The sequence below is a fragment of the Stegostoma tigrinum genome, chromosome 4 (genome assembly GCF_030684315.1).
Source record: "Stegostoma tigrinum isolate sSteTig4 chromosome 4, sSteTig4.hap1, whole genome shotgun sequence".
NCBI lineage: Eukaryota > Metazoa > Chordata > Chondrichthyes > Orectolobiformes > Stegostomatidae > Stegostoma > Stegostoma tigrinum.
The window spans coordinates 125,966,077-126,038,165 of record NC_081357.1 but is presented as its reverse complement, the minus strand read 5'-3'; the positions used below and the strand labels follow the sequence as shown (position 1 = coordinate 126,038,165).

General features: G+C 41.3%; 1 protein-coding gene across 1 annotated transcript; it reads right to left on the bottom strand.

Annotated features, from left to right (window-relative positions):
- Positions 1-13,619: 13,619 nt before the first annotated feature.
- On the bottom strand, positions 13,620-71,560 carry LOC125452939 (syndecan-1-like). Its single transcript, XM_048531938.2, has 5 exons — positions 71,319-71,560; positions 31,798-31,903; positions 24,308-24,765; positions 21,491-21,701; positions 13,620-16,549 (listed from the first exon to the last, which is right to left on the bottom strand). Exons 1-5 carry the CDS (start codon positions 71,379-71,381, stop codon positions 16,380-16,382), a joined length of 1,008 nt encoding a protein of 335 aa, XP_048387895.1. The 5' UTR covers positions 71,382-71,560; the 3' UTR covers positions 13,620-16,379.
- Positions 71,561-72,089: the final 529 nt, after the last annotated feature.

The following is a 72,089-nucleotide window of genomic DNA, read 5'->3' as shown; positions in this document are numbered from 1 at the left end:
TTCAGGGGTGTGATCTTGTTGGTCAGATGACAGCTCAGTACAGAATTTTACCATAGTCCAAGAAACTCCTCACAAATCCGTTGGAGAGGCACTCCAAACAGGAGTCATCAGTGTGAAAATGATGTTATATGTGTATTTATAACTATTTGTACCTCTGTATGACAACAACTTACCAGCCAAGAGACCCACTTCATTGCATTGAGCATAATAAAAACTTGTTACATTTTAGAAGTTGCCAATTGAATTATTACAGGCCAAATTTATATATTCCAAAGGTGGTGGTCCAGTTCATAAATTCAGGATAGGCATGTGTCATGGCCACAAGGCACAAAGAGAAATCTCAGTGAAAACCGTATTGTCTTCTACATTTTAATCTACAAAAGCTGTTTCTTTTAGAAACAAACAGCTGGGCTGAAAATGGCAAAAGTAATCACATGATTACATTTCCAGAATCTTGAGATTCTCTGGAATTTCAGGTAAAGTTGACAAAAAGACTCAGAGAACAGCTGACCAAGGAAAGCATCAAGTCGAAGGGTCCAGGCCCAAAACATCAGCTTTCCTGCTCCTAAGATGCTGCTTGGCCTGCTGTGTTCATCCAGCTCCACACTTTGTAATCTCGGATTCTCCAGCATCTGCAACTCCTATTAGCTCTCTCTCCAAAACCAACTCCTAATGCTTTTACAGTTTCCTCATCACATTGTCATTGAAATCATCATGCAGGAGGTAAAGCTATATTGTTGGCAAAATATCCTTTTAATTCACTCACCAAAATTGTCCCACAGCACTTGAAATAACCTGTTTCTTTCACATGATGGACACCTGAGCTTGTTGAGAAGCTAAAATATATAATTCTTGGATTCTAACTCAGTTGCTAAGTAAGGGAACGGGTTTTGGAGATAGTACTCCAGGCTGAGTTTTAATAACCTACCTTAGTCCCTCCATTGCTGCTTTCAAACTTCTTGCTGGGAAGAGAAATAAACCTTGCCTGCAGAAAGGAAATCCATTGAATGTAAAAACTTATCACCTTTTCTGTCCTGTCTGTCTTAATTTCTTCAATGTATGTGGATGGTCTAGTGAAACAATTCCTCTGCATAATGATTGCTTTATAAACAGACTTTTCTTTGATTTCATAGGATGATATGGTGGTTCAGTGGTCAACTATGCTGCCTCACAGTGCTAGCGTCCTAAGTTCAATTCCACCCTCAGGCAGCTGTCCTCTGGCGTTTGTGTATTTTCCTAGTGTCTGCATAGGTTTCCTCTCATGATCCAAAGATGTGCAGGCTAGGTGGATTAGCCACAGGAAACGTAGAGTTTCAGGGGTGGAGTGGGTCTGGGTGTGGACTCTTTGGAGGTTCAGCATGGACTTGATGGGCTACATGGCCTGCTTCCTCACCCAATGGGTTCTTTGACCTTAAAGGATTTTGCTGTTGGTTTAGTTCAAAAAAGGGGGAAAGAATAAATCAAACAATACCTTGTTGTCTCAGACTTAAGAGGACAAGCAAGCATAACTTTATTTCATCTGATTCTTCTTTTGTACACGACACTTGCTATCAAACAAACACACAAAGTTTATTTTATTCATAAGAAATGGCTTCCTGTTAGAGACACAGAGACTGAGAGCGAAGTCACATTACATCATTGATTGTTGATCTCTCATGTGTTTCAATCAATGGGTGTGACCATGGTGTGATAATACGCATCAAGCCATTCTCCCCAGACTAAAGGTGAAGACAAACATTACACAATATTGCTGCATAAGCACAAAGCCTCTTTACAGTGCACTACTGTAATGCATTATCTGCCTGCAGTTACTGAAATAGATAAATATGCAACAAGTTCTTGGGAAAAGTAATTGTGATTTCACAAGTTGTATGAGGCAAACAGGCAAAATGAGACATAGCTTGCATTAAAGTTCTGCTTTTGTACAATTGTACATAACAGGGCGGAGTTTCATCAGAATCGAGCAAGTGCTCCAGTTGTGTGGAGAACAGCATGCAAATATCATGTCCAGAGGATACTTCAGGGCCTCAGCAGGCAGTCCAAGCCATGGAACTCATCTTCAGGAGATCAATCATCTGCTCCACCATGATCCTGGGGGATCAGTGGGATATATTGTATATACACTCTGCCTCATCAGGGGGTATAGAATCATCAGCTACGTTCATCTGTTTAAAAAGGGCGTAAGGCGCAAGATGGAAAATTACAGGCCGATTAGCTTAACCTCAGTCGTGGGCAAGATTTTGGAGTCCTTTGTAAAGGATGAGATTTCTGAATATTTGGAAGTGTATGGTAAAATAGAGCAAAGCAAACATGGCTTCATCAAGGGCAGGTCATCCCTGACAAATCTGCTAGAATTCTTTTAGGATGTAACGAGCAGGGTAGACCAAGGAGAGCCAATGGATGTCATCTACCTGGACTTCAGGAAGGCCTTTGATAAGGTGCCACACAGGAGGCTGCTGTGTAAGATAATGGCCCACAGTGTTAGAGGTGAGGTGCTAGCATGGATAGAAGATTGGCTGTCTGGCAAAAAGCAGAGTGCGAGGATAAAGGGGTCTTTCTCAGGAAAGCAGCCAGTGACAAGTGGTGTTCCACAAGTGTTGGTGCTAGGACCACAACTCTTCACTTTGTGTATTAATGATCTAAATGAAGGAACTAGGGGCATTCTGGTTAAGTTTACAGGTGATACAAAGATAGGTGGAGGGACAGATAGTATTGAGGAGGCAGGGAGGTTGCAGAAGGATTTGGACAGGTTTGGAGAGTGAGCAAAGTAGTGGCAAATGGATGACAGCCCAGGAAAGTGTGAGGTCATGTACTTTGGTAAGAAAAATAGAAGCATGGAGTAATTTCTAAATGGAGAGAAAGTTCAGAAGTCTGAAGTTCAAAGAGTCTTGGGAGTTTTAGACTAGGATTCTCTCAAGGTAAACTTGCAGGTTGAGTCAGTAGTCAGGAAGGCAAATGCAATGTTGGCATTTATTTTGAGGGGACTTGAATATAAAAGCAGGGATGTACTACTGAAGTTTTATGAGGCACTGGTCAGGCCACATTTGGAGTATTATGTGCAGTTTTGGGCCCCGTATCTCAGGGAGGATGTACTGGCCCTGGAGCAGGTTCAGATGAGGTTCACAAGAATGGCCCCAGGAATGGAAAGCTTAACATATGAGGAACGTTTGAGGAATCTGGGACCATACTCATTGGTGTTTAGAAGGATGAGGGGGTTCTAATTGAAACTTTCAAAATATTGAATGACGTGGACAAAGTGTATGTTGAGAAGATGCTTCCTTTGGTAGAAGAGCCTAGGGCCCGAGGGCACAAACTTAGAGTAAAGGGAAGACATTTTAGAACGGAGGTAAGGAGAAATTTCTTCAGCCAGAGAGTGGTGAATCTATGGGATTCACTGCCACAGAAAGCTGTGGAGGCCAGGTCATTGAGTATGTTTGAGTCTGTGGTAGATAAGTTCTTAATTATCAAGAGGATTAAGGATTACAGGGAGAAAGCAGAAGAATGGGGTTGAGGAACTTATTAGCCACGATTGAATGGTGGAGCAGACTCGATGGGCCGAATGGCGTAATTTCTGCTCCTATGTCTCATGGTCTTACGGTCTTATAGGATGTTTCCCAAATGCATCAGATGCAGCAGGATCACAGGAGATCTCAAGAATATGCAAGTCCTGTTAGATCCCAGACAAAAATCTTTGAGGAGTGATCACTTGCACATTGATGTAATGGAGCCCATTTCTACAGACACCCTCCACTGTGCTGTGATATGACCCTCTCAATGGAATATGAATGCAGTGGATGGTTCCCTGAATGTGGGGAAAGCTAGCTATGTTGCCAAAATCCGACCACCCAGGCTGTAGCACTGACCCAGTCACAACAAAACAACAGGAAGTGGTGTCATCTAGCACAAATTGCATCCGTTACAGACTAGATGCATTTATTGAGGGGCAATTGAGAGATTTCAGTAGCCAATGGGGAAAGAAAAACCCCAAATTAGACAGCCAGCAGAGGTGGTAGACACAGACACGTTAGCGTCTTTTAAGATATATTTGGACAGGTACATGGATGGGCAGGGAGCAAATGGACACAGACTCTTAGAAAATAGATCACAGGTTAGAGAGAGGATCTGGATCGGCGCAGCCTTGGAGGGCCGAAGGGCCTGTTCCTGTGCTGTAATTTTCTTTGTTCTTTGTTCTTTGAGCCACAAGATGGGATGAGACGAAGTACTGGTGCGTTTTGTGACCTGGTCCAGGTCAGTGTAGTGGTTGCCCTGATAGACACTGGGATAGAATGGCTACCCATTCCTTCGGGACAGAAGTCCCACTCTAGCAGTTGGTACAGTCAGCTCCGCTGTCCTGTGTCATCCTCAGCTGCACTAATACAAAGGAAATGACATCAAGGATGAAAGATTCATCATGGCCTGTACATCCTGTAGGGCACTCTCAGCTGCAAACTCTTCATGTTTGGGTTGCGTTAGGGAACTGGAGCTGGAGCTCGATGAACTTCGTATCACTCGGGAGGCGGGGGGGTTATTGAGAGGAGATACAGGGAGGTAGTCACTCCTTAAGTACAGGAAAAAGGCAGATGGGTTACGGTCAGGGGACAGAAAGGGAACCGGCAGGCAGTCCAGGGATCCCCTGTGGCCATTCCCCTCAACAATAAGTACACCATTTTGGATTCTGTTGGGGGGGACGACTTACCAGGGGAAAGCAGTGGGGCACAGGTCTCTGGCACAGAATCTGTCCCTGCTGCTCAGAAGGGAAGGGGGAAGAGGAGCAGAGCATTAGTTATTGGGGACTCCATAGTTAGGGTGACAGATAGGAGGTTCTGTGGGGATGAGAGAGACTCACGGTTGGTGTGTTGCCTCCCAGGTGCCAGGATGCGCGATGTCTCTGATTGTGTTTTTGGGATCCTTAAGGGGGAGGGGGAGCAGCCCCAAGTCGTGGTCCACATTGGCACCAACGACATAGGTAGATAGGAAGAGAGATGGGGATTTAAGGCAGAAATTCAGGGAGCTAGGATGGAAGCTGAGAGCTAGGCCGAACAGAGTTGTTGTCTCTGGTTTGTTGCCCGTGCCACGTGCGAGTGAGGCGAGGAACAGGGAGAGAGAGGAGTTGAACACGTGGCTACAGGGATGGTGCAGAAGGGAGGGTTTTGGATTCTTGGATAATTGGGGCTCTTTCTGGGGTAGTTGGGGCCTCTACAAGCAGGATGGTCTTCACCTGAACCGGAGGCGTACTGATATCCTTGGGGGGGAAATTTGCTAAGGCTATTCGGGTGGGTTTAAACTAATTCAGCAGGGGGATGGGCAACAAAATTGTAGTTTGACTATAGAAAAGGTTGAGAGTAGAGTGGTCCGTAATAAAGTTTCAGGGAAGCAAGATGGCACCGGCAAGCAAGAAGTTGGATTGAAGTGTGTCTACTTCAATGCCAGGAACGTCCAGAATAAGGTGGGTGAACTTGCAGCATGGGTTAGTACCTGGGACTTCGATGTTGTGGCCATTTTGGAGACATGGATAGAGCAGGGACAGGAATGGTTGTTGCAGGTTCCGGGATTTAGATGTTTCAGTAAGAACAGAGAAGATGGTAAAAGGGGCAGAGGTGTGGCATTGTTGGTCAAGGACAGTATTACAGTTGCAGAAAGGATGTTTGGGGACTCGTCAACTGAGGTAGTATGGGCTGAGGTTAGAAACAGGAAAGGAGAGGTCACCCTGTTGGGAGTTTTCTATAGGCCTCCAAATAGTTCCAGAGATGTAGAGGAAAGGATAGCAAAGATGATTCTCAATAGGAGTGAGAGAGACAGGGTAGTTGTCATGGGGGACTTCAACTTTCCAAATATTGACTGGGAACACTATAGTTCAAGTACAATAGATGGGTCAGTTTTTGTCCAGTGTGTACGGGAGGGCTTCCTGACACAGTGTGTAGATAGACCAACAAGGGGCAAAGCCACATTAGATTTGGTACTGGGTAATGAGTCTGGCCAGGTGTTAGATTTGGAAGTAGGTGAGCACTTTGGTGATAGCGATCACAATTCTGTTATGTTTACTTTAGTGATGGAAAGGGATAGGTGTATACCACTGGGCAAGAGTTATAGCTGGGAGAAAGGCAATTACGATGAGATTAGGCAAGATTTAGGGAGCATAGGATGGGGAAGGAAACTGCAGGGGATGGGCACATTAGAAATGTGGAGCTTATTCAAGGAAAAGCTCCTCTGTGTTCTAGATAAATATGTACCTCTCAGGCAGGGAGGAAGCTGTAGAACGCGGGAGCCATGGTTTACGAAGGAGGTGGAATCTCTGGTCAAGAGGAAGAAGAAGGCTTATGTTAGGATGAGATGTGAAGGCTCAGTTAGGGCACTTGAGGGCTCTGAGGTAGCCAGGAAAGACCTAAAGAGAGAGCTCAGAAGAGCCGGGAGGAGACATGAGAAGTTGTAGGTGGATAGGATTGGGGTAAACCCTAATGCTTTCTATAGGTATTTAAGGAATAAAAGAATGACGAAAGTAAGATTAGGCCCAATCAAGGATAGTAGTGGTAAGTTGTGTGTGGAGTCAGATGAGATAGGGGAAGCGCTAAATGAATATTTTTCAACAGTATTCACTCTAGAAAACGACAATGTTTTCGAGGAGAATACTGAGATACAGGCTACTAGACTACGTGGGATTGAGGTTCACAAGGAAGAGGTATTAGAAATCCTTCAGAAGGTGAAGATAGATAAGTCCCCTGGGCCGGATGGGATTTATCCTCGGGTCCTCTGGGAAGCCAGGGAGGAGATTGCCGAGCCTTTGGCATTGATCTTTAACTCGTCATTGTCTACAGGAATAGTGCCAGATGACTGGAGGATAGCAAATGTGGTTCCCCTGTTCAAGAAGGGGAGTAGAGACAACCCTGGTAATTATAGACCAGTGAGCCTTACCTCAGTTGTTGGTAAAGTGTTGGAAAAGATTATAAGAGATAGGATTTATAATCATATAGAAAAGAACAAATTGATCAGGGATAGTCAGCACGGTTTTGTGAAGGGTAGGTCGTGCCTCACAGACCTGATTGAGTTCTTTGAGAAGGTGACCAAACAGGTAGATGAGAGTAAACCGGTTGGTGTGGTGTATATGGATTTCAGCAAGGCGTTCGATAAGGTTCCCCACAATAGGCTATTGTACAAAATGCAGAGGAATGGGATTGTGGGAGATATAGCAGTTTGGATCGGAAATTGGCTTGCTGAAAGAAGACAGAGGGTGGTAGTTGATGGGAAATGTTCATCCTGGAGACCAGTTACTAGTGGTGTACCGCAAGGGTCGGTGTTGGGTCCACTGCTGTCTGTCATTTTTATAAATGACCTGGGTGAGGGCGTAGAAGGATGGGTTAGTAAATTTGCAGGCGATACTAAGTCGGTGGAGTTGTGGACATGACGGAGGATGCTGTAGGTTGCAGAGAGACATAGATAAGCTGCAGAGCTGGGCTGAGAGGTGGCAAATGGAGTTTAATGCAGACAAGTGTGATGTGATGCACTTTGGTAGGAGTAACCGGAAGGCAAAGTACAGGGCTAATGATAAGATTCTTAGCAGTGTAGATGAGCAGAGAGATCTTGGTGTCCATGTACACAGATCCTTGAAAGTTGCCATCCAGGTTGACAGGGCTGTTAAGAAGACATGCAGTGTTTTAGCTTTTATGAATAGAGGGATCGAGTTCTGGAACCAAGAGGTTATGGTGAAGCTGTACAAAACTCTGGTGCGGCCGCACTTGGAGTATTGTGTACAGTTCTGGTCACCGCATTACAAGAAGGATGTGGAAGCTTTGGAAAGGGTGCAGAGGAGATTTACTAGGATGTTGCCTGGTCTGGAGGGAAGGTCTTACGAGGAAAGGCTGAGGGACTTGAGGCTGTTTTCATTAGAGAGAAGAAGGTTGAGAGGTGATTTAATTGAAACATATAAAATAATCAGAGGGTTAGATAGGGTGGATAGGGAGAGCCTTTTTCCTAAGATGGTGACAGCGAGCACGAGGGGGAATAACTTTAAATTGAGGGGTGAAAGATATAGGACAGATGTCAGAGGTAGTTTCTTTACTCAGAGAATAGTAAGGGAATGGAACCCTTTGCCTGCAACGGTAGTAGATTCGCCAACTTTAGGTACATTTAAGTCGTCATTGGATAAGCATATAGACGTACATGGAATAGTGTAGGTTAGATGGGCTTGAGATCGGTATGACAGGTCGGCACAACATTGAGGGCCGAAGGGCCTGTACTGTGCTGTAATGTTCTATGTTCTATGTTCTATGTTCTATGTTCTATGTTCTATGTGGTGGAGGGCATTTGGCTTCCACGACAGGTTAGTACTTGTCCAGAACTGGTTAAAATGTTGGTTTTTCTTCCATCTCCCTGCACCTTTGTGACATCGCAGCAACTGTAACAATAACCTCTGTTGTGGGTGGATCCATCACTCACATTCACAATGAACTCATGGGGAAAGCATTAGCAATGAGAACAAATCAGACTGTAGAAATAGGAGTGGGCCATTCAGCCCCTTCAGCCTGTTCTACCCTTCAATGAGATCATGGCTGATCTATGGCCTAACTCCATCTGCCTGTCTTTGGCCCAAATCCCTCAATACCCTTGATGAACATAGTTTCACTATTTTAGATCTAAAATTAAAAACCTATCCAGCATCCACTGCCATTTGAAGAAGTAAACTCCAAACATCAGCTTTGTCTGTAGAAGTACTTCCTAATACTAATTCTCAGACCATGCCCCCAAGTTCTGGAATTCCCCACCAGTGGAAATATTTATCTTTGCTTGTCTTTTCCTGTTAATATCTTGAAGATTTCAAACATATCAACCATTAACCTTCAAAATCCTTGAGAAAATCAACCTAATTGGTGTAATCTCTTTTATGCCAGTTGAGCATATCCCTCCCTAGACTGAGAGATGGAGCATTTGGCAAAGGAGGTCCAAGTGTTGACTCATTTTGTCATTTTTACATTGGACTTCAACAAGCGCACTACCAGTCATGTGACAAATAGATAACAGTGCTATGAACTGTTCTCCCCCAGCCCCACATCACCCATATAAGACATCTTTGTGACCTGTTTTGTGCTTACATTTCAGGCAGAGAGGGAACCAGTTTCATCCCATGGTGCACCTGAGGTGGTTTTGCGTTAGCACTGCGCATTGTGGCCTGGTGGTGCCTCTTTTAATGTCCCTTGTGACTCCTCCCGTTTCATGGAAGATGTCTAACTGCAAGAACCAATGGCACACAGTGACATGGCCTGTGTCCGGTATTTGCACACTGTATGTATTTAATGATGGTAATGATCTCAAATGGTGTGAACGTGCAATCTACACATGCATGATGGATGCAATAGCCCCTTGAAGAACCTCCCATCACACATTGTTGGATTGTGCCTGTCTGGCATCAAACTGACCCTGCTGACCCTGCCCCACTCCAGTAGTAGCTCCAACTATTTTCCATTTGCAGATGACTTTTAGCTATTGACAGGCCATTGAGAGAAATGGAAGACACAGTGAGTACCAGGCAAGTACTGAAAACGACAAATGCTGGAGATCACAGCAGGTCAGGCAACGTTCAGGGAGAGAGAGCAAGTGAATGTTTTGAGTCTAGATGGCTCTTAGTCAGAGCGACGAGGCTAGGTCTGATTGTCATGTGCTCACCTCTATGCGCACACTCTCAGTGCCATACTTTCGGAAAGATGTCATTGATGTCATGGTAGACGGCACCAGGCTTGTGGTTGGTGGGATAGAAGTATTTTGGGGGACCTGGTGGTGAAAGGAGAGGTCCCATAATAGTTGCAGACTTGGTGCTTTATGCTGTGATCAGAGGTCCCGTGGGGTGGATGTCTTTTTGTGTGCATTTCTCAGCCAGGCTCCCAGAACAAGCAGTCAGCTGCATAGCCACACAATTCCAAGATCCACCGAGTCCGCGCCATAATGAAGCTGCCTGGATTCCTAAACCTCGTGAAATGCAGTCAATCAGAGTGAGAGAACCTGTTTCACAATGAGGCCTACTTCTCAGTTAAAACTGGAAAAGGGTGCAGTGGAGGAGGCCTGTGAAATAGAGTGCTCAGATTTTACCAGTCTAGTGAAACATGCACTCACCCATTAAATGTAGAAGTAAACTTTATCGGTTTCTCAATTATATTCGGGCTGAGGCAGCATGGCCTCATCAAGGGAAGGTCATGCCTGACAAATATGTTAGAATTCTTTGAGAAAGTAATCAGTAAATTCGACAAAAGAGAGCTAGTATACGTGATCTATTCAGATTTCCTGAGACCCATTGGCAAGGTGCTGCACAGAGGCTGCTAAATAAGATAAGAGCCCATGGTGTTAGTGGCAAGGTACAGGCACAGATCGAGGATTAGCCTACTGGTAGGAGGCAGACAGTAGGGATAAAGGGGTCTTTTTCAGGCTGACAGCCGCTGACCAGTGGAGGTTTGAACGTGTCCACGATGGGAGCATAACTGTTCACGTCACACATTAACAATCTGGATGAAGGAACTGATGGCATTGTTGCTAGGTTGGCATTGTTGCTTCTTCTAAAGCCCTGCTTTATCTCAGATTGCAGGAAACAAGTTGTACAGGCGTATACTTCATGTGAAATTGTTCTGTATTTGGTTAGGCTTCTTGCTGTGTCGTACCCGTATGCATTTAACCAGCAAAATAAATCTGGCTAAGTAGTATAAACTTATATGTTTTAGTTTGATAGCTTATTATCCACCATTTTTGGGGGCTTACAGCTCAAAAGATAGGTCAAGGGGCAGGTAGTGTTGAGGAAGCAGGGAGACACCAGAAGCTCTTGGACAGGCTAGCAGAGTGGGCAAAAGAGTGGAAGATATAATACAATGTAGGGGAAAGTGTGAGGTTTTCTTCAGGATTTTCTTAAGGTTAACATGTAGATCCAGTTGGCAGTAAGGAAGGCAAATGCAATATTAGCATTCATTTCAGGAGGGCTAGAATGCAAGAGTAGAAATGTACTGTAGATGCTGTATAAGACTCTAGTCAGACTGCATTTGGAATGTTGTGAGCAGTTTTAGGCCCTGAATCTAAGAAAAGATGTGTCGGTGTTGGAGGGAGTCCATAGGACATTTACAAGAATGATCACAAGAATGTATGGTTTATCATATGAATAGCAGTTAAAGACTCTGGGTCTGTACTTGACGGAGTTTTGAAAGATGAGGAGTGATCGGATTGAAACTGACCTAATACTGAAATGGAACAGACATGAAGAAGATGGTCTGGATGGAGCGGATATGAAGAAGATGTTTGCATAAGTAGGAAAGACTGGGACCTGACAGCACAGTCTCAGAGTGAAGGAATGACCCTTTATCACTGAGACAGGAAGGAATTTATTCAGCCAGAGAACAAAACACTCCAACTATCCATTCTATTCATGCCTCTCATAAGTTAGAAAACTTCTGTCAGTTCACTTTCATGCTTCAACTTTCAAGTGAAAACAAACTGAGTTTGTCCAATCTTTCCTCATAGCTAATACCTTCCAAACCAGGCAACATCCTGGTAAACTATTTCTGTACCCTCTCAAAAGCATCTATTTCCTCCTTGAGCAGTAAGCAGAACTGGACACAATATTCCAAATGTGGCCAAATTAAAGTTTTAGACGGCTGCAACAAGACTTGCCAATGTTTAAACTCTATGCCCCAAACAATGAAGACAAACATGCCGTATGCTTTCTTGACCCTCTTATTCACTGGTGTCACTACTTTCAGGAAACTGAGGACCTGTGTACCTAGTTTCCTCTGTATGTTGATGCTACTAAGTTTACTGTACACTTCCCTCCGGCATTAGATCTTCCAAAATACGTCACCTTGCATTTGTCTGGGTTAAACTCCATCTGCCATTTCTCTGCCCAGGTTTCCAATTTACCTATATTCGTCTGTATTCTCTGACAATCCGCCTCACGATCTACAGCTCCCCCAACCTTTGTCGCATCCATAAACATACTAATCATTCTCCTCCAAATCTTTTACAAACATCACAGCGACAGGGGTCCCAGCACTGATTCCTGCAGAACACCACCGGTCATAGATCACCAGTCAGAAAAACATCCTTCCATCCACTGATACTTTTTGTCTTCTATAACTAAGCCAGTTCTGTATCCATCTTATCACCTCACTGAGAATCCCAGATGATTTCACCTTCCATATTAACCTGCCATGAAGGGCCTTGTCAAAGGCCTTACTAAAGTCGATTTTGCAACATCAACCGCCCTGCCCTCATCAATCAACCAATCATGGAACAGATCCCTTTGCACACACAAAAGCAAGCCTTAACTGCCTGGACTAAATAGGTCACAACTCCAATTCTTCAACTGACACAATGGTCCACCTATCTCAATGTAAAACCAAACAACTTTGGTCGGAATGTTTTCTTCTATTTTCTCTACATCTACAAAAGTGGAGATTTTCACAATAACTAATACAAATAGGGAGTTTGACTGTGTGCGTGTGTGCGTGCGCGTGTGCACATTTGCTTCAATAAAATGAACAGTTTCAAACAGAATTGCTGAGAGTTCAAGACAGGATCCCATCTTAGATGAGATTTTATTTGGTAATCAATACATTCAGATATTCAGCTACATGCGACCTGACCTAGTTATCACATTGTGTTGTTAGCATACGTTTGAAAGTTGAACTTTTTGTGCTTCAATTGCTTTGTTGGGAACCTAGAGCCAATAATTACTTAAGAATTGCAATGACTTGTCTGAAGTGCTCATATGGGTTGTCAAAAAAAATCTCCGAAATCACACAACGCCTGTTTTTAGTCCCACAGGTTTATTTGGAATGACACACGCTTTCGGAATGCAGGCCCTTTGTCAGGTAAGGGGCTGTGTTCCGAAAGCTTGTGATTCCAAATAAACCTGTTGGACTACAACCTGGTGTCGTGTGGTTTCTGACCTTGTCCACCCCAGTCCGACACCGGCACCTCCACATCAGGAAAATAAAATCATTTCAATGTCTCAATGTGAGCCAGGAGTAAAACACGTGGAACTTGTGTCATGGATGTTAAGACTTCGTCTTACAATCTCTGAAGCTTGATTAAGAGATGGGCAATGACAGGAAAAACGGTTCACAATGTATATCACGTGTTTGATGACTGTGATTTTGCTCTGAGCGTTTTATTGGTTTGTATTTCTGCACATACTGCATCTTAATGTGAAAGTCTCCAAGAAAGTATGGGTCTGATTGCTTCTTCTAAAGCCCTGCTTTATCTCAGATTGCAGGAAACAAGTTTTACAGGCATATACTTCATGTGAAATTGTTCTGTATTTGGTTAGGCATCTTGCTGTGTCTTACCTCTATGCATTTAACCAGTATAATAAATCTGGCTAAGTAGTATAAACTTACACATTTTAGTTTGATAGCTTATTTTTCACCTTTTTTGGGGGCTTACAGCTCAAAACCCTGCAATCTATGTACTTAACCCTAAATGAGCTTTCAAATATCTTAATTTTAGGGTTTCTGTCAAATGGACTCCATTGCCTTCACAAATTATAGACAATGAATTGTGTCTGTGTTTTTTTATTGTTTGATACGTACTGAAATAACACAGTTAATAAATAGAAAGCATGAACAATAGGTCAGAACAAATTTCAACAGTCATGATAAGAGTCACAAAGTCACAAACACCATTTAACCAAATCTTTTGACATCTAGCCATTTTGCTAGTCATAAATGGTCCTAAACAAAGATTAATGACAAGTTCTATCATACAAAAATAATTATATTTGGTTTATTCTTTGTTAACTTTCAAAAATGCAGATCTTCAACTGCTGAGACATGAAATTGTGATTACAGTTCAACTTTACAGAATTCTTTTTACCCAACTCTTGAAAATGGCAGTGATTCAAAAACAATGAGAGGCAGATACAGTTGTCTCCTTTATACACCCATTTGTTCATAAATTTATAACAGCTGTAAGTTGTTAAATTGTCAGAAATATAAATCAGAAATGCAGAAGTTAGGAACTGTGCAGCAGCTGATAAAGAACCATATCATTGACTGCTGGATCTAATCTCAGCTCAGTTTTTCACACAACGCATTTCTACAAAAGTTGCGAGACATTTCATTTGAACTTCAGCTGGTGACTCTATTTCATATGTCGACCTTATAGTGTCTCAACCTAAACATTTTGGATAGATTAGATGGAGAACTTGTGGTATGCATGCAGTGAGAAAACAGAAGTATGCCTGAAAAATTTCAATTTCAATCATTTAAATTAGATGATCAACACAACTGAAGATCAAGAAGAACAAAAATACTCATCTGTGCAAAAAGAAAATTGGGGTGGAGGAACACTGAACTGTACTGAGGGCAGGTTGGTTCAGATGGTGGGACCTCCTGTCAATCACCTGAAATGTGGTGGAACTTGTATCCCCAGTGATACTGGCTGCCCCAAAGCAGCATGGTAACTGGCTAAAGGTGAGACGTCACATCAACCTGGGGAGCATGTCCTATCCCAAGAAGGCTGACAGCCCAATCCAATTGCCCAAACAATCCCAACAGTGCCAGCTCCAGATAATGGCCATTTTTGGAACTACAGGCAGTCCCTGAGGAAGAGGAGCTAATGGATGAGACTTCAAGTACATCCACGTTATCGGCAGGGTTTGACTGGCAGAACCCAGTTAAGGTGGGGGAGGGAGGTGACAGTGAGAGGGTGGGGTGAGGATTTCAAGACGTTTGGGATTGATTTAGGGCAATGATCTTCAGGGTTGTGCATCCAATTGATACTGGGGACCCGAAAGGAGTTGCCCCGGTCTTACCCTGCAATAACTGCCAGGCTATCCACTTGGCATGGACCTCCTCTGCTGCAGGTGGTATAGCAGCAAGGATGAGGTGAGCCACTTACTGGCCATTCATCAGGTCCAAGTGCAGGAGAGTTGCTTCTCAACTTCATTGCCACCTGAAAACTAGGAGCCAGGTCAGGGCAGCCAAGTAGAGAGCAGCAAAATCACATTTTATATTTGTTTCGGCCTCCAACCCCCAGTGTGGGACCATAGATATCCCACCCCCCCAGTTAGTTTTAAATAAACTCAGAGGGCCAGCTCTTTGAAAGAATAGGCCAGATACTCCAATGACTGGCTGCAGTATCAACTGCAGGAATTAGGTGAAAGTTCCAGGACCGACAATATAATTAACTCACAAAACAGCATTCAACTAGTACTGCCCTCCCACTTTGATCAATTAAACTACAGTAAAATAATCGTTACCTGGCACCCCTGGGGAATGGTTGGTGCCATTTAATAGAAAATGTTGGCTAACGGGGAGTCACGTTAATTCAGGCAGAGGGCAAGGTGCTAAGTTGTCAATGAAGGATTGAGGGAAGGGTGGGGAAGAAGGGTGGCTGTTGGCAGTGGGGGTTGGGGGCTTGGTGGCTAGTGGCACAGCAGTGCCTCACAGTGGTAATACCTGAACTGACAGCATGACATTCAGACCAGCTATTACAAAGAAATCAGTCTAACCATCAGTTACTCCATATGGTCAATAACCAAAACTAACTCCAAAAAATTCATAATTTTAATGTAAAGACTAAGAACAATTTCTTTAGGTTTATAATTACTGTAGTTGTAATATTACTAGTCGTTCCTTAAGAATGCATTACCTGAACATTGATTGACTTTTTAAAACATGAAGCTGTCAGAAATTATGGAGAATGGAATGGTGGAGGGCCAGATAATGCAAAGTTTACTGTATTTAGAATGGACAACATTTCACTAATTAGTCCTTCAATTCAAATTAAGCTGAAGGAATGCTTGAACTTAATTAATCTATTTAAAAAGTTAAATGCATCTTTTTTCAATAAACTACAACACACAACTAAGAACAATGCGTGACCAAGATCATTGGAAATCTCTACTGTAAACCTATCTTATTAGGGACTTATGGTTAACTTCTGTACATCTTGAAATCACAATAGTACAATGATCTTTTATCATCTTTTATCCCACCCATTTGGTTGATACTTTTACTACAATAGCGAAATTTACAAATTTAGGCAGTTTGTGGCTTTACAATATGGTTTTGTGCATTCCCAGTTGGGTTTCTTTTTCTAGTTTTTTTTAAGAAAAGCCAGGCTATTTTACACCACTGTTCCAGAAGTCAGTTATACTCTACAACTTAAAAATTGCAGTGAAAATTTAACCAAGTCTCCTCACCCATGAAGCCAAATGGCAAGACATCTCATTGCAAGACAAACATGCTCTCTCTGTCGATATCAGAACTGTCAAAAATACAATCATCATGGCATGGCAATAGGGGTCAGACTGGCATTTCTTTTTTCAGATTCACTTTCTAACCCAGGCAAGAGAAAAAAAAAGTGTTCATTTTGCATAAAAGATTGATAGATGACTTTTTTGAAAAAAGCATTTATGCATAGAACTCCTCTTGCTTTTGTGGTTTCTGGTAGCCTCCATTAGGTAGCTGCTTGGATTCATCCAGTGTATAACTTCCTTCATCTTTTTTCTTCATTCGATACACGAGCACTGCCACGAGTAGGACAGCAAGTACAAGTCCCACAAATCCTGAAGCAACCGTTGCTAGAATATAGAACAAAACAAAATCAGATGTTAAAAAAAATATTCACACCTGAGAGGCTTCTATCGGGAAGAAAGTAGTTTGCAAGTTCCACAGCCCCTCCAAACTAATAAAGACACAATCAGTTCCCCGCAAAGGAAACACTACGAGATCATGTTTCAACCACAATATACATATTTCACTACATACAAAATATCCAACAGATCTACTACTAGACAATCACAATCCCCAAAGTTTCTTGTTCCACTGGGCCTTGGAATCTATTTCATCAGGAAGAAACCAGGCAGACAGAAAACCAATTCGCACACAAACAATTTAGTGTGGGAATTGGGATTAAGGGCTTGAAAGCTTCTGCCAACAGGGCTGTTCATTTTAGTGCAAATGGAGAGTCCATCTGAAATAACAAATAAAAAGGGACTGTATGCCAAATTATTTCCTTCCCTTCAAATGTTTCCATGTGTTTTAGCACCTTGATTTTATTTAAAAGCTGCACAAAGCGAGAAGGAGGTACTGATCCCCCATGGTGAAAAGAAGAGAATCTTCAGTCTGACTTAGGAAGCCTGGACAGAGATAACAGCAGAGGTCAACAGTCTTGGGATTCATAACATGCATAGGTGCCATGTTACAAAAAGGTGAATTACCTCCTCTGCATAGCTATAACCAGCTATAACTATTTTAGTGAGCAAAATTAGGGCACATGGTGTTGGAGGCAAAATACTGAGTTGGATTGAGAATTGGCTGGCTGACAGGAAGCAAAGAGTAGTGATAAACGGGTCTCTTTCAGAATGGCAGGCAGTGACCAGTGGGGTACCACAAGGTTTGGTGTTGGGACCGCAGCTGTTTACAATATACATTAATGATATAGACGAAAGCATTAAAAGTAATATTAGCAAATTTGATGACACTAAACTGGGTGGCAGGGTGAAATGTGAGGAGGATGTTATGAGAATACAGAGTGTCTTGGACAGGCTAGGTGAGTGGACGGATGCATGGCAGGTGCAGTTTAATGTGGATAAATGTGCGGTTATACACTTTGGTGGCAAGAACAGGAAGGCAGATTGCTATCTCAACGGAGTCAAGTTAGGTAAAGGGGAAGCACAACGAGATCTAGGTGTTCTTGTACATCAGTCAATGAAAGCAAGCATGCAGGTACAGCAGGTAGTGAAGAAAGCCAGTGGCATGCTGGCCTTCATCACAAGAGGAATTGAGTATAGGAGCAAAGAGGTCCTTCTGCAGCTGTACAGGGCCCTGGTGAGACCGCACCTGGAGTATTGTGTGCAGTTTTGGTCCCCAAATTTGAGGAAGGACATTCTTGCTATTGAGGGAGTGCAGCGTAGGTTCACGAGGTCAATTCCTGGAATGGCGGGACTATCATATGTTGAAAGATTGGAGCGACTGGGCTTGTATACTCTTGAGTTTAGGAGGATGAGAGGGGATCTGATTGAGGTGTATAAGATTATTAAGGGATTGGACACTCTGGAGGCAGGGAGCATGTTCCCGCTGATGGGTGAGTCCAGAACCAGAGGACACAGTTTAAAAATAAGGGCTAGGCCATTTAGAACAGAGTTGAGGAAAAACTTCTTCACCCAGAGAGTGATGGATAAATGGAATGCTCTGCCCCAGAAGGCAGTGAAGGCCAAGTCTCTGGATACTTTCAAGAAAGAGATGGATAGGGCTCTTAAAGATAGTGGAATCAAGGGTTATGGGGATAAGGCAGGAACAGGATACTGATTGTGGATGATCAGCCATGATCGCAATAAATGGTGGTGCTGGATCGAAGGGCCAAATGGCCTACTCCTGCACCTATTGTCTATTGTGTATTGACTATAACCAGTACAAATAAATGCTTAACACACACTGTGAATTGCATGCAAACAATGAGATGCACAGTGATCCGTGAGGTAGGAGTTTTGTCCGGCAATATTAGATGCTTCACAAGGATTGGCTGCATGTGAATGACAGGCGTCTGCCTCTTTTGGTGCCGGCCACCTCCAAGTCTCACAAAACTGGATGTAAGGATGAAATATTCAGTTGGTCATTGTGTGGAGATTCCCTTTCCCTTCTGCCCACAACACAAAGGTGGAAGGAGCGCTCCTGAACCCACAGCAGAGGAGTCTCTCAACTTGCCGGACAGCAAGGTGGTCAGGTTACAGAGGGTGGATGGTAAGATCAGAATGCAGTGCAAACAACAGGTGCCAGGCTTGATGTTCACCAGTGGTCTGAGAAATAGCACACATCAGGCGCGAATGGGAAGGGGTAAGATCTCATTGGTTATGTTCTCCCAAACAGGCTTCCATACTGGAGAGAAATTAGCTACTCCTCAACTGGGAAACATCTAGGGAGGAGGGTGACAATTTTTCAGAGGAATTAATGTCATGTAATCCACTGCACCATTCACCAGTGCAGACACATTCATGTCGGTGCATAAGTGTTCACAACTGGGTATTGGTCACAAGCTGGTGAGCACCACGTGTTTATAAAGAATGCTGGCTGGTCCAAGGGAATTTTAATTGTTACCTGGGTGAAACTGGTTGTACCCTGCACATATAGAAATCGTGTAATGGCTACAACGCCAAGAAATCCGGTGATCTCCAACTCTCTTAAACAACTCACTGGTGACCTCCTCAATGCAGCTACCAGAGATATCCTTCACAAAGCATTGACAAATGGAATATAATGTCGGAAAAAATGACGTTGTTCAGTTTGGAAGGGAGAACATGTTATTTAAATAGAGAGAAACTACAGAAAGCCACATCACAAAGGGCCTTGTAACTTATGCACAAAATACAGAAAGCCAGCACACAGATGCAGTATAAAAACAAGGTCAGAGGAAGGGTGACCGGTGCTAAAATGTTAACTCTGTTTTCTCCTCCACAAATGCTGCCAGGCCTGCTGAGCTTTTCCAGCAACTTTGTTTTTGTTCCTGATTTACAGCATCCACAGTTCTTTTGGTTATTACACAGATGCAGTAGGTAGCCGGGAAGGCTAATGGAATGTTGGCCCTTATTTCAAGGGGGTTGGAGTGTGTGAGTAGGGAAACCTTACCGTAACTGTACAAGGTTCTGGTGAGGCCACATCTGGAGTACTGCGAGCAGTTTGGTCACTTATTTAGGGAAGGATATCATTTCATTGGAGGAATTTCAGAAAAGGTTCCCTAGGATGATCACTCTTGTGAAGGAATTGTCTTATGAGTAAAGGCTAAACAGGTTGGGACTCTACTCATGGAAATTTAGAAGAATGACAGGTGATTCCATTGAAACATAGAAGATGGCTGAGAGGATGTTCCCCCTCATGAGAGAGTCTAGGACCAGAGGGCATAATATCAGAATAAAAGGGCAAGTTTAAGGCTGAGATGAGGAGGAATTTATTCTCTAAAAGAGTTGTGAGTGTTTGGAACTCCTGACCACAGAGAACTGTGGGGGCAGAGACCATGTGTATATTTAAGGCTGAGACAGATAGGTTCTTGATCAGGCGGGGAATCAGGGGCTAAGGGAATAGGCAGGAATGTGGACAGGAAACATTTCAGAACAGCCATGATGTTTGCTTGAAGGACCAAAAGCCCTACTGTGGAAGTTCCTATTTCTTACGGTCTTATGTGCCCGATAGATCCCTAGGAAAAGGTGGTGTGTGGAATTTTAACACAACGGTGGTGTTTGTGGCCACTGGCACTGTTTGCCTACTGATTCCTGAGGGTTGCAGATCACTTGAAGCTTTGAGTAGAGATAGGTGACTACTTCCATCACAGCATAGCCTTTGTAGACACTGGTGCTCAGATACCCGGGACTAGTTCATCCAAGTCTTGAAAGCTCTGGAAATGCAATGTGCCCTTCCTGGGACTCACTCCTGCTGCCACTTCCCTTAGCATCCTTTTCATTCACACATTCATGGAGGATAAATCATAATTTAATGACCACCCCTAATGTCTACTGCTTCTCCAGCATTGCTGCCTCCAGTAGCTAGCCCAATCTCCCTCTATGTCTCTCCTTCTCAACTTTGCTATCCAGGAGAACTGAATGAATCAATGAGTCCCAGGAATCATTTAATCAGCCCCTTTACTGCTTGCTGCCTTTGCAGGAGATGTTACCCAATGTGTCCCAGGCCTTCCTAATCCATCCTTCCTAATCCTTCCTGATTCTCTGAGAGATTACCAGCACCACTGGCTGCCCCCCAGTTCTTTTAAGGTGCCACTGATCATTTGAACTGTGCATCATTTCAGAGATGGTCTACCTTCCCCTTTTGGAAACATTTCAACCCCACTGGAAGACAGTTCCACAATAGCTGACTTCCCTCTTTGCATGGGAAGTCTCATCAGAATGCCAACACCTTTGAGGTATTGGGAATCTGACAGCGCACCAAACATTTAATTCTCAAGGAATCAGCAAATTCTGTCAAATGTATGCACCAATAAGACAACAATTGCTTATTTAAATGGTTATCTTCCTGTCACTCTCACCATCTCACTGCCTAACTGCCACCGACATAAGGCAGCCCATACTTCCTAGCTTCATCCTTCCGGAACAGTGCCTCCCACTTCACCCCCTGCTCCAGTGAATTCCACCCAGTGACACACTTTCAGTACTATCATTCCTTTGGAAGGGGGCTGCGTAATTTCGTTCCAACACTATGTTCATAAACTGTACTCTTTGGCGGAAATGTTTGCTAAATTAAGATTTGTTTTGTACAGAAATGCTAGACATTCAATTAGCACACTAAAAATATTGCTAAATTTGTGATTAAATAACAAAAACAGAAATTTGTCAGCACATGAAGAGAAAAGGTTGATGTTTGTCATGCAGAGTAATTGGCAGATTTGGTCTGATTGTTACATCTGAAAATGCAAAAACATCTTTTCTCTTTACATATGCTGATGTATTTGCAGCAGTTTCAGTACATGTGTATTGCATGACAAACCATAGTTATACAAAAAAAATTAATGTATGTACCTGCCAATAATTCCCTTCTTTCCAGGAAACTCCCAGATGCACTGGCTTCATGAGAATATCTCTCCTGCGGTGGCTCAACTGATGTTTTTGAATCTGGAACACGGTTTTGATTCAGAGAAGTTCTACTTTCTACTAAATCTGGGAAGTACAAATCACTCTCGATGTCTGTACTGTTCTTTTCCTTTTCGACAACTGTCTCGACCGCCACTTCCTAAAGAAATCCGTCAAAAATTTGAGGAATGATCAAAGTTTTATTAAATTCAAGTTATTGCAAATAGCACACATATACTTCAAAATAGAATATTTCACAAGGGTATTTTAGTATTTATAGTAGGTATTAACGTTTACTGAAAGTGAAAGCTATCTTTCTGATCTGAGCTGCAATTTTTGAATATAGATAGTGACATTTTCAGTGCATGAGTGTGAATTTCCAATACCTCTGCAACAATAAAGAAAGTATCTCTTCATGCCAAAATTGTAAAGCTAATGGCCTTGAGTTTCAGTATACTTGTTTTCATTTACGGCACAATTCAGTTGAGATCTATGTAACTGGTGCAAAATGCAGCATCTGTGTTCTTTTGAGTTAGTTCAACAAACATCACAATAGAAGCAAACACTTCCCATAAAACCAGCAGCTAGTGAGGACGAATACATCACCATTGGGAATTTCCAGTAACTGCCTGTTCATGCATGTTTGAGGAAATTTTTAAACTTAAACAGGATCTTTTGAGCACAAAGACACTAAATAATACATTTTAAAATGCTTCTTACTTTATTTACTCAGGAATCATGAGCTGTGTTCCAATCTAACTAGAAACCAAATTTAATAAGAATGGAAGTGCAGGTCTGGCAACATCAGTCAGGAGAGAAAACAGAACTAACATTTCGAGTCCGATCTGAATCTTTTTCGGGGAAAATAATGGAATTTATTCTGTTGACAAATGGAAGATGGAGCGAGTACAACAGATGGTGAGGATCAGCAACATAAAAACCCATAATTTTCCAGACCGCATGAGGAATGAAGAAGTCATTCCAGAGTAAAAACGTTAATTTGGTTTCTCTCTCCAAAGTTGTTGTCAGACTTGCTGAAATTCTCCATCACTTTTTATTTTATTTCAGATCTCCTGCATCTACAGTGCTTTGCTTTTTATTAGAAAATAACTTTATTTTAATACAAAAGCATTATTCGTTACTTTAAAATTACATGCTGGATTAAAACTATGATTAATCATTAATTTTTCAGTTGCATCAAACTTTGGCAAGGTATCATACTAAAATGTGTAAGCATTTTTTAAAAAATTACATTTCCAGTCTCTCACTGCACTTATTCACAGCAGATTTTGTATTTGTTTAATTGCAAATGATGGAGGGTTGATACTTTGGAGTAACTTTGCTAAAATGGGCCCAATTTGTGCGTGAATCATTGTCAACACCGAAAGCAGTAAAACTACCTTTCTTTTTAAAGTGTACATTCTTTTTTATTTTTTTCTTAGGGTGTGAGCATCATTGATAAAGTCAATATTTGTTGCCCATCCTAACTGCATTTGAATTGAGTGATTTCGGGTTGTTTCAGAGTAAGGGTAAAAATCAACCACATTGGTTACAAGTAAGGACAGCAGATTTCTTTCCTTAATGGACATTAGTATACTAGGTTTTGTTTTATCTGACAGTTGCCACAGTCATCATTTTTGAAACAATGTTTACATTCCCAATTTATCAATTAATTTATGTGGAGGGATTTGAAGCTGAGTTGACAAAGCATTATCCTGTGCCTAAGGATTTCCAATTCAACATTTTACCAGTGTGCCACACCTACCCCTGACACTCTGCAAATCTAATTGAACAAGATTACTTAGTGGGTACATATACATTGTGATATAGAGGTGTGCAGCCTGGAAGATGTAAGATATGATTTCAGCAGGGGGGCAGTAAGAGGCTTCAGTTGATTGGGGAAGTAAAAGCAGTGTTTGTGCTCCTAATCGACACATGCCAGAGAATATACCTGTGGGCAGAATCTAATCTAATCCTGATACCCTCAACCAACTGTTGAAAGGTGCTCACATCATATGATTAGCCAATACCCCAGAGATGGTAGGGGAACCTAAAACCAAAGGGCATAGGTTTAAGGTAAGAGAGGAGAAATGCAAAAGGGACCAGAGGGGCAATTGTTTTCACACAGAGGGTGGTGAGTGTCTGATACAGGCAGCTAGAGGTGGTGGTGGAGGTGAATACTCTGTCATGGAAGAGACATTTGGACAAGTACATGGATGGGATGGTAAAGAGGGATATGGACCAAATGCAGGCAAAAGGGACTAATTTATTTGTGAAAACTGGGCAACATGGACAAGTTGGGCTGAAGGGCCTGTTTTGATGCTGTAAATCTCTATGGATCTGTGAGATCTCATAACAGTCTGGTTAGCAGCTTGTGCAGAAGGGAAAATTAAAACCACTTCACATTTTATCTTGTTAGGGTAAAAACCAGTTACGATCCTTTGATATCACACTGTTTGATGCACCAATAGCCTCAAAAGTACAGTTGAAACTTAGTAGATTTACACTTTTAATGATTTCATGTTAAAAATTCCAACAAAGTTTCAAACAATTTAAGGAAAGCCTATAAAGTGCCTATGGTTTAATTTTAATAGTATCATTGGTTTTGAAATTTCATTCTGTGAAGATTAATACATGAATGGTCATTTTATTTATTAATCTATTAATCAACTGCTTTAACAAAGCTGGACTTGCATATATTGTTTGACCTGAGAACTAAGTTCACAGATAAAAAAAATTACACTTGCATCTTATTTTTCAACTCACCTTTCCAATTTGATCAGCATTTTCATCCACCACCATCATCATTTCACTTGTTGCAACCATCTTTGAGTCAGCTAAGGATTTGTCATTGAGAGGAGAAACTGCATTTTCTGGGAGCACGGTGTGAACAGTAGGCTTGGCACTGCTCACTTCAGCATTGTCATTTTTGGGTCCGACTCCACGTGCCAGAAAATATTTAGTGTTGTTTTTAGGAACAAGGTGAGTATCAGTGTCTTGTGGAATAAAAGTGGTAGATTTACTACTTGTCACTGTGGCTTCAGTGGTTGTATCATCCACTGGCAAGTCATGATGCTCTGGTAAAATATTTGCATCTGCTTCTGTGGTCATTTTGCTTGTCAAGGCAACTTGACTTGATGAAGGTGAATCACTTGAAGCTGTTGAAGGAAGTGTGTGATAAGTCGTTGTAAGCTCCACATCAAAATTGTTCAGAATAAAGCCATCTACAAGAAAAAAAAGGAACACTTCAACATTTCTATTGCGACATTTTAAACTCGTATTCAATATTAGATAGCATCTCTGAAAGAATTTCAAATTCCATCAAGACATTGCTATTGTGTCAGAATTGAAAACCAATCAAAACAATGAGAAACTAACACTCTGGTCAAGTTAGGAAATCATGCTCAACTATGACATAGCTAAAGTTTTATTCTACCAGCAGTTCAAACTCCATAAATCAGCATTTGATACTCATATAGTGACTATAGAAGTTGTTGAGTAGAAGAAGCACTAATCATGAATTCTGTGACCACAGCACACCACTGTGTTGCAGCAAATCAATTTTGGTACACAATTCATGCACAAAAGTCAAAAGGACAAAATATTTGTGCAATTAGCTGTATCATAAGAAATGATTTGGTGATGCTTTACGAATGGGGCAACTTTCAGAACACTAATGTACTGATAAGCCCTTACCTGTCATAAATGCCACAGGAACTGATTTGATAGGATGTGATAGACTGATGATCTGCAACTATCATGCTATGATACACATTATCTCCTATGATTTAAGGATGAAATGTGCATCATACAGTACTGAATAGCTCAAATTTTCATTACAGCACCTGATAAAGACATGTATATATTGCAATCACAGATACTTGTATGTCTGGGTTCGAGCTAAACGATTTGGATGTACTGTAGCATGTCATGCTGCAAGAGGACAGAGCACAGTAAAATGGAGTATGAGATGGTTACATAATTAGGTCACATGACATGATAGTAATGACATCATGACCGTGTCCCTTAAACATATCTGTAACACAATATCCCCCTTTTTCAAAAAAGAAAACCCAAACAGATACCTATCTTTCTACATAAGCATACATTGTCAATTCAACAATTATACAGATATGTAAAAAGACATTTAACTAAATCATTATTTGATACTCTAATAACTCCTGTCTCATGAGGCCATCTGGGTAGAGTTTAGAAGTAAAAAAGTCGTAATCACTTTGTTGGGATTGCATGACAGACCTCTCAACAGTAAGTCAGAGAGAGATAGAGGAGCAGATACGTAGGCAAATCACAGAGACATGAGAGGAATAGCATTATCGTGATAGAAGATTACAACTTTGCTAACATTAACTAAGATTACTTTAGTGTGAAATGATTATAAAGGGTGAAATTTTTAAAATCCTCCCTGGACAGAATTTTATGCCAGTACATAGATAGTCCTACCAGAGATGAGGCAACATTAGATGTAATCTTAGTGATTGAAGACAGCCAAGTGGTTGAAGTGTAGGATTTTGGGGACACTGACTGTAGCACTAAGCTTCAAAGTCACCATGGGAGTGGATAAGAACAAGGATCTGGTAAATCTACATTTGGAAAGTAGGAGTTTTTCAAAGGTGCTATTGGCAATTCAGGGCCAGCACATTTCTTTAAGAGTGAAGGGCAAGAGTAGCAAGCCCAGAGAACGGTGGATGACACAGGATAGCAAGAGCTTGATAAAGAAAAAGAAGGAAGCATATGTTCAGGACAGAGCATAAAATATAGGGGAGGTCCTTCAGACGTAGAGAGAGTGTAGGGGGTACTTTACAAAGAAATTAGGAGGGCAAAGAAGTATTTTTTGTAAATAAGATTAAGGAAACCCCCAAGGCATTTTATAAGTATATTAAGAACAAGAAGATTCCAGGGAAAGATTCAGGCCTATTAAAAACCAAAGGGGCAATCTATGCATGGACCAACAGCATATGAGTGAGGTCTTAAATGAATATTTCTCAACTGTATTCAGCAAGAGAAAGACATTGTAGCAGAGATTTCAGTTGGAGTGGTGATGTTCTAGAACATAATACGAATAATAAGGAGGAATATTAGATGTTCTGGTGGGCATACAGATGTATAATTCCCCTGGGCCTGTTGAGGTGTATCTGAGGCTGCTGTGGGACGTGATTGCGGGGGCCCTGGTGAAGGTATTTAATTTTTCACTGGCTACAGGTGAAGTGCTAGATGACTGGAGGCTGGCTAATGTGGTTCCTTTGTTCCAAGAGGGCAGCAGGGATAGGCCAGGTACTTACAGACTAGTTGGGTAGACATCAGTGGTGGGGAAAGTATTGTAAAAAAAAATTGAAAATGATCGATAGGGGAAAAGCTGTTGATGTTGTCTACTTGGGCTCTAGTAAAGCCTTTGATAAGGTGCCTTATGGCAGACTGGTACAAAACGTGAAGCCACCTGGTATCAGTTTAACATGGCAAGTTGGATACAGAACTGGCTTAGACATAGGAAACAGGTGGTAGCAGTGGAAGGATGTTTTTTGGAATGGAGGGTGTTCCACAGGGATCAGTGTTGGGACCTCTGCAGTTCGTGATCAACATAAATGATCTGGAGAAAAACGTAGCTGGTCTAATTAGTTAGTTTATGGACAATACAGAGATTGGTGGAGTTGCAGATAATGAGGAGGATTGTCAGAGAATGCAGCAGGATACAGATCAGTTGGGGGCATGGGCAGAAAAATGCAGATGGAGTTTAATCCAGACAAACATGAGGTGTTGCGTTTTGGAAGGTCAAGTGCAGGTGAAAATTATACCGTAAGTGGCAGAACCCTTGAGAATATCGATAAGCAGGGGGATTTGGGTGCTCAGGTTCACAGATCACTGAAGGTAGCAGTGCAGGTAGATACGGCAGTAAAAAAGGCCAATGGCATGTTTGCCGTCATTGGAAGGGGCATTGAGTATAAGGATAGACAAGTTATGTTGCAGCTTTATAGCACTGTAGTTAGGCCACACTTGGAATATTGTGCACAGTTCCAGTCACCACACTGCCAGGAGGATATGGAAGCTTTGGAGAGGGTACCTGGATGTTGTCTGGCATGGGGGATTTTAGCTAGGAAGAAAAGTTGGATAGACTGGGGTAATGGGAACTGCAGATGCTGGAGATTCCAAGATAATAAAATGTGAGGCTGGATGAACACAGCAGGCCAAGCAGCATCTCAGGAGCACAAAAGCTGACGTTTCAGGCCTAGACCCTTCATCAGAGAGGGGGATGGGGAGAGGGAACTGGAATAAATAGGGAGAGAGGGGGAGGCGGACCGAAGATGGAGAGTAAAGAAGATAGGTGGAGAGAGTGTAGGTGGGGAAGTAGGGAGGGGATAGGTCAGTCCAGGGAAGACGGACAGGTCAAGGAGGTGGGATGAGGTTAGTAGGTAGCTGGGGGTGCGGCTTGGGGTGGGAGGAAGGGATGGGTGAGAGGAAGAACCGGTTAGGGAGGCAGAGACAGGTTGGACTGGTTTTGGGATGCAGTGGGTGGGGGGGAAGAGCTGGGCTGGTTGTGTGGTGCAGTGGGGGGAGGGGATGAACTGGGCTGGTTTAGGGATGCAGTAGGGGAAGGGGAGATTTTGAAACTGGTGAAGTCCACATTGATACCATATGGCTGCAGGGTTCCCAGGCGGAATGTGAGTTGCTGTTCCTGCAACCTTCGGGTGGCATCATTGTGGCAGTGCAGGAGGCCCATGATGGACATGTCATCAAGAGAATGGGAGGGGGAGTGGAAATGGTTTGCGACTGGGAGGTGCAGTTGTTTGTTGCGAACTGAGCGGAGGTGACCTATCCCCTCCCTACCTCCCCACCTACACTCTCTCCACCTATCTTCTTTACTCTCCATCTTCGGTCCGCCTCCCCCTCTCTCCCTATTTATTCCAGTTCCCTCCCCCCATCCCCCTCTCTGATGAAGGGTCTAGGCCCGAAACGTCAGCTTTTGTGCTCCTGAGATGCTGCTTGGCCTGCTGTGTTCATCCAGCCTCACATTTTATTATCTTGGATAGACTGGGTTTGTTTTCACAGGAATGCAAGAGGTTGAGGGGTGACCTGACAGAAGCTTATAAGATTGTGAATGGCAATGGATAGAGCGGAAGGTATGTGGTTTTGCACCAGGGTGGAGGGGTCAATTACGAGAGGACACAGATTCCAGGTGCAAGGAGTGAAGTTTGAAAGAGATGTGCGACGTGCTTTTTTCACACAAAGGGTGGTGAGTGTATGGAGCATGCTGTCGGAGGAGGTGGTGGAAGCATACACAATAGCAGATTCAAGAAGCACCTCAATGAATATATTAATAGGAATAGGAATAGAGGGATATAGATCCTGTAAGTAAAGACAGTTCTAGTATGGAAGAACAAAATGTATCAGCGCAGGCTTAGAGGGCCGAAGGGCCTGTTCCTACACTATATTGTTCTTTGTTCCAGTTCTTGTAATAACATTTGAAAAAGCAGGGATCATCAGGCATAGTCAGCACAGATTTGTTGGAGGGAGGGGATCATATAGGAATATATAAAATTATGAAGGTAATAGATAAGATAGAGCAGGAAGGTTGTTTGCACTGGTGAGTGAAATTAGAACAAGGGGACATAGGTTCTAAATAAGGGGGAGCAGATTTAGGACTGAGTTGAGAAGGAACTTCTTCAGCCAAAGGGTTGTGAATCTGGAATTCCCTGCCCAGAGAAGCAGTTAAGGCTACCTCGTTGAATATATTTAAGATAAAGAAAGATAGATTATTGAACAGTAAAGAAATTAAGGGTTATGGTGAACATGAAGGTAAGAGGAGCTGAGTCAACAAAAAGATCAGCCACAACCTTATTGAATGGCAGAGCTGGCCCAAGAGGCCAGATGGCCTGCTCCTGCCCTTGGTTCTTATGTTTTTATGAGATCCTGTCTGATTAGTTTTATTGAGCTTTTTGAAAAGGTGACTAAATACGTTGATGAGTTTGGTGCAGTTGATATGGTTTACTTGGACTTCAGTAAGGCCTTTGAGAAGGTCCCATATGGAAAACTGGTACAAAAGACCCATGGGATCCAATGCAAGGTGGAAAACTGAATCGAAACTTAACTTGCCAAGGGCATTAGGTAGCAAATAGGAGGCAATAGGTGGCAGGTTGTATTTGTGATTAGAAGTCTATGACCAGCAGTGTAGCACAGGGATCACTGCTGGGTCCCTTGCTGTTTCTTATTTAAGTTAATGACATGGATGTGAATGCAAAAGATATAATTTATAAGTTTGCAAATGACATGAAAATTGCTGCTGATGATGAGAAAGATAGCCTCAGGCTACAGTCTACTCAGCTGGTAAATTGGGAACACGAATGGCACATGGAATTTAATTCTGATAAGAGTGAGGTGACATGTTTTGGGAGATCTAATTAGGGAAGGGCATACAGAGTGAATGGTAGGTCCCTAGGAAGTACGGAATAAGAAAGGGATATTGGTGTACAAGTCCATAGATCCCTGAAGGTGTCAGTGTAAGTAAACAGGGTGGTGAAAAAGGCATATGGGATGCTTGCCTTCATTAGCCAGGTGTAGAATATGGGAGCAAGGGAGTCTTGTTACAAGTTTATAAAACATTAGTTAGGCCACAGATGGAATACAGTTGCCCACAGTTGGGAGGACGGGATTGCACTGGAGAGGGTGCAGTGGATGTTGCCTGGGTTAAAAGTCTCAGTTATGAAGAGACAGTAAATAGACTGGGTTTGTTTTCTCTGGTTCACAGAAGACTGAAGGAGGAATTTGAATAGGATATACAAAATTATGAGATGTACATTGTGAGAAATTTTTTTCCATGACAGACATGTCCAAGACCAGAGTTTCTAAGGTGATGAGTGAATGGTTTAGAAGGGATCTGAGGAAACATTTTTCACCCAAAGAGTGGTAGAAATGTGGACAGTTGCCTGAGGGTGCAATGGAACCCAGGACCCTGATGCTGTGAGTGGTGGAGGCAGGTACTCGCGCAACATTTCAGAAACATCTGAATTAACACTTAAAATGCCAGTAGTAAAAGGGCAAAGTAGGCTATGAAACAAGTTTAGGTGAATGGGATTAGTGTGATTTGGTGTTTCTTGGTCAGTATACACATTGTGGGCCACATTCTACGCCATATGCCTCTATGTCTTGGAAATTTCATAACTTGTTCTGATTTGGTGATTGGGGATACTCATCTAGAGATATATATATATACTAATCAGTTACACTTGACAGACAGTTTGGTTGTTTTGATTCTGTTTGCTGTTACTCAGCATTATCACACAATAATCATCATTGGAATTTTCTTTCTCACTCACTGTGAAAAAAATGGCATATTGTCCATTGATCTGAGCAGTTTCTGTTCCTTTGCAAAATAGCACCATGATCAAGGTAATGACATCGCACAACCTGGGAGGATTACATAGCTCAGAAATCTTTTCAGGTGTCTAGGCATTTGTGATCAGATGTCACTGAATGGGAAGATCCTACAAAAAGTTGGGAAATCCTTTTTGCCGAATTATTTGTTTTCTGGGTTTTCTCTTTACTATTGCATGCAGAAGAGCCACAAAATTTAGGGGTGGCTCAGAGGTTAGCACTGCTGCCTCACAGCACCAGGGTCCTGGGTTCCATTGCATCTTCAGGCGACTGTCTCTATGGAGTTTGCACCTTCTCCCCGTGTCTGCGTGGGTTTCGTCTGGATGCAGTCCAAAGATATGTGAGTTAGATGGATTACCCGTGCTAAATTGCCTGTTTTGTCCAGGTTAGGTGGGTTAGCCATGGGAAATGCTGAGATACAGGGGTAGGGTGGGTCTGGGTGGGAAGCTCTTCAGAGGATTAGATGGGCTGAATGGCCTACTTTCGCACTGTAAAGTTCCTATGACTCAAAACAGCCTATTTTTCTTGGCATATCCCTAGGATTGGAGGCACACTCAAAGAACTACATGAACAGCACAATTCACATGCAAAAAGTTGGTTGAGCAGTGCTCAACTTTCCTTATGACCTAACAAAACAGTTACATTTTGAAACAGTTTTAAATGTTTGTGTTGTTTTAGAGGTGGGGATAGGTAGAGGGGGAAAATACACGAACAGTGATAAAAACAATTTTCTTTTGGTTTGTAGCATGAAATTTTACATTGTGCCATTCTTGATTATTTTAAAAAGATAATTGACTATGGCTGTGTCTAAATTGAGAATTTTATGTCAAGCATCTAGGAACATTATTTGAACTGAAAAAAAAAATGCTTACCACCAGACCCAGAGCCAGAATAAAAGTCATCATCTTCAGTCTCTGCACCAGACCCGTCTAGTTCATCGTCAATTAAGCTTTCTGGCACCCTTGTTGAAGACATTGCCTATTTGAAAGAATGTCACATTAATATTGCAAATTTAACAATAAAGGAATATTTAATCTTCCCAGTTGAACATTAGTTTCACAGTGTTTGCAATGTTTATACCTACACTCAAGTCTGGATGTAACAAAAGAAAACATGCCCAAAACAAAATAACAAAGTGTGGGGCTGGATGAACACAGCAGGCCAAGCAGCATCTTCGAAGCGCAAAAGCTGACGTTTCAGGCCTAGACCCTTCATCAGAAAAGGATCTGATGAAGGGTCTAGGCCCGAAACGTCAGCTTTTGTGCTCCTGAGATGCTGCTTGGCCTGCTGTGTTCATCCTGCCTCACACTTTGTTATCTTGGATTCTCCAGCATCTGCAGTTCCCATTATCACTGATCACATGCCCAAAACAACTTGAGTTATGTCTTATTTTGCATAATATTAAAGCATTATATACCAATGAATAAACAAGATTTATCATTTTTTGAATGGCAGATTGATGCCAAAAATGTCCATTTTAGTGAGATAAGGGACTTAAAGTGGTTAAGTCTCTCTTGTGGTTCTACATCGGAACAAGCCTAAATGAAATACAATAAGTTAATTTGTTCCACAGCGATTACCACAGTTCAGTTGCAGACATTAAATAAACCATTTCAGACAAAGTACTGGTAATTAAAATCATACTGACTACCCATGCAATATATGCGGTTTCACTTCAAAACTAGTATCTCTTCCTGTTTACTGAGTAATTTTCCCTTCTGCCTCAAAAACACACAAGAAGTCACATCAGCTAATCACTTTTTTGGAGGTTTCACAGGGAAAAGGAAGGGAAAGAATGTCTGATGTTGCTTAGTTCTTAGTTTGATGTACAATTATTCAGAGTAGATGCAACAGCTTTTAAAAGAGAAGTGGGTGAGTGTAATTGATCACTGGGAATAGAAAGTGGGCAAAGCAGCTAGGTCTTCCAAAAGGGCCACACGTAGTAGGGAATGGATCAACCTTCTGTTTTTGCCATGAGGTGTCAGCATCAAGCTATTCCTAGTTAAACACAACTGGCCAGATGTTGTATACAGTTTCAGCTGTTTAACTGCTGCAGCATTCTCTTTAGTACTAACACTGAGTATCCCTATAAATTTTCCTCCCTCCACTACATTTTAACCAATCATCCTTTAAGAAAGTTTTGAGGAAGCTTTAAATTGTTTGCAATATGCTTACAAAACAGCCTTTAGCTTTAAAATTGTCTGTCATTTGTTTTAGATTCAAAACGACTTTGATCCACTTGTAGAGAGAGTACTCCGCACATAGTAAACTGTAGTGAAGTACTCCTTCAGAATTAGTCAGCATACATAAGCATCAGGCCGTCAGTTGTGTTTTATAATATTTTGGTGCCTTTACCCAAAACTTTTAAACAAATCTCATGATCTCTATTTTAGAAAGGTTTAATTCACAAGGAACTTCTCTACTATGATGTGCAACAAAAACTAAAATTGTCTGACTACTATTTAACAGACTTCTATTTCTGCTAGAAAAATATTATTGGAATTAACACCCTGTTTATTCCAATAACCTGTTCACATCCACATAATTGTAGGGATAGGAAATGCATGATCATCTCTTCTAGATCACGTCCAATATTGTCCCCAGATGCCATGCCACAAAACTGCAAACGTATTCATGTTTTCTACCAGGTGTAGTACCTGAAGTAGGTTTGTGTATCAAAACCCAGAGGTATTGAGGTCAACTAAAGCACCGCCTTCATAGGTAACCCAGCCCAACCTGATACTGAACTTGGCAGTTTTCTAATCTGTGACGCCCATTTCCAGAACTGAGATACTTATGTGCTAAATGGTAGAATCCCTACAGTGTGGAGTTCACACAGACCCTCTGAAGAGCACCCACCCAGATCCACCCACTACCCTATTACCCTGCATTTCCCATGGTTAATCCAGCTAGCCTGCCCATCCTTGGGCACTACGGGCAACTTAGCATGGCCAGTCCACCTAGCCTGCACATCTTTGGACTATGGGAGCAAACTGGAGTACCTAGAGGAAACCCACGCAAACACAGAATGGACCAGTATGAACAAGTTTAGGCCAAAGCATAGAAGGGCCTGTTTCCATGTTGCATTACTCTATGAATCTATGACTCTGTGACAGGGAGAATATGCAAACTCCACACTGACAGTTGCCAAGGGAAGAATCAAACCCAGGTCCCTGGCACTGTGAGGCAGCAGTGCCAACCTCTGAGCCACTGTCCTACCCGATCCAGAAGCAGCAGCTTAAATTAATGAATACCTTAAAAGTATTGATTAAATATGATAATCAGATTGCAGGCAGCTTTAAAGGGACGTTGAAGCATTTTAATGCCATCTTACATGCACATCTGCATTTTACACTGCATAGATAAAATATCACACACAACATACTATGACTGTGACAGAGTTATGGATGTTTGATAAAACCTTACAATTGTAAAGCAGTGTACCTATTTTAGCAGCACTAGATATTGAAGTTTTATGCATTGGGTATTGTATTTGGAGGACAAGACATTACAAACTAATATCAGGCAACACTAAGGCTGTCTTTGTTAAAATCAGAATTTAAAGAGCTAATGCTTTAGAACTAATTTTGAACTTTGGGTGAATGATTTAAAATTTCTGTGCACTGACAGTTCCCAAACACATTTGAATTAGTAAAACACAAACTCAATAAACTACCCTTTGCAGGTGTTCTGAAAAAAGGACTTAAAATTGTTCAGCATCTTTCAAGAGCTTGGGAGGTCCCAAAATGCTTCACAGCCAGTTAATTACTTTTGAAACATTCCTGCTTTTTTAATACAGGAAACACAGTAATCAATTTTAACCACAAGGTCTCATGAACATCATTGAGGTAATGTTTGGATAATTTGCATTTTTAATAATGTTGGTTCTTCAGCAGGGAACCAGAGAATTCAAAAAATTATGAAAAGTAAAAAATATCTTGGCAGTTCATTGTAAGGCTACAGTAAAAGAATCCAATTCCCTGGAAAGGTTAAATGGAAACACATCATGTTAATATATACCATTTGACAGTAAATAAACTTTGTACTTCAAACATTCTCCTTCTGCAAATACCGTCAGCACAGTTTAATGGTAAATACCAAGCAAGGAGTGGCAATGGACTTCAGACTAACAATTAAATGATACCTCAATTATGCTTCAGAAAAATGGATTTGTGGAGGTAGCATAAAGGTGGCAGATATAAGGTCAAACATGAGAACCAGCAAAATGTGGCCAAAGATTTAATGGTGACATACCATTTGGAGAAAAGGTTTTACTCCAACAAGCTTCCATTCCTCCACTTAGAGCACAGTGAAGGTATCTAATTTTGCAGGATGCAAAACATGAGAAATAAAGTTTACAATGCTGAAGCATAACTTCAAACTCACAATGCCAATGATTGTGGAATCTCTATTCAGAGTATACAACCATGTTTTTAAAGCCCAGAATAAGCTCCACTGTAAAATTAATGTTTTAGCCTCTTGGGTAAAATGACAGATAAAAATCTAACATACTCTTAGGGTAGCACTCAGCACCTTTAATTGGATTTCAAAATATGAACATAAAATGGCTATAGAATTTACTAACCTAATGGTGACTGATCGATTTTGAAGCCAGAATATTGGCATGCCTCAAAACAAGTTACACAACACCAAAGTTAAAAAAAAACTATATTAATGATGAGATAACATCAAATTATTAATTTCACACTGCAAGGCAGAGGATTATTTTCTTACAAACATTTTTAGCACCACACTTTAGTACATTCAATATTAGTTATTGCTTTTTTTTTAAAGTCAACTACAATTTCTGCATTCTTTCTGCAGAATCAAGGACACACTGTAAATTTGAGATATAAAACTCCCTCACACTAAAAACATCTGTCCTATACTTACCAGCCAATACAAACAAGCAAAATTTCAGTCATTCAAAGTTGATTTCTGAACATGAATGGACAATGATGAGGCATAGCCATTTAATCTAACATACGTACCATTGTCAACATATCAGTGAAGTTTGATTAGGTATGTACAACATTACCTTGTATTTATATAACAACTTTTATTGTGACATAACATCCATTTCACAGCATTGTAAGCAAACAAAATTTGATACGAAACTGCATAAGGCAATATTAGGACAGATTAAAGCTTGATTAAAGATGCAGATTTGAAGGCAGAATGGAATAAAATATTAGTGATCCTCATGTTTCTAGTGTGGCCCTGGTACTTCTGCCGTTTGTGAGTCCTTTACTCCCCCTGCCAGCCCTCCATTTCATATACACCATGTGTTAAGAATGAAGATCTGTAAGTCAGAGTGGGGTTGAAATGTTATACTTAGGTTTGTACTCTTATACTATCCTCTAAAAGCCTGTTGAAAACTAAAGTTTCAGTATGATATGCTTTACAGCCCTTGCTTTGACAGACAATTACACACTACTTGGTTGTTCTTCTTATGCAACGAGCTCTGCTTCTTTAAATCTGGCCCTATACGATATCTAGACACTGATATTCAAAGACCTGAATCTCACATGTCAATTGCACACAACAATCCCATATAAAAATTTGAATGTCATAAAGGAACTGTTGACACATAACTTGTGATTTTGCCTAAGTTTAAAAATGCAAAGCATTCCAATATATTACAAATGACTAGCTCACCTCAACTAATGTAGTGTTTCTGTCTGCACAAATGAGAAAAAAAAGGCTGCACAGAGTGATAAATACTTTCTCATTTATAAATTAAAATGGAACCACACATCCAAATGTCCAGTATGGAGCATATAATAGGAGAGCTAAGTGCCCAGATGCTGAAAATCTAGAATATAAACTGAAATTGTTGGAAACACTAAATAAGCTAGGCAGCATGAGAAAGAAAAACAGTCAACACTTCAGGTCTATAATCTGCATTGGATCCTATGAAGGGAACCTGACATCTATTTCTTTCTCCACAGGTGCTGATCTAATCATCATCCCTTGACATTCAATGGTGTTGCCATCACTGAATCTCCAACTATCGATATCCTGAGGGTTACCATTGATCAGAAACTCAACTAGACCCATCACATGTACACAGTGTCTAACAGAGCAGGTCAGAAGCTGGGAATACTGCAGCAAGTAACTCACCTCCTGACTCCCCAAAGCCTGTCCACTAAAAATAAGGCCCAAGTCGGGAGTGTAATGGAATACTTCTCACTTGCCTGGATGGATGCAGCTTCAATAACACGCAAGAAGCTTGACAACATCCAGGACAAAGCAGAAGCTTGATTGGCACCACATCCACAAGCATCCACTCCCTCCATCAGCAAAGCTCAGTAAAAGCAGTGTGCACTATCAGAAGATGCACTGCAGAAATTCACCAAAGGCCTTCAGGCAGCACCTTCCAAACCCATGACCACTTCCATCTAGAAAGATGAGGGCAGTAGATATCACCAACTGCAAATGTTCCTCCAAGACACTCGCTCTCCTGACTTTGAAATATGTTGTCATTTCTTCTTGTCGCCTGTCAAAAGCCTGGAAATCCCTCCCTAAGGACATTGTGGGTCAACCCATAGCTAGTGGGCTGCAGCAGTTCAAGAAGGCAGCTGATCATCACCTTCTCAAGGGGCAACTAAGGAAGAGCAATAAATGATGGGCAGCCAGTGACACCCATGTCCCATGAGTGAATTTTAAAAAATGTGCTGATCATTTCCTTCATTTTAGGTTTTCATTGGAGAAAAGTCATTACTTTTGCCTATGCTCCAAAAATCATTCAGAGTTCCTATGAGCTTCTCAATCCTCCTCAGCAAGGAACTCAGCAACAGTTGTCTAAGATCTTGTAAGGTCCAAAATTGAAATGAATTTGAAACAAATTTTTAAAGGCATGAAGTAAATGTAACATGATGAGCAAAAAAAATGTAAAATATAACCATTTTGAAAATGAATATTCAATTTGAACAAAACACAAAATTGTGTCATGAATTATGGAATGTATCTGCTGAATTAATTAGTTTTTTGAGGAAGTCTGAACCAGCATGGATAGAGGGGAAACTAGTAGATGTATTGTATTTGGGCTTCCTAAAAAGGCATTGGACAAGGTCTCTCATAAAAGTTTAAGTCATATGATAAGAGCCAATAATGTTGCAGGTAGTATTTTGGCATGGATAGAGAATTGGCTAACGGGCAGGAAACAGTGAGTGAGGATGAGGGATAATGGGAACTGCAGATGTTGGAGATTCCAAGATAACAAAGTGTGAAGCTGGATGAACACAGCAGGCCAAGCAGCATCTTAGGAGCATGAAGGCTGATGTTTCGGGCTTAGACTCTTCATCAGAGAGGGTGATGAAGGGTCTAGGCCCAAAACATCAGCTTTTGTGCTCCTAAGATGCTGCTTGGCCTGCTGTGTTCATCCAGCTTCACACTTTGTTATAGTGAGGGTGAGGGGTTCTTTTTCATGGGGGGGGGGGTGCCCTGTAATCAGTGGGGTCCCTCAGGGATCATTGTTTTTACAATGTATATTAATAAATTGGAAGAAGGAAGTTAATGTACTGTAGCCAAATTTGCAGATGACACAAAAGTAGATGGAGAGGCAGCTTGTAAGGGCAATACAAACAGTATACGGGTGGATAATGACAGACTGTAAGTGGGTAAATAACTGGTAAATGATGTATGATGTTGGGAAACATTAAATTGTTCATTTTGGAAGAGAGAACAAAAGAACAGAGTATTATTTAAATGTAGAGAAAGTGCAGAAAGCTGTAACTTGGGTTACTAGTACATGAAACACAAAAAGCTAGCACATGCAGTAGCAGGTAATTAGGAATGCTAATGGAATGTTGGCCCTTATTTCAAGGGGGTTGAAGTATAAGAGTAGGGAAGTCTTACTGCAACTGGGTAAGGCACTGGTGAGATCACACCTGGAGTACTGTGAGCAATTTTGATTGCCTTATTTAAGGAATTATATCATTTCATTGAAGACAGTTCAGAGCAGATTCACTAGGCTGATCACTGGAATGGAAGGATTATCTAATGAGCAAAGATTAAACAAGGTGGACTCCAATCACTGGAGTTTAGAAGAATAAGAGGCAATCTCATTGAAACATACAGGATTCTTAAGGGGCTTGACAGGGTAAATGCTAGGATATTGGTTCCCCTCCTGGGAGAGTCTCGGACCAGAGGGAATAGTCTCAGAATAAGGGCATGCCAATTTAATATGGAGATGAAGAGAAATTTCTTTTCATAGAATCACTATCATGCAAATAGAGGCCACTTAGCCTATTGAGACTGTATCAACCCTCCTATGAGCACACCACACCCCCAACAATCCCCATTACCTGCATTTCCCAAGGCTAATCTACATGATACTATGGGGCAATTTAGCATGGCTAATCCACCTAACCTGCACATCTTCAGCACGTGGGAGGAAACCAGGTCACTCAGAGGAAACCCATGCTGACATGGGAAGAATGTGCAAACTCCATGCAGACAGACTCTCAAGGGATTTGAACCAAGGCCTCCTGGTCTAGAGATAAGTGCACTACCAGTTTGTCACAAATACTTTATTAAGTTATTTGCCATTTCAGCTTGTTGTAACTAAAGCTCTAGATATTTTTAATCAACTTGTTGGGGATGTTATAACAAACCTCTGGAACAGGTGGGACTTGAACCCAGGCCTCCCAGTTCAGGGAAAGGGACATTACAATTGTGCCAGAATGGCTCTTGTTAAGTTATTTGATGTTTTGGCTAGTTGTAACTAAAATTCTATGCTGATTATGTGCATACCTAACCATCAGTGGTAGATAATAAACATCATTAAGACTTAATGAGAAGATGCACTTACACAAGCTGTAGCCTATTGGATAAAACCAATCCTTGACTGCTCAAACATAACTGCAAAGACTATCAGCAACTAGAAATGATGTGTCTGTCTCCATTCTACCCTCATGCTAGATTGTTTGATTCTCAAACAAAGATTACGACAGATCAGATTAAACAAAGCTTAATACAATCTCCAACATGAACTCTATTAGAAACATTATCGCCCCCACCCCCCCTACATTCTGAGGGAGAGGGACAAATCAAGAAGGACTCAGCTCAGGGCCAGGGTCATGAAAGGAAAGGAGTTCATGAAGGGCATATCCCAAAGTCACACTCAATTGAGGTTTGTAAAGGCCTTTTTGATAGAGACCGAGATCAGGTGATAAGTGCTTTACCTTATCTTGCACATTACTGAGCAGCCTCTATCCTGCTTAAAATAAAAGAAGCTCCAACACTAATAGCCCTCACGTGAGTCCCAAGTCCTGGCACGAAGTAAGCAAAAGAGGAGTGATTGGGAAATCTTTACAACGTCCTAAGCCAATGATTGCTGTTGTTCTGAATGTGGAGGTGCACATTCAGAACATGTGAATGAAGGAGCACTGCTATGAAAGCTTGTGGTTATTTAAAAAAACCTTTTGGGCTACAACCTGGTGTTGTGACTTATGACGATGTTCTGAATAACAGCTGTTATTGGTCAATTAGCCGTCAACCTGTACAGTCAGCACACCCGACTGATTGGACATTGACCATCCTGACTGACAGGTTACTTCCCAGTGAGCCTGGGACCCCCTAAGCACAAGCTCAGCTGCGTCTCCAGACCCCTCTCCCGATCTTTCTTTACAAAGTGCCTTAATGGGAAAAAAGAGAGTAAGAACGAGGTGGTGAGGTGTAGAGAGAGAATCCAGCGTTTAAGGCTTTGTCAATTGTAAGCATGACAATGACTAAAATCTTTGAGATCAGAATTATCTGTTATTATTGCTGCAGATATTAATTTGTACTTGATCAGGATTGAATTTAGGCCAGAGACTGTAGAGGTAAGGTTGTTAGTAACCCCTTTGGTGAATAGTCTTCTAACTATATGCACAACAGATTACGCATGGAACTATATTCAGTCATCTCAGTTGTCGTCTGATCTTCTTTACAATTGAGAAAAAGGACAAGTGCAGCAGACAAATGGGAGCACCACCACCTGCAAGTCCTAATCCAAGCCACTCACCATCCTGACTTGGAAATATATCGCTGTTCCTTCACCGGTGCTGGAATTCCCTCCTGAATGACATTGTGGGTCAACCCACAACAGGTGGACCACCATCTTCTCAAGGGCAACTAGGGATGGACAATAAATGCTGGGGCAGTCAAGGACACCTGCATCCCACAAAATGAATAACTTTTAAAAAATCCTTTATAATACCACCCCCTTCACATCTCTGATTTCTATTCAATACTATTCATATTCAATACTACAATATTGCAGGGGCACAGATGTCTTGGACAGTTGCAGGACTGCAGAGAATTAACAAGCTCTGGATGCATTAGCTGTATTGGTTGAAATTTAAGCAAAAGTTGCGATCTAAATTCACCTTCATGGATTAGTCACAGTTATTTACAAGATTAGTATGTTTGGTGAGCCACAAATGAAGTGAATGGTGTACTGAGGGCAATAGATTCTGCAATACTCCAAAACAATTCCCTATTTCCAAAAACAAACAACAAAAATTGTGCTCAGAGCAAAGCAGAAGTACATTGTACTACAAAAGAAGGAAGGAGTACATAAGTATTTGAAATATAAATTCAGGCTTTAAGGTAGAGTTAGTCGATGTCCAAGAGATGGGCAGTAGACAAATGAAAGTTTGCACTGAAGTGTTAGGACATCCGCTTACTGACATGGTACATTTTTAAAAATTTATACACAGAAGGTAAATGTGAGCGAAAGAATCTGGGTTTGGAGTCACACGTAGGCCAGAACAGTTAAGGGCAACTGATTTCCTTCCCCAAAGGCCACTGGTGAAACATATTGGTCTTTTCAACAATTGACACCTGGTGACCATTGGGCAAAATTTTATTCCAGACTATTTTAATTGAATTCAAATATGATTATCTGCCAGTGTAGGATTCAAATCTATTCAAATCCCCAGAACAGGAGCTAGGGTTTCTGGATTAACAGGATAGTGATACTACCACTACACTGACTCTGGCATGACTGGAGTTTTGCTACTATTTCCTAGATAATCAACTTAGTCTATCATTGAAGGCTGGGAATTGTTTAAACAACTGCAAACTACAGGCACAAATTAAAGAGCAGCAAAATGTTTGGCAGAAAAATAATGCGACCAAATAAATCAACCAAAAGATAACTTACAGTTTAGTTCCTACTTTTCACTGCTTTGGTATTCCACTTGAAGTTCAGGTTTTAGAGACTCTATTGAACAAATTGTACATGAATTGAACCTTTTATTTGCTGGGCGTCTTTTGTTGATTCAAGTTGATATTATTGATATTTTTCTGGAATCTTTTGTTGATTCACGTTGTTATTATTGAAACAAAAACGGTAATGCCTTATAAAACAGTTGGTGGCTTTAAAACATTTTGAAAATTATTCAAATATACTCTAGCTCCCTTAAGGCATTGCTAAAACAAAATCAGTAAATATCAAAACTTTAGCATGCCCAGTTGCCATCTAAGACATTAGAACACAGTTCTTAAATGTCAAACTGACCAACTATGTTACAATTTAGATCCATTAAAAATCTGCCACATCTAATGGTCATATACTGTGATTAGTAACCAGTCAATTGAACTTTTTATCGTTTATTCAAGGTCCATGTATTGTTAGGAAGAATGCCATATGGTGCCTATCCCTAATTGCCCTTGTGAAGGTGATGTTAAGCAGTTTCTTGAACCACTGCAGTGCATGTGCTCTACCTATAACCTGCAGCACTATTAATTAAGAAGTTTCAGATCATTGACCCAACACCAATGAAGGAAAAGCATTGTAGTTAGAAGTCAGAGCAGTATGAAACTTGGAGGAGAAACATAGAAACCATGAGGAGGAGTAGCCATTCAGCAATTTGAACCTGCTCCATAATTCAATAGGAGCAATGCTGATTCTCTATCTCAATGCTATATTCCCGCTTTCTTGCATACTACTTGAAGCCTTTAAAATCTTTTTCCTGAATATATTCACTGACTTGGCTTCCCCGGTCTTCTGTGGTAGAGTATTCCACAGGTTCACTATCTTTTCTGTGAAGAAAGTTTTCCTCATCTCACTCCTAAATGATCCACCTTATATCCTGAGACAGTGATTCCTGGTTCTAAACTGTCCAACTTGGGTAAACATCCTTCCTGCATCTGGTTTGTCTTGTTGGAATGTGATAGGTTTTGATCAGATCCACTCTCATCATTCCAAACTCTACTGAATGCAGGTTCCATTAAACCAATCTCTCCTCATAGCATACTCCTGACTTTCCTAGTACCAGCCTAGTGAATCTTTGCTGCACTCCCACTATGGCAAGGAGAGCCCAATGGCATTACCACTACACCAACTTAACATGGGCCTGGGGTGATAATACATTCCATCCTCTGTGGCACCCATTGCCTCTAAAGTTCTCTATCATTGCCAGGGGTCGCCTGAGCATGGATGTAACTGTGAAAGAGGGACCGAGAGTCAGTCACTCCTCTCTACTTCTGGCTGCCTGGTCCTACTAATGGTAATCTTGCTCAACATTTCTCCATTATATATTGAATTGAAGGGTACTTTTAATAGGGTACAGGATAAATCTCATGCAAGTTTAATAAAAAGAGAAACTTGTTTTGCATGTGACCCTCACCAACTTTTACAGAAGCACTATTGAAAGCATAATGTCCAGGTGCAAAATGGACTGGAACGGCAACTGCTCTGCCCAGGACCATAAGAAACTACAGAAGGTGGTGTGCACAGCCCAGACCAGCACAGAAGCCAACCTTCCATCCAGGGACTATATTTACACGGCTCACTGCCGTGGACAGGCAGCCAACATCATCAAAGGCCCGTTGCACTACAGTAATGACCTCCTACAACCTCTTCTGTCAGGCAAAAAATACAGAAACCTGATCACACACACAAGCAGATTCAGGAACAGCTTCTTCCTGGCTATTATCAGATTGATGAATGGACTCTTTAGCCTCAAATAACGCTAACATTGATCTCTCCTAGCGCACGCCCTGTGCAATGTAACCTGTATGCCCCTGTCTAAATCTTTTTGATCTGTACCGCCTTGCTTGCCATGATCTGTCTGTACTGTTCATAAACAAAGCTTTTCACTGTACTTTGGTACGTGTAACAATAAATCAATTTCTTTCTTGAGAAGACATAGTTCATTGTAGTTGCCTACCACTTCAACACACCACTGTGTTCCCTGGCCAACAGTGCTGTCTCGGGCCTGCGGCAGTGCTCCAGTGAGGCTCGGTGCAAGCCGGAAGAACAACAACTCATTATTCACTTGGGGACCCTGCAACTTCAGACTCAATATTGAGTTCAATAATTTTAGAATCTGAACGCATTCTTCCATGTCCTTTACTCATCCCGACACCCCAGACCCTGTCATGACATGGTAACAAAGTGTGGAGCTGGATGAACACAGCAGGGCAAGCAACATCTCAGGAGCACAAAAGCTGATGTTTCGGGCCTATTGGCCTGCTGTGTTCATCTGGCTCCACACTTTGTTACCTTGGATTCTCCAGCATCTGCAGTTCCCATTATCCCTGTCATGACATGGGCTGCTTTCAGCACATCCCACATATTTTCACCTACTTATTGGCCCCATTACTAGCATTTCTTTCTCCCTAGCTTACTATCATCAATCCCTTTGTCAGCCAACTGTCATTCACTCTCTCTGGGTTCCATCTCCACCTATCCACTCACTCTTACTCAGCACCTCCCCTTCTGCCACCACAACCTCCCGTCTTTAGCTTATATACCACCTTTTCCCAGTTACTTTCAGTTCTGAAGAAGGGTTACTGGACTCAAGATGTTAACTCTCCTTTCTGACTACAGATGCTGCCAGACCTGCTGAATTTCTCCTGCAATTTCTGTCTTTATTATACTTAACTATATGATGGCAATAGCTACAAGTTCTATTGATTGAACTTTTGAAGTGTTCGCAGCCTCAGTAAATCAAGTTAACATTAATTTATTCAACTTTTTGACATGGCGACATTAGCTACATTTCACTGTACTTCGGCACAAGTGACAATATTAAACAAATCTCATCACTTATGCACAATTACAAAGTTTCTTAAAAAAACACTTGGTGTATCGGTCTCCAATGGACCTCAAAATAGGCTCCTTCTTCTCCATTCAAAAACTTGCATCATCATCAGATTGGGTAGCATTCATTGCAACTTCAGCATTAACTCTTTCCGAACAAATGCATTATACATGTACGGTCAGAGGGGAATCGATGGTCTTGTGTGGTGTCATCATTGGACTGTTAATCCAGAGACCCAGATAATGTTCTGGGGACCTGGGTTTGAATCCCACCACGGCGTGTACTGGAATTCGAATTCAATTCAAAAAATCTGGAAGAAAGAGTCTAATGATGGCCATGAATCCATTGTTGATTGTTGGGAAAAGCCCATCTGGTTCACCAATGCCCTTCAGTGAAGGGAACTGCCATCCTTACCTACCTACATGTGGCTCCAGACCCACAGCAATGTGGTTGACTCTTAATTCTCTATGGGCAATTAGGTGTGGGCAATAAAGGCTGCCTAGTCAATGTTGCCCTCATCCTGTGAATGAATAATTTAAACAAAAACACACATACTGCCCTAACAATCTACCAAACTCCCTGAGCTACAAACCTACACAATCAGTGCTGCTTCCAGCAGATTTGAGCCCTGATTGTTTGCACTAACTCCACTAATTCCAAATGGATTGCACTGATAATACTGGAGAAATTTGAATTTAATATCTCATTTGTCCATGCCTGAGCAATTCAGATGAGCCATGAATTCACAAGATTCAAAGTCAATTAGTATGGTCTGACCACAAGACCAATAGTTCTTGAAGGTGAACACATCACTCACAACAATGTAATTTCTCACAACTAAACAAAGTGTGGAGCTGGATGAACACAGCAGGCCAAGCAGCATCTCAGGAGCACAAAAGCTGACGTTTCGGGCTGAGACTCTTCATCAGAGAGGGGGATGGGGAGAGGGAACTGGAATAAATAGGGAGAGAGGGGGAGGCGGACCGAAGATGGAGACAAAAGAAGATAGGTGGAGAGGATAGTATAGGTGAGGAGGTAGGGAGGGGATAGGTCAGTCCAGGGAAGACGGACAGGTCAAGGAGGTGGGATGAGGTTAGTAGGTAGGAGATGGAGGTGCGGCTTGGGGTGGGAGGAAGGGATGGGTGAGAGGAAGAACAGGTTAGGGAGGCAGAGACAGGCTGGGCTGGTTGTGTGGTGCAGTGGGGGGAGGGGAAGAACTGGGCTGGTTTTGGAATGCGGTGGGGAAGGGGAGATTTTGAAGCTTGTGAAGTCCACATTGATACCATTGGGCTGCAGGCTTCCCAAGCGGAATATGAGTTGCTGTTCTTGCAACCTCCGGGTGGCATCATTGTGGCACTGCAGGAGGCCCATGATGGACATGTCATCTGAGGAATGGGTGGCGGAGTTAAAATGGTTCGCCTCCGCTCGATTCGCAACAAACAACTGCACATCCCAGTCGTGAACCATTTCCACTCCCCCTCCCATTGCTCAGGCGACAAGTCCATCATGGGCCTCCTGCAGTGCCACAATGATGCCACCCGAAGTTTGCAGGAACAGCAACTCATATTCCGCTTGGGAACCCTGTAGCCCAATGGTACCAATGTGGACTTCACCAGTTTCAAAATCTCCCCTTCCACCACTGCATCCCAAAACCAGCCCAGTTCTTCCCCTCCCCCCACTGCATTACAAAACCAGCCCAACTCGTCCCCTCCCCCCAGTGCATCCCAAAACCAGCCCAGCCTGTCTCTGCTTCCCTAACCTGTTCTTCCTCTCACCCATCCCTTCCTCCCACCCCAAGCCGCACCTCCATCTTCTACCTACCACCTCATCCCGCCTCCTTGCCCTGTCCGTTTTCCCTGGACTGACCTATCCCCTCCCTCCCTCCTCACCTATACTCTCCTCATACCTATCTTCTTTTCTCTCCATCTTTGGTCCGCCTCCCCCTCTCTCCCTATTTATTCCAGTTCCCTCTCCCCATCCCCCTCTCTGATGAAGGGTCTAGGCCCGAAACGTCAGCTTTTGTGCTCCTGAGATGCTGCTTGGCCTGCTGTGTTCATCCAGCTCCACACTTTGTTATCTCGGATTCTCCAGCATCTGCAGTTTCCATTATCACTAATTTCTCACAACTGTTCTGGATGATTACTCTCACTAGTATTTGTGGTGTCAACTAATACATTACTATCATTTAAACATAATTGAAAGTCATGTTAGGGCTGAAATGGAAGCTGAAGTTGTGAACAGATTGTTACAGAATAAGCGAGTTGCTGAGAAGGAGATTGGAGTCAGTCAATGGAAGGAATTAGGGACAACTTCTTTGATCTTCTGAATAGTTTAGCTGCAGGAAGTTAAGATCCATCCGTTTCTGTCAGTCAAGCTGCCTGATGGACTACAGATGAGGAGAACTTCTTGTGTGATTTTTCATAATCTGGAATTTATTGCTTGAAAGGGTAGTCAGATTCCGTAGCAACTTTCAAAAGGAAATTAAACATATACTTAAAAGTGAAAATATTTACAAATCTCTTGGGAAAGGGGAGGAATTAATTGAACAGCTTTTCAAAAAGTGAATGTGGGTAGATTGTCCAAATAGGCTCCTTCTGTGTTGTATTATTTTAGGAAGTGGTCTGATGTGCAATGGCCAACAGAGCAAAGAAACCCACTGATATTAGTTTGTGCCATATGTTTAAACTGATGCGCTAAAGTTAATTTACTGGCAAGTGCTTGCTCAATTCTCAGTTTTAATGTTGTCTAAACCAGTTAATAAACAGGTCACCCTAATAATCTCGGACACCTTCTACCAGTACAAACACCAATCCTCATGCAGCTATCCCTACACTTTCTCAGCTTGTGGGAAATTTGTCATCTAATTTTTTTTTCTCTGGAATTCCAACCATCAATTCCTACCCTTGTTTTCCACTCACTTTACTTTGATCAAGCCTTTTGTCACTCCTCTTAATCTCTCTTCTTCTCACTCTATGTCTGTTTTCCCTACATTTCCAAAGGGCCTTGTGATGTTCCTTAGTGGAAAACATTCTGTAGAAAGACACAAGTTATTATTGAGCGGGCTCAGCCTGCTGAAATAGCACCTCTAGGTGCTCCAACTTTCAATTGGAAGAAATAGTACTGAAGATATGGAGGCATATGCACATCATTTAACTCTCCCGATGTAATGAACATCAGTGGTGGGGAAACTGAATGATTTATAATAGACGATCGATATTCAACTTCAGTCATGTGGTTTTAATACTCGAGATCTTCATGGGCTACAATGATCTTTAAAGAGGACAGATGCTGACCTAAAATGGCTACTGTCATCATCTGGCCACAAATTGAGACATGTTCTGAAGACCCAAATGGACTAAACAAAAGAAACTGCACTGATATTACCTGATATGTAGAATCTGAAACCAGCCAACAGAGTCAGCATCAAGAAAACATGCTTCTCTTGTTTAAGCCACACTGCATGATGAGTTGCACATATTGTACATCAAAGGATTACCTATTACTGTCAATTTGGAAGAACAATAGAACAGACTGAGGAATACACAAAAGGATTCATGGCAACAGCTGCTTTGAACAGTAAGGGAGAGTGGAAAAGAAATATGAATTGGGAACATAAGATCACAAGAAATAGCAGCAGGAGTAGGCCACTGGCCTGTCAAGCCTTCTCCACCCTTCAATAAATACCACAGCTGATCTTTTCATGTACTCAGCTCCACTTACCCACCCACTCACATAATACTTATTTCTTTCATTGTTCAAAGATCTATCCTTGCCTTAAAAACATCACTAAAGTAGCCTCAGCTGCTTCACTGAGCAGGGAATTCCACAGATTCACAACCCTTGAGTGAAGAAGTTCTTCCTCAACTCAGTCTGAAATCTGCATCCCCTTATTTTGAGGCTATGCCCCTTAGTTGAAACTTTACCTACCAGTGGAAACAACCTCCCTGCTTCTATCTTGGCTATTCCCTTCACAATTTTACACGTTTCTATAAATCGCCCGCCCAATACACTATTGCTTCCACTTATCAAAAGGTTTGAATATACCCTCCCGTTCTCATCATACTTCATTTTCTTTCAAGTTCATCATGCAATTTCACAGTCCTATTTATACCGATGCCACTCAAAGGTAAATTTGTTATTGGAAGGATGATAAACGTTAAAAAGATTCTGTGTTACTGGCCATGTTAGCATTCTTCCTAATCAGCAGTTGTGTGTGTGAAAACTACCAAAACAAACTCAGAAGAATTCAGGAGGAAATTGAAAAAATGTCAGTCAGTGTCATAGATATCCAAGTATACTATGTGCTTTAAAAAGTGAGACTGCTGCTTAACTTAACCAGTGATTTGTAATTAACCAGTAAATTATTTAATTTGGACATTTGAGCAACAGAACATAATCATAAAGAATTTCTTTGAGATAAACTCCATTTAATACCAAAATCTGCACTTTCTTTGCTTTGTCTAATCTAATTTTTTAACATCTGTGTCCCTCAAACTCTCAGATTCTCCAGATTTACATTTTACCCACTGCCTTCAGCCAATGGGCTCCTAATTCTGAAATTCCTTTCCTTGATTACTCCACCCTTTTAAAACTCACCACTTTAACTTGTAGCTCCTTATCTCCTCATGGCTGAATATCCATCTTTCCTTCGTACACCAGTGCTGTGACCTGAGATATATCACTATGTGAAAGGCACCACATAATTACAGGCTGTTGTTGTTGCATGTTGCACCTAATTATACATTAGTCTGCCATTTTTAAATTAACATGTATTTTAAATTATGTAGGATTTACAGCACAGAAACAGTCTGTCTGTTGTAACTAGTGCTTGACAGTATTTATGCCCAACCCAAGGCTCCTCCTACAATATCTATTTCCACCCAGGATATTAATGTGTTATTTTATTCTATTCTACTCACCCTTATTTGTTTATTTATTGGTTGCCCTCAATTTTGAAATTAAAGTAAACAGGTCCAACTCTGGGTTTCTGCAGCAAAGCAACTGAGCTCCTGATTCCCCAAAATTTTCTCCACCTCCTCCAAGTCAGGAGTGTAACAGAATACTCCCCTTATCTATGGCAGAGTGCAACGCCCAATAATAATCTAGAAGTTCTAGATCATCCAGAATAAAATGGCCTGCTTGACTGGCACCTTTAGGGTTCACTTCCTTCCTCCCTCCATTGTCTATCGAATGCATTGTTTCCAAAATCCCAAATTCAGATAAGCTCATTTTCATACTCGGTCATTTTCAATCAAATATAGTTCTCTGTTTTGGTTGCTTCAAATTTTGAGTTGATGAGGTGGTGCTGTAATTAGGATTTGTCATTGACTAAGTTATACTATACATGGGAGTTCATTGCATTAACAGTTTTAAGACATATTTGTAAGAGAGATGAACCAGACTTCACTGAACACTATTTGCAAATTTAATTCTGGGCCATGTGTTTTAGGATAATTTTTAAAATAAATCTGGTAGGGTCATGGTCATATTTTTGTGTAAATCAGTTAATACATGAAAGAGTTAACTGACTGTGTGAGCTAAGTTGATTAGATGGCTGGTTTGCAATGCAAAGTTAATGCCGATAGTGTGGGTTCAAATCTCACACTGCCTGAGGCGATCATGAAGCTTCTCATCCTGTGATAATGGGAACTGCAGATGCTGGAGAATCCAAGATAACAAAGTGTGGAGCTGGATGAACACAGCAGGCCAAGCAGCATCTCAGGAGCACAAAAGCTGACGTTTCGGGCCTAGAGTCTGATGAAGGGTCTAGGCCCGAAACGTCAGCTTTTGTGCTCCTGAGATGCTGCTTGGCCTGCTGTGTTCATTCAGCTTCACACTTTGTTATCTAAGCTTCTCAACCTGTCTGCTTGGCTGAGGTATTGTAACCTGCAGCTTAAACTACCAACAGGCATCTCTCTCTAATGAGAGAGCAGCCTATGGTCCAGTAGGATTATGGTGGCTTTCCTTTTAACCCATCAAATATAAAGGGCTGTTCATGTGTGTATCTCACCAGAGTTGTTGTTGTTTAGATTTCTCTTAGTTGTAATGTGGAAAAGTGTACTGACTCTTAAATTGAGCCTGATGTCTCAAGGGACCATCTCAGATAAAATGTAACTAGCTATTAATTAGCATGTAATAAAACAATTCTGTTTGTCAAGAATGAGTCTACCTTCTGCTGAAGACTTTGTGAGGTCATTCTTCCCCATTTGATTTCAGTAACTCACACTAAGCCCAGAAGGATTGGTGAATCAAGCAAGGGCATCTCAAATGGTTCTGACCGATGACTACAGCACTATAAGGTGGTGCTAGCAATAGTCTTTTGAAGATGTCATTTAGCCATATCATTGTAGACTCTAACCTGAGTTGCTTTTTATATTGCAAAGATTGAAGCAAGAATTACACTGCATGTATACATGATTACAGTATACCACAGAAATTCAGGGCATGCTGCTACAAGTGGGTCAGGCCCTACAAACAGTTACTTGATCCTCCAGTAAATGCATCGCATTTGTACCCTAATGCACCTGCCCTTGGTACAAAGCTACACCTACATTCACAAGCCCAGGCCTGTTACAATATCCTCTGTTATTCAGGTTACCTGGCAACATTAGTGATATGGAAATCTCACTGCTGACTAACATTTTGGTACTCAAACAATTAGGATGGGTGGATTGTTGTTACAGCACTTACTAGCCTGCTAAGATTCATTTTTATTTCACAATAACGTTCCAGCTGCCACCACACAGTGGTTTGAGAACCCGTGTTCTGACTTGCTTCAGCTTAAATACACTTGTGTCACTTCCTCTCCATACATCAGTCATTGGGAGCTGTTTTCTTAACTCTGTAAAAGCTTTGCATTTTTAAAACCTAAATGCTGTATTTTTTCTGAATGACTATTAAAAGGAAGTGGGGATTCAAGTAAATCATCACAAAAAAGAATGGTTGCAGTAGCTTTTGGCAGAAAAATAATGTACACTTCTAATGTCCTACAGGAATGGAAATCTGTCTCAAGAACAGCATGTCGTTTTATGTTTGGGGACCCTGCAGCTCTTAGGGCAATCATAATCATAGAAGCCTTACAGTGTGGAATCAGGCTAATCAGCCCATTGAATCCACACAATGCCTCCAAAGAGTATTCCACCAAGACTTACCCCACACCATACCCCTGTAACCCTGAATTGCCCATCGCCAATCCACCCAGCTTACACATCTTTCAACTGTGGGAGGAAACCAAAGTGCCCAGAGAAAATCCATATAGGCACAGAGGGAAGGCGCTAACTCTCCATACTGACAGTCACCTGAGGGTGGAATTGAACCCAGATGCTTTGCACTGTGAAGTGGTAGTGCTAATCACTGAGCCACTCCAGTTCAATAATCTGAGAGCCTGAACAGTTTCTTCCATGTCCTTTGCTCACACCCTCACTCCATGTTATGACATGGGTTCCTTTCAGCACAGACAACCCATTTTCACCCACTCATGGTTCCCTAATATCAGGTTTTCTGTCTCCCAGGCTGGCAATCATCCATCCTGCTGTCTGCTTAACTATCAATCCCTCTTGGTCTGGGCTCGATCTCCGCATATCTGCTCACTCCTTCACTTGCTGCACATCCCCACCCTCTGTCTTCAATCTATTTAGCGCCTTTTCCTGGTTGGCCACTATCAAATCTGATGAAGGGTAGCTGGGCACAACAGTCTGGTCTCTCCCTACAGATGCCGCCAGACCTGCTGAGGTTCTCCAGCAATGTTTGTTTTTGTTTCAGATTTCCAGTATCTGCAGTTTGTTATTTTAGTGTAATCTGCCAAACTTACCTGGTCTGGCCTACATGTGACTCCAGATCCGTAGCGATGTGGTTGACTCACAGCTGCCCCCTAAAATGGTCCAGCAATCCACTGAGTTCAAGGGCAATTGGGGATAGTCAACAACCCTGCCAGTGACACCCATGTCCATTGAAAGAATAAAATCAATGTTGAAGCAAAACCTAGATTTTTTTGTTTAGAAAGGAATGGAACAGTTGCTTGAAAAGATTAGAAGAGACTGCCCAAGTGCAGAAAACAAACACCTACAGATTTGATGAGCTAAATGGCACCTTATGTTCAGCTGCTTTTCACAAATGGATTAAAATAACTTTTCTCCATAACAACATGCAACTAAAACGATAAACCAAATTGCTGCTTTGCCAACACAGCAGCTCAGGTGCTGCCATTTCAAAAGGTCAATAGCTTTGGATGAACATTAAGTCTTTACGATAGCATTTGTTTCACAATCCACTATCAAATTACAAAATGCAAAATCTATACAGTAACTAAACAATGTGCTTTGCGTTTAATAAAGGTAGCTTTAAGTAAGATACTTTTAGAATGCGAATTCACTGTTGGGTGCAGTTGAAACAATCCTTAAATTATGTTAGAGACAAGATGATTTAAAGTATGATTCAGAAGGTAACCTTAATGAGTGCTTGATAAATAAATACTTCCTTGTATTTATCACTTATATCTCTTTGGTCAGCTGCCTGATGTGAAATATACTCAAAGCATGTTTAATCAGAGCAACTAGTTCAAACAATTGGAAATCTGCACTGCAGCCCATATTCTGTGATAACTCAACAGATCACTTGAAATTCTAGTGTGCACATCAAAATGTTGCGAAAATCACATGGGTACATGCTAGTACATGAAAAAAGACCTAGCGCAAATCAAGTGGAAATCATCATGAAGACATGTCCAAAGAAGGCGCCAAGTGAATGTCACATTTCTCCATCATGTCCCTCATTAAACATGAAAATTGAAGCCTAAAACAATCAAATTATCAATTATACAAGACTGTTATGTAATTTGCAACTTCCAGCATAAGTTGATCATTTTTAGGGCTAGAGCACCCTCTCCCTTGTCCTTTTACCCCAAACCCCACACACCAGGCCTTGATATCCCATGAGCTGCTACCGCACCCAACCCAGTCGGTCACTAATTAGTTTTAGCACCTATTCAGCCTGCCAGGCTGACCTTTACCCACTCCTATATCGGTCCAACTGTTTTTAGAGTCATAGAGTCAGAGAGTAATACAGCATCGAAGCAGGCCCTTCAGCTCAAACTGGTCCATACTGACCATGGTGCCCACTCAGCTAGTACCAATTGCCTGTGTTTGGTCCATATCCCTCTAAACTCTTCCCATCCATGTACCTATCCAAATGTTTTTAAATGTTGCTATTGTGCCTGCTTCGACCACTTTCCCTAGCAGCCCATTCCATATACGCACCATTACGTGCAAGAAGATTTTGCCCTTCAGGCCACTCTTAAAACTTTCCCCTCTCATCTCAAACCATTGCCCTCTAGTTTTCAATTCCCCATCCCTGGGAAAAATACCTTCTGCTTTCATCCTTTCCATGCCCCTCACAACTTTATACACCTCAAGGAATAAAGTTGACGTTCCAAGGAATAAAGTCTTATCCTGGCTAACCTCTCTCTATAATTCAGGCCTACTAGTCCTGGAAACATCCTCGTAAATCTTTGCGCACTTTTCAGTTTAACTATGTCTTTCCTATAATAGGGTGACCAAAACCGTACACAATACTCCAACACTAGCCTCACCAATGACCTTTATTCTCTCTTTGGGCTCTATCTCCACCTATTGTTTACTCTTCACTTACCCCCACCTCCATCTTCTGCATAAATACTAACCTTTTCCTAACTACTATCAGTTCTAAAGAAGGATCAGTGTGTCCAAAAAATTAACACTGTTTTCTCTCCACAGATGCTGCCTGACCTGCTGAGTTTTTCCAGCAATTTCTGTTTTTGTTACAGAAAATGTAATGTTGTGTTTTTTTTATATCTCGCATGCAAGTTACTTTGACATTGTCATGAAGCGAGCCTACGTTTGTGAATATGGGCACCGGTATGAATTTGAATCCTTTAGCTCATTCAGACTTGGCACAAATTCAGGAATGGTTTGAGAAATGCAGTGTGCTATTGAAAGTCAGCTTGTCTAAGTTTGCTGAATGACAAATGATTTCACTGGAAATTCTGAGTCAACAGACTTGAGTTTAATGATCAGGTAAATCTGCGCATGCTGAACGAACATGCCTAGTGATGTTCACCTGAATTTTCCCATTCTTTATATCAGAATTAGGGGTTATAACATCTGATGTTGCTAATGCAGAGTAAATTTTGTACCGCAGGAAATGCAGAGCTCCTGTGGGCTCAATATTAAGTGCAAATTCTGTCTTCACTGACAGAATCTAGTTTTCTTCAAGCTGAACTGAAGTCTTGGTTGACAGAGCAGATATGAATATCCTTTCACTTGCTAGATGATAGCCAGCTACAGCTTGATTGAGTGATAATGGGAACTGCAGATGCTGGAGAATCCGAGATAATAAAATGTGAGGCTGGATGAACACAGCAGGCCCAGCAGCATCTTAGGAGCACAAAAGCTGATGTTTCGGGCCTAGGCCCTTCATCAGAGAGGGGGATGGGGTGAGGGTTCTGGAATAAATAGGGAGAGAGGGGGAGGCGAACCGAAGATGGAGAGAAAAGATAGGTAGAGAGGAGAGTATAGGTGGGGAGGTAGGGAGGGGATAGGTCAGTCCAGGGAAGATGGACAGGTCAAGGAGGTGGGATGAGGTTAGTACGTAGGAGATGGATGTGCGGCTTGGGGTGGGAGGAAGGGATGGGTAAGAGGAAGAACAGGTTAGGGAGGCAAAGACAGGTTGCACTGGTTTTGGGATGCAGTGGGTGGAGGGGAAGAGCTGGGCTGGTTGTGTGGTGCATTGGGGGGAGGGGACGAACTGGGCTGGTTTTGGGATGCGGTGGGGGAAGGGGAGATTTTGAAGCTGGTGAAGACCACATTGATACCCATTGGGCTGCAGGGTTCCCAAGCGGAATACGAGTTGCTGTTCCTGCAACCTTCGGGTGGCATCATTGTGGCACTGCAGGAGGCCCATGATGGAGGCCCATATTAAGCAGAGGTTCATCTGCACATCTGCCAATGTGGTACACTGCATCCATTGTACCGGGTGTGGCTTCCTCTACATTGGGGAAACCAAGTGGTGGCTTGGGGACCGCTTTGCAGAAGACCTCCGCTCGGTTCGCAATAAACAACTGCCCCTCCCAGTCGCAAACCGTTTCCACTCCCCCTCCCATGTTCATCATGGGCCTCCTGCAGTGCCACAATGATGCCACCCGAAGGTTGCAGGAACAGCAACTCATATTCCGCTTGGGAACCCTGCAGCCCAATGGTATCAATGTGGACTTCACCAGCTTCAAAATCTCCCCTTCCCCCACCGCATTCCAAAACCAGCCCAGTTCGTCCCCTCCCCCCACTGCACCACACAACCAGCCCAGCTCTTCCCCTCCACACACTGATTCCCAAAACCAGTCCAACCTGTCTCTGCCTCCCTAACCTGTTCTTCCTCTCACCCATCCCTTCCTCCCACCCCAAGCCGCACCTCCATCTCCTACCTACTAACCTCATCCCACCTCCTTGACCTGTCCGTCTTCCCTGGACTGACCTATCCCCTCCCTACCTTCCCAACTATACTCTCCTCTCCACCTATCTTTTCTCTCCATCTTCGGTCCGCCTCCCCCTCTCTCCCTATTTATTCCAGAACCCTCACCCCATCCCCCTCTCTGATGAAGGGTCTAGGCCCGAAACGTCAGCTTTTGTGCTCCTGAGATGCTGCTGGGCCTGCTGTGTTCATCCAGTCTCACATTTTATTATCTACAGCTTGATTGAGCAGGTCACTGGGAGGTTTTCTAAGGAAACACCCCATCCACCCAACTTTTGACCTAAAACTATGAGGGAATAGTTCAGTTCCTAACTGATTCCTGGGGTGGCAGGTCTGACATATGTACAGAGATTAAGTCAGTTAGAATTGTATTCACTAGGCTTTCAAAGAATGATGGGGGAGGATCTAATCAAAACCACTATAAAATTTAACGGGCCTAGAGAGGTTAGATGCAGTAAGGATGTTCCTTATGGTGGGGCAATCCTGAACCAGGGATCAAAGTTTAAGAATAAGAGATAAACCTTTTAGGACTGAGATAAGGAGAAATTTCTTCACCCAGAGTGTGGTGAGCCCATAAAATTCACTACCACAGAAAGTGGTTGAGCCCAAAAAATTCTGTGTTTTTAAGAAGGAAGAAGGTGGAGCCCTGAGATAGTGGGAATGTTGGATGCTGGAGTCTGAGATAACAAGGTGTGAAGCTGGAGGAACACAGCAGGCCAGGCAGTAACAGAAGAGCAGGAAAACTGACGTTTCGGACCTGGACCCTTCTTCAGAAATGGTATAGCCCTGATAGCTAAATAGATCAAGGGATATGGGGGAGGGCAGAACTAGAATATTGAGCTTGATGATCAACCATAATGATATTGAATGGCATAGCTGGTTCGAGGGGTCAAATAACCTACTGCTGCTCCTATTTTCTATTTTCTATCCCAATGTCAGCCCTCACTCTCTAGTTTCTACTTGATTGGAGGGTCAATATTTATGACAGTTCAGGAACACTGCAAATTTTCTTCATATGGTTCCTGGTTCCTCTGTCATGTAGGTTATCTTGGAACCACATAAACACCAGCAGATGCCAGCTGATCGCACTTGAAGATAATCACTTATCGTTCGCTCAGCTGTTTAGAAGCTTATGTTTGAACACCCATGAGGGCAGGTGAGTAACACAACCTACCATAGTATGGGAATATACTATCACCATCCAATCTGCAAAGAAACTAAATGCAATTCCTACTAATTCCAAGAAACGTTAGATCTGCTATTTAAACAAAAACATGACTAATTTTCAACTTCAAATGAATAAAAAACAGCTAGAATGGCCACACATCATTAAGCCTGTCCAACAAAATACTACCTTCTTTTCTGTTTCTACTTTTGAGAAAACTGATCCTATCAAGATCACATTCTTTAGTTTTAAAAATCACATCAGCTGTTCTAGTACAAGAATAAGATCAAATGTATTGGCAGACTTAGGACTTGTTGCTGATGCATTTGTGACAGAGGATTGGTTAAAATATGCCAAAGGGGCTGATTGTACATACAATTGATAAATCACCAAGACCTGATCAGATGAATCCAGGAATATTGAGGAAATTAAAGGTGAAAAATCCAGAAGCCCTGATTGTCATCTTAGAAGTCTCCTTAGAAACAGTTGTGTTGCCAGAATGTGGCTGAAGAATTACCAATGTTACATACTTGTTCAAAAATGTTGTAAGAAGAGGTCCAACAAATGCAATCTCAGTGTTGGGAAAGCCTTCATGAGCAATAACCTGAGACAAAATTAACAGTCACTATACAAATATAAATTCATTAAGGAAAAAACATAGATGTTTTAAGAGCAAACCACGTTTGATTAACTTGTTTATTTTTGATGAAATGATAATAGGGATGATGTGATGTGCATGGACTTCCAATAGACAGATGATACAGTGTCATCTAACAGACCTTTCAGAAAAGTTGAGGTCCATGGAGTAGAAAAAAACAGAAGCAGCACAGATATGAAGTCAGTGGTTGAGAGGAAACAGGGGCCAATTGTGAAAGATAACACAATGTGGAGCTGGGGGAACATAGCTGGCCAGGCAGCATCAGAGGAACAGGAAAATTGACGTTTCAGGTCAGGATCCTTCTTCAGAAAACGAGTTGTGAGAGGTTGTTTTTCAGACTGGCAGAAGGGATACACTAGAGTTCCCCAGGACTCTGTATTAGGACCCTTGCATTTCTTGATATATAATTGAGAATTTAGAATTAAGTATGACAGTTAGAATTATGAAATTTGGAGGTGACACGAAATTTGGAAATTTGTGAACTGTAACAAGGGTAGTGATTGACTTCGAGAGTACATAGGCCAATGGAATGTCTGCAACAATGGACAGATGAAACGTTATGCAGGAAAGTATGAATTGGTACATTTTGGTAAAAATTACAAAGAAGGGAATATGAAATTAAGATTACAATTCTGAAGGGAGATTAGGAGCAGAGGGAAATCTGAAGAAGGGTCTGGACCCAAAGCATCAATTTTCCTGCTCCTCTGATGCTGCCTGGCCTGCTGTGCTCACCCAGCTCCACACTGTGTTATCCCTGACTCCAGCATCGGCAATCCTTACTATCTTTCATGGAGTACAAAACTAAGTTCAATGAGAGGTTGCAAAAAGATTTACAGAAATGGTTCCATGATGTGAACTTCAATTATGTGAATAAATTTGGAGATGCTGCGGCTGTTTACCTTAGAGAAAAGAAGATTTGACAAAGGTATGCAAAATCAGAAGTAATCCATTCAGAGTAGACAGGGAAAAACAGTTCCCATTCACAGTGTGATGGAAACAAGTTCAATTGTAGTTTCCAAAAGGGAATTAAATAATTATCAGAAGCGAAGAAATTTTCCAAGCTACAGGGAAAAGGTTTAGCAGAGAGACGGACAAGGTGAATTATTCTTGCAGAATGCAGGATGGATACAATGAGCTAAAAGTCTTCCTCTGTGCTATAAACAGTCTAAAATCTTTTAGCTATAATATTAAAATTCTACTGTCAGCTTATGTCACATGAATGATTGTCTTCATCTATTGGAACAGGGCAGAATGTATCAATTATGCATTTACCGTTGGTTTCCTATATTCAAACTTCTTGATATTCCAAAACTCCAAAAATTATGGCCAAGGTTCACAAGTCAAAAGTGCATACATAAGCACACGGTTTTAATAAATCTGAACATTGTACATCTTAAATGCTTTATTATAGCCTTTCATTGGGATAAAGGGAGAAAGCTCAGCTATCAGTTAGCTGTTAACAGCTTGTGCTGTAGCCAGGGATTGGTAAAGGCAAAATTGCAAAAGTCTGCACATTTCGTTCTAGGAGGAGAAACACAACAACAGCATTTCACTTCAGTGCCGTAGAATTAATAATGCAGCACTTTAATACAAATTGTATTATTCAACAGATGAAATTGTTTGTATTAGGGACCTTTGAGGCAACATTAGGGACCCTCTTGTGCCACAGTGGTAGTGTCCCTATCTCTCAACTGCGAGACCCAGGCTCAAGTCCCCTCTGCTCCAGAGATGTATACTAACATCTCTGAACAAGTTGATTAGGGGAAAATAGGTTAAATAAAAAAAATTGAGGCAACACATTTGTCTATGAAGCTGTGGTTCAAATATTATGCAATAGCATTGACAAACAACTGAAAAAAAATTATATACAAGATATCACCCTCCAATTACATCTGATTACAAAAAGTATTTAATTGGATGTTCTTGAACTGTTCATGATAATTTGTGAACAAAGGATAAATGTCTCACTTACTGGGACAAACTCTACATTTTAAGTTTGAATATCTGCCTTTATTCATACACATGATCTTCAAGCCAATTTAGGTTGATCTTCTTCCATTAAACTGATATGCTTAGATCATGTAAGATTAAACATTTTGCTTCAAATCATAGCTGGCTCCTTGATATAATTGAAAAGTATTGGGTGGAATTTTCCACTCTCTTCATTAGTGAGGCAACAGTGAAATAGTTGGCAAAATACAGGGGAATGAAAACATTGGTTGCTCAATGTCATGAAATTGTATTCCAAATTTTCAGTTAAGGTTTAATCAGTGATTTCAGAATCCCATTGTTATGTTGCAACTGCCTTACTTTAACTCATTTGTATTCTATTACTAGCCCAATTCACATCCTTTATATCTCATTTCCAATTCTTCTCCGGTTCTTTCCCAAAAATCTAGATGGAGCCTTTCCCATCATGAAAGTCTGACCAATTAACTGGTAGTAGTTCATTGTGCTTCTCAGGCAATCATCCAACTTTATCTTCATCTTTCATGTTTCATGGACACTAACCTGCTGAATGCACCATAATTCCAGTAACAATTGGATATGTATAATAGAAAATAACACAATCAAACAGTGTGCATCAACACTCCTGTACTGATTCCTCCCTCATCCCTCAAACCTGTAAGCTCCAAATCAGTTAACATGATTCTTCCTCTTCCTGTCCACATACGTGGTCACCTCAAAGTTGAGAAGGAAAGTTGATTCAAGAGAACAAGTAATTAGTAAGTAATTACTTGCCACATGTCTACACAAAGTGATACAGTTTCTTGCATTTTAATTCTTCCTCAAAAATCACTTCATCACCTGGACTTAAGAACCGTATCTTTTTGGAACCACAGATTATGAAGTTTAATTTTAACTCAATTATTCCTGTTTGTAAGATTTGCAGTTGTTTTACAGCCAGATGGAGTTTAATTTCAAAACTTCTCATGTGACTATTCATACTGCTGATAATTGCTCTTGCTTGGTCCAATCTTGTTCAGCAAAAGTAAATCCCAAATTCTTCTACAAGAACATCAGCACCAAAAAGTGGTAAGACGAATACTTGGAATTGAGACTATAACCCGCTCAACCAAGATCTCACTGATTGCATTGCAATGAATGTTTGCAAAATGATCATGCATCAACAGTTACCAGTGTATGCAAGAAGCAAACTGAATCACTGTTGATGTAATCAATTCAGACAGAAAGGAATGGTAGGCTTAGCTCTTGATATCCTCCAACCAGTTTTACACCCTTATGAGTTCTCGGCATCCACTAAATCAGTTGTAGGAGATACCTGACCAGTGAATAATCTCCACTCAATGATGAGGATTGTTCAAATGAATTAGAATTAGGTATAAAGGCAAGCAAAGGCTGTGTATTCAAAGGACATTTGCTCCACAAGAATATTCAATATCTCCTTTAAAAAAAAACCCATCAGAACATTGTGAATACTTATGAATCACTAGTCACAGAGATCCAAACAAAAATAATTAGTAGGAAGCAGCAACCCCACTTATGATGATTCAACAAATGCTTAAAAGTAGCTTGATATAAAAAAGAAGACCTGAAAGCATTAAAAAAAATTTCAGCAATTTTGTTCAATATGCCTCCTTATAAACAACATTAAATACTCTACAGTGAAAAAACTACCCTGCATGATACTGAAGGTTCAGAGATTTGAGGCAGCACCTTTTGGGACACGATTGACCTCAGTATCATGGACCTGAAGAGCAAAGAAAAGAGCTTGTGCTTGCAGAGTAATCATTGCAAAGCCAGGGCTACCTGAAAAGTGAAGGTGCATGGCCCCATTTACACGGAACATGTTGGTGCTGAGTTGTGATTCTTACCATAACTGAATTGCTTACAAACTCTTATTAAGGTTTATATATGGGAAATGATTTCAAGGGAGCGGTGTTGGTAGAACTACATTCAGGTAGAGACAAAAAAGTAAAAAGGGCCAAAAAGAAAGTGAGAAAAATGCATTTAGTAGAAGAAGAATATTTCCAACTACTGGCAATATAAATTGATTTGAAGATGTCCTCAAGTAAGTTAAGAAAGACTAAAAACAGAAAATGTTGGTGAAACTCAGCAGGTGTGGTAGCATCTGTGAAAAGTCACACTGGGCTCGTTAACTCTCGTCAACTCAGTTTCTCTCTCTACAGATGCTGCCAGTCCTGTTGAGTTTTTATTTCAGATCTCCAGCATCTGAAATTTTTTGCCTTAAATCAAGAAGGTTGAGGACTTGAATTATTGTTTGGATTTTGTGACTAGCTGTGAAACAAATGCATCTCTGTTGACCTTGAGGAAAACTTCCTGAAAAGATCTAGATCCCACTATAGCGTGGTTTTCCCTTTTACAGATGTCAGTTTTAACTTGCGATCAAGTAAAGGCAATAGTTTGGTAAGCAGGAACTGTGATGGAGGGTTTGAGTTATAGGGTGAGGCTGAATAGACTGAGTATTCAATCAGCTTTCTCTGTCACATTCATCATTTCCATTAACACATCATTGAATCTAACATTCCACGAATGAATAATTAGCTTCTCATGGTCAGTGAGAGTTGTTAGCAGTAATTATTAACTTAATTTGTTTTTAAGAGCTCAGACACATTTCATTCAACAGATGTAATCTTTTCAAGGGTTTTTTTTACAGTGAAATTATTGGCGCAAAAATAAAAGTCCTCATCAGATCATAAGATTTTCTAATATTTTTGCAGCCTGGGATTGTTTCAGTAAGATATTCTCTGGAGAAGTGCAGAATCACTGATAGCAACTTCTGGAGTTCCAAATTATATTTCACACTCATGCTCAATTTCAGTGAATTAATGACAGCTAATATTGATAGATTTGTCATCGTTACCACCACAATGTCTAAGCCATTATATAGGTGAAATTATAACATTTGCCCTTCAACATGTAGATGTTGATGATTCATAACTAATACCTGAATCTAAATCACATATTCTTAATAATGGTTAGGAAAATCCTTCCTTTTATCCAATTCAAAATTGTTTGGAGCTAAGAGCCTAATATTTTACATCTAAAACAATCAGGACACTGTTTAAATTTCATGATATTGCAATATGATTTTTTGTTTTCCTCCCACTCCATTTTGATAAAATTCCTTTTATCATCCATTTTCAAGAGGATAAGCAGGTATCAATGCTTTTTCTGGCCACCTCACACGGGCATCTGAATAAATAGGCATTTCTAATCAACCAGTTTGGTGATGTCATGATATACCTAAGCAGGTGGGACTTGAACTCTGGCCTCCTGGATCAAAGCTTGGAACTCTACCACCACAATTGCTTCTAACTGGATTATAGTGTCACTAAATTGCTCCTGAATTGTAACAATGAACAATGAAAATAATCTTAGAGACAAAAGTGAGATGCTGCTAATTTTAGTTCAGTGTTTTTCATAATCACTGTCCATAAAGAACTAAAGCCAATACATATTAAATACATTGACTACAAGAGTTGGGACATCATATTGCAGCTGTACAGGGCATTGGTGAGGCCACTTTTAGAATACACAGGAAGAATGTTGTTAAACTTCAGAAAGTACAGAAAAGATTTGCAGGGATGTTACTGGGACTGGAGGGTTTGAGTTATAGGGTGAGGCTGGATAGACTGGGGCTCTTTTTACCCCTGGAGAGTCAGAGGCTGGTATAAAATCACAATGAGCATGAATAGGGTGGGGCAGTCCGAAGCTAGAAGGTGAGAAAGGAAAGATTCGAAAAGGAACTGTGCGGTAACTTTTTCATGCAGAGGGTGATACTTCTATGGAAGGAGTTGCCAGAGGAAGAGGCAGAAGTAGATACAATTACAATATTTAAAAGGTATTTGGATGAGTATAAGATTGGTCTAGAGAGATATGGACCAAATGCTGGCAAGTGGGGTTAGGTCAGATCGGGCTGCCTGGTGGGTGTGGGTGAGTTGGGCTGGTTCGGTCTGATTCTGTGCTGTCTGCTCTGTGGTTCTATGACATTTCTAAAATGAAATCACATTCGGCAAAGAAACACAAACTGTCATAACTTCAAGATATCAGATGCCATAACTGTGAGGAAATATAATAGAAAAGCAAGGTAATTTATTAACTACTAATGCATTTCCTTATAAGTATGGAACAATACATCAGTTCAATACAACTTACAGTCAGGAGGAATGGATAGAACTAATGTCTTTTGTTAACGTGCTAAACTTGCAAAATCTGATCTCCAGGGCCTATTGTCAGAACTTAGGGATAATATTCCTTTGTTCCCCAAAAGATTTGACAGTTCATAGTGTTCCCGCTCAATTATATACATACTTAAGACACTAACCTACATCGTTACAAATAAAAATCAGCATTTCAAGATTATTTCAGAGATTATGGGAACTGCAGATGCTGGAAAATCTGAAATAACAGAGTGTGGAGCTGGATGAACACAGCAGGCCAAGCAACATCTAAGAAGCACAAAAGCTGACGTTTCGGCCCAGGCCCTCCATAAAATGTTAGCTTTTGTGCTCCTAAGATGCTGCTTGGCCTGCTGCGTTCATCCAGCTCCACACTTTGGTATTTCAAGATTAATATTTGGATCAGTAGCTTGTTGTACACATTAACCAAAAATTAGTTGTCCAAAACGAACTGAGTACCTAGAAAATATGAATAAACAATTTAACAGTTGGTTAATGAAAATTAAACTGAATCCTACCCAAATTTTAGATGCTATCCTGTAGCTTTTAAAGATAAACAGGCCTTTTCAAACTTAAGTGTCAAGGATTCTACTCAATCATTAAATTTAAAGATGCCACACAGTCTGCGGTAATTAGTGGTTCCCAGTCTGTTGGGAACCCTGTCTGATCAATTTTTAAGACTATCTTGAAGATTTGCATTTCATGTCAGTAATATGCTGGGATTTTGCTTTCGTGTTTTTTTTCAAAATGGGGTATAGAAAGGGAAGGTAATTATTCACTTTCTTGAAATAAATTGAACCGACTCTGTAAAAAATGTGAATTCTACCCAGGTTGGCCAAACAACAAGATTGCTTAAACATGTCTACTGTTTCATTCTTTAATATGAATGTGACCAATAACACTGCTGCTCAAAGTTGGAAGGCTTAATGCAATCTGCTGAAGAAAATACTAAAATGTTTAAATTGTTCTCTCTGGAGGTATACTGATACTCTGAGGTTTTCCCATGTAAAGAACATCCATCCATTGTATGGAATTCAGAGTGCAAAGGCAAACTTGCAGATATGAGTAATAATAAAGAAAACAAGGTTCTTGTGAGTGTTCAGATGACTCAAGGATGGTAAAGATCTCAATGGAAAAGTAGATCAAAATGAGCCCAGTATGGCACACTCGGTGTTCCATTGCCTGATACAGCCAAGTTTCCACATCTGACTGATATCAGACTGTTGACCAGCTAGCCTGGCTCATTGATAAGACTTGGAATGAGTTGGTCAAGATGCCTCAGGATCAATCCACATAGCACTGGAAGGTTTTGCAAACACCCTAATATGATAATGAGTGGACTGGTCCTGAAAGAAAGCTTGATAAAACTTGGGGCTTTTGTATGAAGGCCAGGAGAAAAGAGAATAACTCAATAGAGTATGGTGGATCATGGTAAATAGGTGCTTCCAGATCATGGTGATTATATCAGTTTTCTAAAATTTGCATTTAAACAGTCAACTGGGTATACAAACCATAAGTGACTATACATTATCAACATGTTCAAATATAGCAAGCCAGTGAAGAATAGTGATTCTTAGACATGTTTAGATTAATCTAATTTGGTTTTCTTTTAATCAAATTTACTTTTTCTGTTTGCCATTCTGGTATCTAGTTCTTAAGTCAACCAATCGGGATTTGCATTTTGCTTGTAGCAATGAAATAAATACTGAATCGATTGGAGAATAGCTTCAGATGCATTAATCACCATACACTTAAAAAAGATTGATGCATGAAAGAATAAAAGTTGCCTTCAGCCATTGCCAACAAGAAACAGTTTGAAAGGTCAGCATTCACCAAAATTGCTTCACTAATCAACGATGCTGAACAAATGAGCAGATTCAACTGGTTCAAGACCAAGTTGAATGTGCACTAATGTTTTTGTTTCACTTGTGAGGGAGATTTAATACAAAAGCTGATTAATACTTTCAACCTACGATAATCTACATTAGCAGATGAAAGTGAATTAGGAGCAATTTGAAATTAAAAGTTGAGCTTAGCTTTCTACTACAATAGATGACAAATTTCACTGAAAATAATTAGCACCAGGAAGTACTGGGGTTCAAAAAAGTGAGAAAATATGTTTCTTCTCATCAAAAGACGCACCAGCACCCATCCTCCCACCCACACCTGGCTTCAAAAACATTACAAGATGTTGATAATGATCACAGGGCTTGCCACCTAGTGGTAGATTTATAAAAGCATTCGTTATTTTCCCACAGATCTTTTTTACTCAGTCAGAATTACATAAGCGACTCCATTGAGGTTATTGCTTCTCCTCTCAATAAATCTGCGTAATGTAAAATTGATTCAAAACTGTTGCATGTTTCAATTCTTTCCCCCAAATCAGCAACCTTAAACTTTTTTAGCATTAGTGCTTGAAAATAACAAATGCAAGTTACCTAATAATAACAGCTTGTAAAAGTCATCGCACAGCCGCAAACTATCGCGGCCCGGTGGCTCAGTGGTGAGCACTGTAGCTTCACAGCGCCAGGGACCGGTGTGCAATTCCTTCCTTGCGCGACTGTCTGTGTGGAGTTTGCACATTTTCCCCATGTCTGTGTAGGTTTCCTCCGGGTGCTCCGGTTTCCTCCCACAGTCCAAAGATGCGCAGGTTAGGTGGATTGGCCATGCTAAATTGCCAGTAGTATTCAGGGCTGTGTGGGTTATAGGGGGATGGGTCTGGGTGGGACGCTTCAAGGGGTGGTGTGGACTTGGGCCGAAGGGCCTGTTTCCACACTGTAGGAAATCTAATCTATCACAAGAGTGATAATGGCATCTGAAAAGTAAAATAAGCAAAGATCTATTGTCTGAAGTGAACTGTTGTTAGGCTTTGAATTTGTTACAGTATTTAGACTTTATAAAGAAGGTAGAAATGCTCCATAGGCATTTGCTGTGCTTGCTTTTATTGGTCAGTGCATTAAGGATTGGAGTTGGGAGGTGTTGTGGCTGTACAGAACAATGGTTAGGCCACTTTTGGAATACTGCATGCACTTCTGGTCTCCCTGATATAGGAAGAATTCTGTGAAACTTAAGGGTTCAGAAAAGATTTACAAGGATGTTACCAGGGCTGGAGGGCTTAAACCACGGGGAGAGGCTGAAGAAGCTGGGGTTATTTTACCTGGAGCATCAGAGGCTGAGGAGTGACCTTATAGAGGTTTATTAAATCATGAGATAGAGTAAATGGATAGAGTAGTAAATCTTCACCCCAAGGCAGGAGAATCCAAAACTAGAGGGCATAGGTTTCAAGGTGAGGGGGGAAAGATTTAAAAGGGATCTAAAGGGCAACTTTTTCACGCAGAGTGGTGCGTGTTTGGAATGAGCTGGAGGAAGTGGTGGAGGCCGGTACAGTTACAATATTAAAAAGCCATTTGAATGGATATATCAATAGGAAGGGTTTAGAGGGATTTTGGCCAAATGCTGGCAAATGGGACTAAATTCATTTAGGATATCTAGTCGGCATGGATAAGTTAGACCGAAGGGTCAGTCTGTTTCCATGATGTATGTCTCTCTGAGTGTTTGACTCCATAATTAATTCAATGGACCAAAGGATCTGTTCCCATGCTGTACAGCCCTGTGACTCTGTGACAACTTTCTAGTTCATATCCCCAAACTTAGTAAGCATCCAATGCAAAGTATATGATTATACTAGAGATCTACAGTTGGTATAGCACCATTTCTGGGGCTGGAGTTCAAAGCTAGTTGGAATTCACACTGTAAAATTAGTGGCAATTTGCTTCACATTGATGTTATAGTTCCAAGTGTAAAATCATTTTATTTCAAAGTTGCTTCTATGAAAATGGGCGACATGGTGGCTCAGTGGTTAGCACTGCAGCCTCACAGCACCAGGGACCGGGGTTCGATTCCAGCCTCGGGTGACTGTCTGTGTGGAGTTTGTACATTCTCCCCGTGTCTGCGTGGGTTTCCTCCGGGTGCTCCGGATTCCTCCCACAGACCAAAGAGGTGCGGGGTACGTAGATTGGCCATGCTAAATTGATCGTAGTGTTCAGGGGTGTGTGGGTTATAGGGGGATGGGTCTGGGTGGGATGCTTCAGGGGGTGCAGTGGACTTGTTGGGTCAAAGGGCCTGTTTCCACACTTGTAGGGAATCTAATCTAATATCTAATATCTAATGAAAATATGGAACATGTTTAATATATTTTATAAACTAAATGATATTGCACATTTTAATTGGAAAATGAAAACTTTATTCCCAAAAGCAATTTTAATATATCCTAATACCTCAATACTATATTTAGGACTAGGCAGATGGCTTGTAATGTCTGATCCATGCCAATATTTTCATATGTTCGCATGTGGAAGCACCTCCATTTTTTCGCAACTGATTGTTCCACATGCTACCATTTCCAGGTTTAAAGGTTAAAACAACTTTGCTGCAACTGGTACTCTCCAATAAACTCTAGGTGAGCGTGAACGGGAATCATAGATTCATTAAACACTCAACATTCAGAATGAAAGGTCACCAAGATACTATGCAACATTAAATTCTAGTCGGTCTGTAACCAATTATGAGGTTTACGAATACTCCACAGTTGACAAAAGATAAAACACCACCTAACTGTTCTATCAGCCACCTTTGACACTGAACTGCATTTCACATCCATTTCCTTTATGCTTTTCCTTTGGGATTTCAGAAATATATCCATTTGGTACTGATCCACTATAATCTATGGCCAGCTCATCCTAATACTTAAGTCTGTTAGGTGAATTTAAGCTGTTCATTGTCCATTATAGTCCTCACATAGAGCATAAAAGAAGGAAAACAAGCGATATTGATGAATGGTCAGAGGTAGCGAGGCATGTTTTAAACTACTGAACTAATCCTGTAAGTACATTTTTAGGAATCTCCCAAATCATAGCCAACAATATCAATTTGAATGATTTAGCTCACAAGTTAATATTTAGAAATAATAATCGAAGGAGAAAATATTTGGCAGGTCCTCAAGACAAATGAAGACATTCTGTACAGTAGGACACACCTGAGCTTTGAAAGATTAGGACACGTATATGATCTCATAAAATAATACTTTGGCTTCTTCTAGAACTTGTAGTGCTCCTGCATGTGCAGGCAAGGCTGGGTAGTGTGTGCTACACAAACATAGCTGCACTAAGTGTCAGAGCCTGAGCGTCAATGACATTCACGACTAACCACTCTGCCTCTGCACAAGCCACCACCCATTCCCAATCACTCTGAGACCAGTCAAAATGACACTGCAGGATTCCAGGATTCCCCTCCATGTTAATCTCATGCTTCTCTGTTCATCTCCTGGTGCAGCCTTCAGAGTTGATGTTCTGGCATTTCCTATTGCCCAGCTCTCTCTCCTTCCTGCCAAGTTGCTAAATCTTGCGTCTGATCCCTCCTTCTTCTCCTCACACTGTCTCTACTCAGTCCGGAAAGCCAAACCCTGCTGTCCGTATGCATTCGAGCCCAAAGCTAGCTCGTGAGTATACAGTGGTGTTCGCAATGATGGAGAAAACTAGAATGTATAGTGTGGGGCTAACTGACACCTGTACACTCCATACCCACAATGATCTGGCAATTTACACAAACTGAAACGGGGTTGTACATTGATAGCATTTTGAAATCAGAAAAGGTTTCAATGAATACTGCTTGGATCGAGGGGTTGCGTTTAAAGCATGCATATACTGTCAATTTCCTTCAGTTTAGCAGTTGAAGCTTATGGATGTAACGTCTTTGTTGAATTCGCTCTTGAAAATGGTGATCTCGCCAAAGTACATAAACGCTTTAATTCGGTTTATACTCCTGTAATCACATTCGTACATTTCTAACAGAGCTGTCTGTCACTACTGCAATTTGGTGTTAAAGACGGACGTTAGATGATGGATTATCAGAATTCTAAATCCCAGGTTGCATCTCCAAATGATTCCATTTTGCAAGTGTTCACTACTGCAATATAGTTGAGATCTTAAACAGTTAACAAATAAAAACAAGTTGAAATACTTTTATTTGGTCCTATTTCGACAGCATGGCTTTCAAAGCCAATTGTCTAACTAGCACCTCAGCAGAGTCCCACTCAGATTAAGATTTGGTCACATCGCTAGTAAAATCTCCACTCATGCCTCACACATGCCGTATGCTTTCGCTGAATGTGGCGTTTAGTTGCCCAAAGTGATGTAGAACAGTATCGCCCAGCACGTAAATACGGACGTGGCAGCGGTAAACCAGATGGAAAGCAAGGTGCATTCTCATTACAGACTGAACACTTGCATTTATGAGATGGAATCTGGGATTTGGAATTCTGATAGTCCATCATTTTACGTTCATCCTTAACACCAAATTAACTCCTGCCTGACTGAATTCACAAGTCTGTCTTTCTGTGCGTGTCTGCGATTATATATCGTGATTGTTTCGAGCTATGTTTTGTGTATCTCATGTGGCGTGTGCCCTAATGTATGTGCCTGTTTTTGCTGACTGTACGTTTCTGTTGTTGGACGAATTAAACTGTCTAGTGCACTCTTTAGAACCATACTGTAATATCCAGGTAACTATAGCCAACGGCAGCTCCGCGATCCTTAGACCGAACTGAGATTATAGGTTCCGGAAGAATGTTTTACAAACTAGGAACAGAATCAGAACTGAATTTAGCACAGAATCTAATCCTCTTCATCTCGTGAAGCCCTACTCAAACATTTCTTTTGGCGAGTTAAATATTATCACCCACCATTTTTACATTACAGGCAAAGTTATTCAGGTATAATCTCTATCGTTCTATCTTATTCAAGTTTAATCACTTACGGTTTAATGACACATTTCCCACGAGTGTCTGAATAACGTACAGAACTTTACTCACCAGGAGGACAAAAGGCAATCCCATTGCCAAAAGAAACTTCAGACTGAAACTTGGCGTCTTCATTTAAGCGAATGAAAGTCTCTGACAATTTGAGAAGCCGCCTCTAACTGAGTTAATCTCACTGAACTCCCGACTAATGTAGTTCCGAGCTTTCAGCGTCACTGCCGAGCCAACCCTTACCGCCCAAACTGCACTGAAGGGAACAAGTTCTATACTAGCCTCCAGCAAACTTTGGCAAAGTGTATTAGTCACCTGGGACAGGAAGTTAAACTCGCTCAGTCCTTTTATTTCAAGCTCTACCTAGCAATTTGCATTGTTTTAAACTAATAACAAAGTTCACCTATCACGTATAGACTACCAGCGTTATTATTTAAAACTGTTTTAGCTTTTTAGTTGAAGATTTTTTATGAGGACTATTTTTGCTTGTATCATTTAGAAAAGCTTTGCAGTTAACCCTGGTAAAGTCAATGTAACTTTGTCCGAAGTTCACAGACAATATATGGCTTTTGATCAGAGACAAGCATTACAGTGTTTTTTTTAATTTCTGTATGTAACTGTAGACTCAGGAATCATATCACTAAGCAGGGCTACTGTGGTCTTGCCCAATATACAGGGGAACATTATCGAGGGTGGTATCTCACTGATATTACTTCTTCCTTGTGTTTCAGGTCAGTTATCTTCAATCACAACAGGCTGAAGTATTCGCTCTGCCTTTCTGTCCACAGATGTTGTCTGACCTGCTGAGTACTTCCAGTGCTTTACTGATTTTAT

Bases quoted from the DNA above. Each gene is read 5' to 3' on its own strand.
- LOC125452939 (XM_048531938.2), bottom strand. From the start codon at position 71,381: ATGAAGACGCCAAGTTTCAGTCTGAAGTTTCTTTTGGCAATGGGATTG. The intron at 31,904-71,318 runs GTGAGTAAAGTT...TCTTTCAAATAG, and splicing joins GATTGCCTTTTGTCCTCCTG to GCAATGTCTTCAACAAGGGT. The intron at 24,766-31,797 runs GTAAGCATTTTT...TTTTTCTTGTAG, and splicing joins TTCTGGCTCTGGGTCTGGTG to ATGGCTTTATTCTGAACAAT.